Source organism: Hemitrygon akajei, chromosome 20, assembly GCF_048418815.1.
Source record: "Hemitrygon akajei chromosome 20, sHemAka1.3, whole genome shotgun sequence".
In the NCBI taxonomy this organism is placed as follows: Eukaryota; Metazoa; Chordata; class Chondrichthyes; order Myliobatiformes; family Dasyatidae; genus Hemitrygon; species Hemitrygon akajei.
In genome coordinates, this window is record NC_133143.1 from 31,060,067 (window position 1) to 31,132,155 (window position 72,089).

A 72,089-nucleotide genomic window follows, 5' to 3' on the forward strand; every position below is an offset into this window, starting at 1 on the left:
ACCGGGTATTGATAGTAGTTGATCAGCCATGATTTCAAAATGGCGGTGCAGGCTGGAAGGGCCGAATGGTCTACTTCTGCACTTATTGTCTATTGTCTATATGCCTTCTATCGTCTTATCCACCTCTGTCAAGTTACCTCATCCTCCAGTTATTGAAGGAAAATCTGTTCCCTCATAGGAGGCTAGTGCAGAGATCTCAGAATGGGAGAGGGATCATATCTCTGAAGGTGAGAACTGGACTCCATTAGCTGTTGCTGCTTGAGTAACATAGTAGAATCCGAGTGAAAAGAAATGAAATGAAAATGCTCTTTATATAACCATTTCAACTGCATAAGTTCCCACAAGGGCCAATGAAGGGATGTTAAACAGCTGTGTTTATTTACTAATTTGCAGCTTACATTTTCTAAACATTGTATGTTCTCTCTTCATTTAGCTAGTTCTAACTTTCAATGATGGGCAAGCTTCCAAGTATAAAATATTTTTCCATCTGTATTCTCAACCACGTGAGGGCATGGAGCAGCTGATGACTTCTTCTGAAACAGAAAAAGGAAGGTAGCCATTATAACTCACTCTAATAAATGGTTATGAAGCAGACCAAAGGGTTTGTAACTAATTTAACCTAAATTAATAACACCAAGGGCAGTCCAGCAAACTAGCTTACTACTGTACCTTCTTAACAACGTGGGCTTCAATGATCTATTCCTTATTACAAATACCTTGTCACTCAAATTATCAGCATGTGTGAGGAGGATAGCCACTTGCTTACAGCCATCTCAGTTTTCTCTAAAACTACATTAAATGGGCATTACTTTTTTGTCAAGTTATTGTGCAGAACAAGAAATTAAGAGTTTGGGGTCACACTGTAATATTAATTGCCTTTTCCATAGCTTTAGGAGTGTCAGAGAGTCATAGAAAGCTCCACCACAGAAACAAGCCCTTCTGATGATCTAGTACATGCCAATCCATTTAATCTGCCTAGTGCCATCAATCTGCACCTGGACCAGAACCCTTCTCAACCCCTCCCATCCATGTACCTATCCAAACCCCATCTAAATGTTGAAATCAAAATCACACACCACTTGCTCTGACGGTTCATTCCGCACTGTCACCACCCTCTGAGTGATGGTTTCCCTCATGTTCCCCTTAAACCCTTCACTACCTCCGCATCCAAAACATGATTCTCCGTAACTGCTGCCATCTTCAACGGGATCCCACCACGAAGCATCACCTATCACCCCATTACTTTCGCATCTAGCACATAATTCTCCATCACCACCAAGCATCACAAAGGATCAGCCATGATTGAATGGCAGAGCAGACTCGATGGGCCAAATGGCCAAATTCTACTCTTATGCCTCTGGCCTTATGATCACATAAAACCCACTAGCCTGCACGTACAGCACATAATTCTTCGTAACTTTTGCCACCGCCAATGGGATCCCAGCACCGAGCACATCATCTCTCCCCTCCCCCGCCACACTTTCTGCAGAGATCATTTCCAGCTTGACTCCCTTGTCCCTTCCCACTGATCTCTGCGACACTCCAGTCACAGGCCTCCAGTCAGAGAGAGGCAACCATCACTCTCTGGCTTCTGCAAAGCCAGTGTGTAATCAAATTTAATGCTTCATTTTGAATGCCAAGCTACTGCACATTTTTGACCAACCCTCCATATGGGACCTTGTCAAATGTCCGTTAGACAACATCCACTACCTTGTCTTCATCAACTTTCCTGGCTACTTCCTCTAAAAACACTAAGATCAGTTAGGCATGACCAACCACACACAAAACCATGCTGACTATCCCTAATTGGTCTTTGTCTCTCCAAATACTCCCATATCCAGTCCCTTAGAGTACTTTCTTATTACTTTCTCACTACTGATGTCAGACTCACTGGCCTATAATTTCCTGGTTTATTCTTAGAGCTTTTTTTAAAGAGTGGAACAACATTAGCTATGGTTCAATCCTCTGGTATCTCACCTGTCACTAAGGATGATTTAAATATCTCTGCTAGGACCCCTGCAATTTGTGCACTCGCCTCCCACAGGGTCCGAGGGAACACTGCGTAAGGCACTGGAAATTTGTCCACGCTGATTTGCCTCGACAGTAAACACCTCCAATGTAATCTGGATAGGCTCCACTTCTATCATCTCTGTGTCCATGTCCCGAGTAAATACAGATGCAAAAAATCCATTTAAGATCTTCCCCATCTCGTTAGGCTCCATGCATAGTTTACTGTTCTGATCTGTCAGAGGGCCTATTTTGTCCCTTGCAATTTGCTTTTAATATATTTGTAAAAGCACTTAGGATCTTCCTTCACCATGTCTGCTCGAGCAACCTCATGTTTTCTCTTAACCCTCGATTCCATTGTGTTCTCTTGCATTACTTGTACTCAAGTACCTCACTTGTTCCTATCCTGCTAAGCACCTTTTTTTCTTAACCATGGCCAAAATATCCCCCGAAAACCAAGGTTCCCTAAGCCTGTTATTCTGACATCCACATACAAGGTTTGTACTTTCAGAATTTCACTTTTAAATGCCTTCCACTTACCAAGTATACCTTTGCCAGAAAATAGAAATAAATGTTGGTATTAACTATCTAGATGATATTGAATATGCAAAGAATAATTATGAAGAGCTGAGGAACTAGTACTGAAAAGCTGGTTGTTGTATGATTGTTTTGCCACCTCAGATTTCAAGAGCCAGCTGAAAATTCAAGATGGAATATGTCATTGATCTGAAGCTCTCTGCTCCCGATTTATTATTACACTTAATGCCCTGCCTCTTCCACATTTTCATTCCCCAGTAGGCAGGGCTGCAAAATTGACCACTTCTTCCTTGGTGAGCTGTCTAGGCCCACATCTAATACCCTTGTTTGCACAACTCAACACATTTTTGCATTGAACAATTTCTCTTGTAACTTCAGTCACTTCACCAAATTTTTTCTTGCTGTGCCTGGTTTTACATGAAACACTTCTTGTTCTAGCCACACACAACCCTTTTATACCTTCCTTCAAGATAGATTGCTACTTCATGAAGTGCGGGTGTCGTTGGAAAGGCACTTATTGCTCATTCATTTTTGGCAACGAGGTCATAGTGACGTACCCACTGTCAGCTGTTGTGAGGAACATACTCCACAGTCCTTTTTGTAGCAAGTGCTAGCATTTGATCCAATCAAAATGAAATGGTAATAGATTTAAATATTAGGATGGCATGACAATTTTTTATGGGAATTTAGTGATGATGGTGACCATTGTAGAGGTCCTGGGTTTGGTAGGTGCAATCAACATAGCTTGTACGTTGCATTCACCTTGGTGCAGAGGGGATGTCTGTTGATCGCAACTCCTCAAAGCAATGAGGATGTCCTCACAACCATTTCGGTAAATAAGACCATATTCTGTAAACAAGGCTTGATTACATTTCGTCTGTCCATTCACATTTCTTCCCACCACACATCTGGAACTTTGAGCTTGTTCCACTTCTGTACCTACAGAAAAAGGCTTCTGTCAGTTTGGTGGATGACCTCACTGACCAGCAATGTTTCTGCTTCTGCAGGTGATCCCATCTAGTATTTTAAGTGCTTGCTTTATCCTGTTGGCTTCTATGAAGGTGGGAATATAAGGGAGCCAAAATGGATCATCCATCCACTTTCAAATAAGAAAATAACACATATTAACAATTATAGGTGCTATTGATCACATCATTCTACATAATTTTGCCTTTTCCTAACAAATTAAAAGTGGGTACAGAGTTGAGACAATGTGGCTGTAGGGTAAGACTGCAAATTAAATATAAACACGAGAGTCTGCACATGCTGGAAATCCAGAGCAACACACACTAAATGATAAGGAACTCAGCAGGTCAGGCAGCATCTATAGAAAAGAATAAACAATTGAGATTTCAGCCAAGATCCTTCATCATAGCATGCATTCTCGAAGTTTTAAACCTACTGCTGATCCCTGATGCAGATGGCAGAGTTTGTCATTGAAAAGTCGGTTAAAATCAATACCTGCACCTGGCTGGAAGTCGGAAGAGTTTATTCATCTGATGTATATCGCAAGATGTTACATGCCATTGTAAAGAAAATCCACTGCGACCCAGAAAGTGAGGCAATGAAAAAAGATGACAGAGAAAGTAGCATTTTCATCTAGTATTTTTAATAAAAACAATGTTTTAAGAATCTTTATAGTGTCGTTTTAAACTTTTATTTGACATTCAATATTTGATGCACTTCCAAAAGTACCGATAATGATGCTTAGTATTTTTGTTCACAAGGATCATCCTCAATAACAATCAAACTGACAGTTTCCATATCAATTCAGTATCCTTAAAATTATTTTAAAACAATTTAAATATGATGTAGTTGTTTTGTAAAAATAGCTTGGTATTCCAGTTAATAAAAATTGCATATAAACATCTTGTTCTGACACAGTGTAGGACCTTTACTGTTTAAATAATGATGACATCTTAACTCATTTCCTCTAGAATATCACAATAAAATTACAAATACGGAAAGGTTCTACAATTTAAAGTTATTGCTAGGTGTTGAACTCAGAAAGCATTCTGATGTTTTTGTGTGCCAGAGTTGCTGTGGATTGCCTGATCCCTGAGTGACCTGCCTTATTTTGTAAAATGTATTCCAACCCAGGGCTGGAATACATACGCTACATCACCCACTGAAAGCAATAAAGAGAACGTGCTAAGGATTTTCTTGCATAATTCAAATGTCTATCCAAAGCAAATGATTTGCAAGTACCAAAATTCATTTTTGTGTTGCATGTTACCGGTGTCATCCCAGTACGTTTAATTTTTGGTTAGTGGCCATTTCCTGAGCGGAATAGAGATCACAAGATTAGATTTTCAAATGGAAATGACCTGGGTTACAGATCATAAATACATCAAGTTCTATCTGAGCAATACGTAGTAGGACAGTGGTTAAGTTGCACAAGTAGCAGCTAGAATTCTGGATTATTTTTCCAGAGACATGAGTTCAAGTCCCACAGGGACTATTTGTGGAATTTAAATTCAAGTAATTAAATATCTGTAATTAAAGATAAATCTAGCTTTGTTACAGGTAATACAATAGTGTAAGATTTTCAATTAGAAACAATTGATGAACTAGGAAATCTGTCATCCTTTAACCCTCTAATTCCAAGTCTCCTCAGTTTCGGGGCAATTTAGGGATGAAATTTAATGGCATTGCCAGTGATTCCCACATTTTGCAATCAAATGAATAGGGCTAAATGCCCTCTTCAGTTTTATTGATTTTAGCTCAAGGATGTAAGAGAAAACAATTACAGCTATAAGCTTTTAAGCACTTGATTGTGGGTTTTTTGACCGTCTCTTTTCAAACCTTATAAGCAATAGTTTACCTTTATGCAAGTGTCACAGTTTTAATGGGGAGCCAGCTCCTCATTTCTGATCTGTACGTTTTGACTTCAGGTTGGTAGATAGTAACATTGTGAAGTGGTCATATTTAAACATCATGTCACACAATTAGGTTATTGACAAAATTCTTTTTAAGTCTCAACAGAATGCTTTTGCTAATGCACTTATCTAAATCAACTGGAAGCACAGTTGGAGCACCAAGTGATTACATCCCTGAAACATAGGTAAATGTAATCCCACTGATAATGCTTGTTAATGAACAATGCTTCTCATACAAGGTAACTGCAGCTGCTGGGATTTTTCAATTAAAAAAACAGAAGATTCTGGTGATGCTCAGCAAGTCAGGAACCATCTATTAAGAGAGTAACTAGAGTTAATGTGTCTGGTCACTAACCGTTGGAACTGGAAAAGAATGAGGACCCAAAACATTAATTTTGTTTCTCTCTTTATTGATGTAATCTGACTTGCTGAGTGGCTCTGGCATTTTCTGTTTTTATTCTTGTATAATAACATTGCATAATACTTGCTGTCTGAAAATGACCCTGATCTGTGGGTTAAAATCTGCACCTTCCAGAAACAAAGTCCTAAACTGATTATCTGTTTGCTGGTATTGTGCAATCTTTGTTATTCCTATAAGTGAATCCAGATTCGGGTTTAATGCCATATGTAGGTGGTGTAACAATGCAAATTATGTTTGATTGAACTGATGGCATAGACACAAAAACATGACACACAGCGGTGCAAGTCTTCGCCACCTAATTTACCTTCAGCTCTGATGGAGAACTTTTCATTCTCCATTCTAGTTAAGAAATCTATTAAACAGAACCTTGTGCAGAAGAATTAGTTTTCTTAAATTTAACAATTTTATAAAGTATCCCCCCAACTACCTGACAGAGACCACTGAATCTGTAGGATGCTACTGTATAGGGTCAGATAGCTTACCAAAAACTGCAACCTTTGTTTAAAATTGACCAAACTGCATCAAATATGATACAAAGATAGATGGAGGGGCGGGTAGGTTTGAAGAAACAGGGAGTCTAAAGGTGGACTTATACATGGGCAAAGAAGTGGCAGAAAGAATACAGTGTTGGGAAGTGTATGGTTTTACACTTTGGGAGAAGAAATGAAAGGGTCAACAATTTTCTAAATGGAGAGAAAATACAAAAATCCGAGGTGCAAAGGGATTTGGGAGTTCTTATGCCGGATTCCCGAAAGATCAATTTGCAGGTTGAGTTCTGTAGTGAGGCAAATGCAACGTTAGCATTCATTTCAAGAGGACTGGAATATAAAAGCAAGGATATAATGTTGAGACTTTTTAAAGTACTGGCGTGACCTCACTTAGAATATTGTGAGCGGTTTTGGGCCCCTCATCTTAGAAAGGATGAGCTAAAACTGGAGAGGGCTCAAAGGAGCTTCAGGATTAAATGACTTGTCATATGAAGAGCATCTGATGGCTCTGGGCCTGTATTCACTGGATTTCAGAAGAATGAGGGGTGACCCAATTAAAACCTATTGAACGGTGAAAGGCCTTGATAGATTGGATGTGGAGAGATCTTTCCTATGGTGAGAGTGTCCAAGACCAGAGGACACAGCCTCAAAATACAGGGGCGTCCTTTTAGAACAAAGAGCAGGAGTTTCTTTAGGCAGAGAGTGGTGAATCTGTGGAATTCTTTGCCACAGGCGGCTTGGAGGCCAAGTCTTTCTGTATATTTAAGGCAGAGGTTGGTCAGGGCATGAAGGGATGTTGGGGGGGGAGGTAGTAGGAAATTGGGGTGGAGAGGAAAAATGGATGAGCCATGACGAAATGGCAGAGCAGACTCAATGGGCTAAATGGCCTAATTCTGACTCTATATCTTATGGTCTTATGATCCAAATCAGCAAATAATGGGTTCCAACAACAAAAAGAATACACACTTGCCAAATGTTGTGAATGAATTCATACTCTCTGTATTTAAAGTTACTTAAGCATGTCAGACTTTGAAAAGTGAAAAACTGCTGACCACAGCTAGCCCCGACAATATACAAAATCTTGACTGACTGGCACCTTGGGCAATTACAGAGCTGAGTCTGAGAAGAAAGAATTTCAAATATGGCTTAGTACATGTGGGTTGGTATTCTTTAAACTGATATTTTCCCCTTTTACATAAAATCTTAGTTCATCCATAATCTCAGCGCCTTGTATCTTATTCACCTCTGCATTGAAAAGGGAATAAGCAACATCTTGCATATCCAGTAGCACAGTGACCCAGTATTTGAATGAAAAGTTGGAAGAATAACTTGCAGCTGAACTCCTGCTTCTCAGCACAAGGCTACAATATTACTGTTCTCTCTCACACAAATACACATCTTGAAAATTAAAACAGCACATTGCGCTGTCCAAAAGGCTTGAGGGTGCCAACTACGATGCTCATGATATCCCTTCTCCACAGTGGGGCCATTTCTTTGTTGTAGGCCTAACCTTTGCCCTAGGAACAAATGTCAAGCAACTGGCTACTTGTTCTCCTAAACTGCTTTTTTTGTTTTGTAAACCAAGTTCAGGGACTGAAGTAAGGATTAGTAAATGAATTGAGCTTCAACAGCAGCTCACAATGGGACAGGTGATTCAATCAGAGGTAGATTTCTCTATATTGAAGTGTTTTTTTTAAAACAAAGAAAAATTGTTGGGTCCTGCTACAGGAGGCTGTTTCTTTTTACCGCTACCCAATCACTATCTTGCAAGCCTCAAAACAAACAAGTTCTTGGAGCTGTCCACTAGTTTGCTAACTCAACATTTCCTTAAAACATGTGAGCATGGTTCTTCTATGCAGTAGCATCATCGCCATCAAAATAAATCCACTGTTTTTAAAAACAATCACAGGTAAATTATACCAGATGCCAATAATTTTAGCATTAATTGATCATATTAGGAGCAGTTCTTCCATTGTGGTAAGCTCAATTGACATGCTAACCTTCTGTTCTATTAAAGCCATATGTTTTGTGTTTGAGGTAAATGTGGCCCTCTACTCAATCTATACAGAAAAACCTATAAAACAATTGCCTGATGTTTTGACACCTGGCTTATTAAGCAAAGAATCACAGTGTCCAAATGATCTATAACAAAAACATCGAATACTTTTTGACAATTTGCAGACTTGGAGGCTAAATTAAATTTCAAAGCTATTTTTAGAACAAAGGTGCAACTTATTTTGCCTCTGGACACTCAACAAGGGTGGACTGTATTAACTGAAGATTTCAGACACAATTAGCTACATCCTGTATAACGTACTAAAGTCAGTCTTTGCACCATACCTTGAACTACCCAATACCTTCACCTTATGCTGATAATGTGGAAGTATTAGTTGTAGACCTGGGCCTTACAAAACTTGCAGGGCCAGGTCTTAATAAATTTTCCTGTTTAGCAGAGGAATTGTTCAGTTTTTTTTCTGGTTATGATTTGCCTTTTGACATTTTTTGTTTATCCCTACGACTTCCTTTTTAGTGCAATCTTGTGTTTTCTCTCTTTCTCTTCTTCTTCAGCTTTCCTTTTTTCTTCTTCTTCAGCTTTCTTTCTCTCTTCTTTCAGTTCCTTATACCTCCATATGGGTAGTTCCAGGAAATTGCTGCTCTTGACAGTGCTCTTCCTGCGCACTTTATCAGGATTGTAAGTAGGAGTGGGAGCTTTGACCACACGCACCTTCGGTACTACAATGCCTGGCTGAACACTACTCCATTTAAGCATGTTCAAGGGCATTAAACTACCCCTTCTGGAAGAAGCAGCTGATACATGTGAAGGGGAAGACTTCAATGTCTGTAGGCTGGCTCTCCTTTCCTTCTTTTTTGAGACCAGCACTAGTTGAGAGTTCTGAAATAGTTTTTGGTATTTAACATAATCCTTGTTTGGAGCCTTTGTTTTACAAGACTCCTGCTGCCTCAGAATCTCCTGAACTGTGTATCTTTTCTTTCCCACGCAAGGGGGGCTACTTGGGCAGACTGTCCTGCAACCAGTCGCAACAAAAGGGCTGGTGATGGCCGTGGTCATTCTAACCATGTGGTCCAGAGGCCCATCTTCTTCTGGATCATGTGGGAAGTTGATAGAAAATGCTGACCTAAGAGTTTCACATATTTTTTCCAAACAGTTCTTGGGCTCATTGGCTTTGGCTACAAGTTCTTTCAGTTTTGGCCACTCGGGCTTATAGTTATCACTGAATTGGACGGGGCAGGGCTTGGCCAGGAGTTTTTGCATGAGGAAGATTGTTTCATACCGCCCTGTAAACTGTGCCCATTGCTGTGGAGTGAATCCCTTCCCTGGATCTGTTGCGTTGATATCGGCACCTGGAGAGAAAGCATGATTAGATTATTATCTGAAATAGAATTTGTCCAGTGAATCCTGATGAAAAATATCTACAGTTGGGCCCAATTAGTAACAATACTCTTGCCTCTGAATCAGAAAGTTTTAACTTGAAATTTGGCTGACATTCGCCCACAAGACCTATAGGAGAGTTACGGTATTGGGATGGTGTCTTTTGGACCTCCCCACCTCCACCCCCACCCCATCGGCCATCTTAAAAGAGTGCTCTGGATCTATTTCAAAGATCAAGGGAATTCATTTGTATCCAGGCTTATATCCCACAAACACATGCAGAATATGTAATCAGCTTCCTACATTACAGTATGCGCAAAAGAAAAAATCATTGGCCTGAAAATAATTCAGAAAAACAGAGGTTGTGTGCAAGGTTTTATGAAAATGCTGTTAGTTTCCCTATAGATCGTGATCAGAATAGGTATGTTGTAATGATACAGTGTTTATAGGTGTAGGAATTTCTTCACTACCCCAATCTCAGGAGTACAAATCCGAATTAATGACAACCTACATTAATATTAGCACCTTCAGTATAATAAATTTTCCCAATTTGTTTCACTGAACTGTGATCACACACAAAAGAGGTGGGGGTGGGATTTAAAAATACATCACACCTGACTGCCCTCATTCCAGAGAAGGAAGACAGATATAGAGATATAGTGAAATTCTAGATGTTCACTAAATCACATTTGCTTGATATAGGGAAACTTAAAGCTGCTGAACAAGATCAGTATAAATAACAAATTCTCATGCGCATCAAAATAGATAGTGAAATGCATCCTTTGCACCAGTGACCAACACACTCAGGGTGTGCTGGGTCCAGCCTGCAGGTATTGCCACGTTTCTGACACTAAACCCATATGTCACAGAGAGAATGTACAACTTCTTACAGACAGTGGCGGGAATTCAACCCTGATCTTACCGCTGGGACTGTAAAGCATTACAACGACAGCTATGCTACCCTGCGTGCTTGTTCAACTGAAGTTAATAGCATAAATTCCTGATCAGTAACTCGGGCATTAAGAAATGCAACATGCTTGGAATACCCTGGAGTACCACTTCCATCCAGCGCTTAAGTGCATTGTGTGAAAGGAGTTGTGCCGTTTTTCTGGTTAATGGATTTAGCTGCATGCAACCTTGCTTTCCTATCATTCTCTACAGCAAAATATCAGTGCAAACTGAAAACAAACAACAATTCACGTCAGTGCATGACCAGCATAGCTCAAATTACCATTCCTTCCACTGAACTGTGTAACCTCACTACATGTTGACAAGCTTTGCTGTTAGATTAGATGATACCACTACTGTTGTGTATGTGGCCTATATTATTAATAATAACAATGCTGGAGACGGGAACTAAGTTTCATGGTTCTTTACTGGTAGAGTCTGAACTTTAACACACATATATACAGATCCATATGCACCTAGTAGCGCAAGCAACAACGTGTTACAACAACATAAAGTAGTCCCTTATTATAATGTAGGCTAGGCAGTACAACTACCCTCTTTGACAGCCAGGAAATCAAGATAACCCAATCTGGGTTGGAAACTAAGGTTGCCTGAAGTGACACAGTGAATTACCAGTCTTCAGACTGACAATTGCTGACTAACTGACATTGGGAAAAGATATGATGGAATACTAGAGTAATGTGTGAAAAGGTCATGGTCTGCAATTAGATCTCTTGTCACAATCCTAGAATACCTTACTCTACAGTCAATTTCATTGGTTTTTGAAGACAGATCAACTGGGACTGGATAATAAATGTTGGCCTTGTTGGACATGTCCTTTTGCCAGAATATATACACTCAGTGGCCACTTTATTAGGTACACCTGCTCCTTAATGCATACATTCAACCTGTGGTAGCACCTCAATTTATAAGAGCATGCAAACACGGTCAAGTGTTTCAGTTGTAATTCAGAACAAACATCAGAATGGTGAAGAAGTGCAACCTAAGTGACGACGACTGTGGAACAATTGTTGGTGCCAGATAGGGTGGTTTGAGTATCTCAGAAACTGCCATTCTCCTGGGATCTTCATGCACAACAGTATCTAGAGTTAAAGAGAATGGTGTGAAAATGCCTTGATAATGAGTGAGGTCAAATGAGAATGGCCAGACTAGTTCACGCTGATTCAGGGAGACAGGAACTCAAGTAACCAAGCATTACAACAGTAGTGTGCAGAAGATCATCTCTGAGTTCACAATACGTCCAGCCTTGAAGTGGATCGGCTACAGCAGCAGAAGACCACACAGGGTTCCAATTGCACAAGGTGGTATTGAAACCAAGGTCTTGAAGCCTTTTGTTTAGTTTTGAAGGGATGATGGTATTGAATGCCAAGCTGTAGTCAATAACGAGCACCCTAATGTATGCATCTTTGCTGTCCAGATGTTCCAGAGGTGAGTGAAGAGCCAACAAGGTGGCATCTGTCGTGGACCTGTAGACAAGGGTGGAGTGGCTCCAAGTCACTTCTCAGGCAGGAGTTGATATACTTCATCACCAACCTCTCAAAACACTTCATCATTGTGGATGTAAGTGCTACTGGATAATAGTCACTGAGGCAGATTACCATGTTCTTCTTAGGCACTGGTATAAGTGAAGTCTGCTTGAAACAGGTGAGATCTCAGACTACCAACGTGAGAAGTTAAAGATCTCAGTGAACACTCCAGCCAGTTGATCAGCACAGGTGTTTAGTCAGGACTGAATACTTTTAATGAGTTCACCCTCCTGAAGGCAGCTCACATGTCAATCTCAGAGACTGAAATCACAAGATCATTAGAGGCTGCAGGAGCTTGTTATGGTTCCTCCCTGTTTTGAAGGTCAAAATGAGCACTGAAGGCATTGAGCTAATCTGGAAGCAAAATCCTGTTGTTACCTACTGTATGTCATCCGATTTTACTTTATAGGAGGTGATAGCATTCAAGCCCTGCCACACTGTCGAGCATCCTTCATTGATTCCAGTTTAGTCTGAATTGCCACTTGACAGGCCTGTATACAACTCTCATCAGGGTCTTTTTACCCTCTGCAATTTCTTAACTCTACCCACTAGGATTCTGCATCTTCTGATCCTATGTCACCTCTTTCCAAGGATTTAATTTCATTTTTTTACCAACAGAGCCACCCCAAACCCTCTGCCTATTGTCTGTCCTTTCGATAAAGGTGTATCTTTGAATGTTAAGCTCCCAACTATGATCAACTTTCAGCCATGTCTTAGTGATTCCCACATCGTCAATCTTGCCAACCTGCCAATCTTTAACTGAGCTACATGATCATCTGCCTTATTCCGTATACTGCATGCATTCAAAGTATAACATGTTCAGTCCTGTATTCACCAGCCTTTTCGAGTTTGCCCCATCGCCTGCCAGTCCGTCCTTGGCCCTAATCACTCCAGTCCCCATCCCATGCCAACTTAGTTTAAACCTTCCCCAACATCTCTAGCAAACCTGCCTGCAAGGATATTGGTCCCCCTCAGGTTGTGTAACCCATCCTTTTTGTACAGGTCATACCTTCCCCGCGTGGCCTAGTGGGCAAGGCATCAGACTAGTAACCTCAAGAAGAGATCCCAATGATCTGAAACCCAGCCCCCTGTACCACTTCCTCAGTCACTCATTCATCTATACCATCATCATACTCCTGCCCTGGCATTGGAAGTAATCCAGAGATTACTAACTCGTAAATACCATTCTTCAGCCTTTCTGATAACTCTCTATACTCACTACGGATGACCTCTTCCCTCCTTTCACTCAAGTCACTGGTGCTAATGTGCACACCCTTCTGCTTGAGAACCTTCTGCAGCCACTATGAGACGTCCTGGACCCTGGAACCTGGGAGGCAGCACACTATCCAGGCTGCTCTGTCAGTGCCACAGAATCTCCTGTTCATTCCTCTAACTATCAAGTTTCCTATCACTACCGCTCTGCCTGACTTTATCCTTCCTTGCTGAGCCTCAGAATGGGCCATAGTCCCACTGGTCTGGCTGCTGCCGTTGTGCCCGAATAGGTCATTCCCCCCCCCCCCCCCAGCAATATCGAAAGGGTATGCTTGTTGCTGAGGAGAATGGCCACAGGGGAACTCTGTACTGACAGCTTACTCTCCTTACTTCTGATGGTCACCCATCTACTAGCTGAAGCCCGCACTCCAGGTGTGATCACCTAAGTAAGACACTCATCTATCAAATTTTCATCCTCCCGGTTGATCCTGACTGCATCCAGCTCCAGCTTCAGTTCCCTGACCTTGTCAGTCAGGTGTACTTACTGCAGATGGAGTCATCAGGGAGACCGTTAGGTACTCTGAAATCCCACATCTCACGGGAGGAGCGTTCCACTGCCTGAACTACCATCCTGCCTACAGTTGTTACGTCTCTAACTTCTCAAACTCAAGTTTTAGCTTGTGTCTGTTCCTGCCTAAGCCTGTAGCCAAAGCCTGACCACTCCCACAACGGCTGCACTGCTCGAACCCGCTTCTTTTTATTGGCCCTTGCTATTAAACCATGAAATCTCTGCAGACAAGTCCCAACCGCCCCCACTTGCTTTTTAAAACTGGCACATGATGTCCACAAAGAACTGTCTCCAATACACTCCATGATCTCCCACTCCACAGACCTCAAAAGAGTAATCAAGTCCTCAAAAATTTATCAAAATAAGTGCCAGTTTTAAGAGGGACTGCCATGGATTGAACATCTGGATCAAGCTCACATACTGGGTACCAGCACCTCCCTCTACAATGGGAAAAGCCCAGACAGGAGGTTGGGAAGTATCTACAAGTAAAATCAATACATATTGCCATGCACCAGATTTTTAGTTGCTAGTTAAAACAGCAAGCTGATTCTATTGTCCACTCACAATTGAATTAATGTATCTCCTCCTACCACCTTTCAGGCCAGATTTTCCTCACCACAAATTATTGCACTAATCACTTCTCTGTACATTATCACTGACATTTTTCATCTTCAGTTACACCAGATCTGTGTGCTCTGGTTACAAACCCTCTAGTAGAAGCATCTAACTCCTATGCACTGGTACAAAATATATTAAAATTTTGAGCCATTAAATCTCTGATCTCCTTTGCTGTAAGGAAAGATTCTTGTATCTTTCAACATCGCCAATGCATCCCATCCTTAAAATGTCCATTGCACCCTCTGCAGGATCTTGTTGCCCATTTTAAAGTTTCTTGCCTAGAATATACTAGCCGTGTAAAAAGGCTTAACTTCCTTGCTTTTGGTCTGTATTGCTCAATTTAAGAGGCTTGGGATCTTGTACACCTCGAGAAAACAGATGAGCTATCGCAAATGATACTAGTTGAAATCAGTGGCACTTACCTGCCAGCATCAGGGCTCTGACACAATCTGTTCTTCCTTGCATTCCTGCTTTCATTAGTGCAGTGAACCCATGAACATTCCTCTTCTCAATGTCAATCCCAGGATAATAGTTCAGCAAGTAATTAGTGATGGTAATGTGCCCTGCAAAAGATACAGTGCTTAGAGATTGCAAATCCACAGAATCAGAGCAGCCGTGCACGGACTATGTTCTACCAGTCTGCACAGATAATTGCAACAAAAATGATATCTTGAAAGATACAAAAATTATTTTCCCTCTAGAATCCATCCAAATGGATGGAAATACCTTCCCAAAAATTTTTCAGACAGCTGTATTTATATACTGAATTTCAAACTACATGATCTTAAGCATTTCACCCATTTAAGCTTAATTTTACACGATTTCCACACCAGATTCACTTAATATTGTGTAATATACTTTCACCCTTATTTTGTTGGTTGAGTGGTCAGGGATCCAAAGGAAATGCTCCTTCTCTTCATAATTGTGCTGCGGGATCTTTTCCATCCACCAGAGATGGATGGTTTCAGTTCAAGGATGTTACTTTCTTCCAATTGCATTATAGTATCAAAGTATTATTAATGATAACCGAAGGAGAAAAGAAAACTCCTTTCCATTCCAAACAGGTGAAGGTCAGAATATAGTCACATTAAACCACTGGTCTCAATTCGAGAAACCACAGCATCAGTAGGTGTGGTGAGTGAAAGAAATATGTGGTCAAGGATTATGGTTGACACTTTTACTCTCGTTGGCAAACCTCCACAACGTATATTACTTACATTTTTTTTGCAGTCATTTCACAAACTTACGGTCAGCAGATAGGAGATAAAACAAACATAAGAACATCAAAATACAGGAGCAAGAGTAGGCTATTCATCTCGTCTACCTCACCATTCAATATTGTCAAGAGTTGTTCTGCTCTAGGCCTCATTTTCCTCATGTGCTAGTTCTCCATAGCCCCACAATTCCTCCATTTTTCAAAAATATTATCATCTTTTTCTATAATTACCTTCCAATGAATCAGACTCCACATTTTCTAGAGAATTTAAATTTTTCCATACTCTACAGGTACATAATATGCATAATCTATTATTATCTGATTTCTACTTTACCCCCCAGCACATTGATGAAGAGAAACCAGTTCTCATCACTTCCAGTAAAATTACTCAGACAAAAGATGCTTATGAGAGTGTTCTGTTGACAGTAGGCTGAGTGAACAAAGCAAGGGCCACTCTAATGTTCTGTTAAGGTGCTTCATAAAGTACTAATGAAGGCCACACCTCAGAAAAACAGTACTGCCATGGGTGATAGAGTTGAGTTTCAAATTAGAATGCAGAACAACACATTACAGGAAAGCCCTTCAACGCATGCTGTCTACACCCACCACAATAGCAACCAATCCCATTTTCCTTAAAATTCCTCTATTCCCTGTCTGTGATTCTTAAATGCTGTTATGATATCTGCTCTCAAATAGCCCCTGTCAGTACTCCAGGCAACAGGCACTGTTTTTAAAAAACTAGCCTCATAAATCCCCCCTTAACCTATGTCTATAATACAATGGATTCAGGTTAATTGGCTCATCGGTTAGTCATTATTTTGGACAATTAAAGAAAAACAACTAAATTGAGAAAATAGCCGGGATTCCCTTCGTTTACTTGGGACACTATGCCTCTTAATTGGGGCAGGAGACGGTTGCTGAACAGTACCTAACCAGCGGCAGATGGTGCACTTGAATTTTTGTTAGACATTACACTGTGCTTAGAGTGGTCAGCTTTTAAACACTGTCACATGCATGTATTTCTCGTCAAAAATCAGTGGGGGGTTTTTACGCTGGTCATTGACAAGAAATAAGCGGTCAGACAATTCAGAGCTGTTTTGTTTCCGTGATTTCAACCAATGAGGCCTGCATATGCCAGAAACGGCCAAGAGTGAAAATGAAATGATTACACTTCAAGTTAGGAATTAAGAAGTGTTACGCCCGTGCCCCAACTCTGAGGGGCCGAAGGGTACAACGTAGCCCCCTCCTTTTTGAGAATCACAAGATCGCTATTAATTCGGGTCTGGGACCCAGGAGATGAGAGAGAGACATGCAGATTCCTCAAGGTTTGGAATGTGTCCTGGGCCTCCGAGAGGCAAAGCCACGGAAAAGGCCATTGTCTCTTGGAGACGGAGTTGTGTATTGAGTGCTGTACTATTCATCGAAGCCCGCAGGCAATGAACAGAGGGGGTTGGTGGAGGGATTGCATCATCCCAACCTGATTGACATCTGAGACCCTGTGAGTGGGGATAAAAGAGGGTCTGGGGAACAGCCCCTTTAGACGCACCAGGAGAAACGCTGGAAATCCCGTGACAGCGTTTAATAGCGACAGCCGGTGGAAGGTCCACGTGTGTCCTTTCCCGTTGCCCGGGATTGAGGCCTTACCACGGAAGACGGCTTAGCTAAAGAAGAGATAACCACCGACGACATTTCGAAGGATCGACATCATAAAAAGGAAAACGGGCAAGTTCTAAAAACATCATCTCTCTCTCCAACCAAAGGCTGCAGCCTGAATGAACTAAAGTGACTTTTATACTTCCATCGGACACTACGTTATCCCCTAGACAACGATAGAGCTATTTCTTATTGATGAAAATTACCCACACTTTTAGATTTAGTATTGACGACGTATATTATCTGTATGTTTGCATTGATATTATTTTTGTGCATTTTTAATCAATAAATACTGTTAAAAATAGTACCATCAGACTTCAACGGACCTCTCTATCTTTGCTGGTAAGTGACCCAGTTACGGGGTACGTAACAGAAGGTATTGACCATCTATTTGAATGTAACAAAGTAAATGATGGAGGACACAATCATCTAAAGCATTGTATGAAAGTAGTCCATTATATGCACAGATTTTGTTCACTTACAGTCAATCAAAAGAAAGCAAAATGAATTCCTCCATCGATAACTATCAGGAACTAATGCACAGTGTTATTATACTATAGAGGCATTGGTAGTGTCCTCGTTTGTTCCATATTTCATTTAAATATGTAACTTGTTACTCAGTTAAATGGTAATTTGTCTTTTTTGCATCTTCACTATTTACATGAAACTTTGGCTAATGGGGCACCTGCTTAATGGAGCCAAAATGTACTGGTCCTGATGTTGTCTCAATTAACCAGAATCCACTGTATTTGACATTACTGAACTGATTCCACACAAACTGACCCAAAAATCACTGATTTTCTGCCCATTCAGAGAACGGTCTCAGTTCCTTGGTGAGATTATCCAACCTTCATCGAAGGACACCTTTTCAGACTTGGAACAAAGGATTTGGAACTAATTATTTTCAAGGCCACCTAATGACATTAATGGAATGTAAAGACATCTAGGGCTGTAGAGGGAATATTGAGTAATCCTCTATCTTTCTAAAATAACTGCCGAGAGGTGGGGTGCGATCCCGAGCATCGGGGAAGCAAATGCGAGGCTTGAAATTGATACAGAAGTCAGTGACATCAAACTGGATAACAAGACTGGAGAATCACCAGGAGAAGGAAATGCTATGAGATTAAACTGGAGTTATTTCAATGCAGGAATTCCGTCAGATAAGGCAGATGAATTCAAGACTTGGATAGCTATGTGGGACTGGGATATTATAGCCATTATGGAAACATGGCTAAGGGAAGGACAGGATAGACAACTTAATGTTCCGGGGTACAGGTGCTTTAGTCAGGAAAGAGGAGGGGAAGTTGCCTCTTCGATTAAAAGGAATGTTACTGCAGTAGTCAGAGATTAAATTACTGGAGGATCATCTACTGTGGATTTATGGGTGAAGCTGAGAAATAAGAAAGAATGATAACATCCTTGGGATCATTCTATAGTCAACAGGAGTCAGAAGAATAAATAAGCAGGGAGGTTGTACAGGGTCGTAAGAATATTAGGGTTATCACAATAAGGGATTTTAACTTCCCTAACATACACTGGGACTGGCATACTGTTAAGTTCTTAGATGGGGTGGAATTTGTTAAATGCATTCAGGAATATTTCCTAGGGCCCTGCTAGGCAGAGGGCCAAGGTCAACCTACACTTGGGCAACAGGATGGGGAAAGTGACTGAGGTGACAATTGGAGGGCACTTTGAGACCACTGTCCACGGTTCCAGTTTTTGGAATAGTTTTGGAAAGGCTCAGGATTGTCCACAGGCTCAAATTCTAAATTGGGGAAAAGGCAAATGTTGGCAGTAGGAGGCCGGAGCTTACTAAAAGTCCATGACTCATGGGTTTCTTCCAGGTGCTCCAGTTTCCAGTTAGGTTACTTGATCACCTGGGTGCAATTAGGCAACATGTGCTTGTGGGGCAAAAGGGCCCGTTACCACGGTGTATTGAAGTAGGTTGCTTGTGGCCAATGGGACCACAGGCAAGTGGTTTAAAGATAAGGCAGTGAGAGCTCAAGGTCAGCATGTTGTTGTTAGATTGAAGGTCTAGGCTGGTTGGAGCAGGGAGCCCTGTATAATGAGGGATTTTGAGACTGGCCAGGGGGAAAAAAGGTGGTGGCATAGATCAGCTGCAGTCAGCTAGGATCTAGTGAATTCCTGCAGAAGTAATACACATAAAATGCTGGACCAGCAGGTCAGGCAGCATCCATGGAAAGAAACAAGCAATCAACATGGTGTTTTGGACTGAGAACCTGCATCAGGAGGAGCATGAGGTATGTAAAATGTAGTCTCAAGAAAATCAGGAAGCCAAAAAGATAACTTTGGCAGTGATTTTATGGGAACGATGTAACTAGGGAGGCTTCAAAGAGCAAAGGGGACACCTTTGTGTGGAGCTGCAGATGGGCAAGGTCCATAATGAACATTTCCCTTGTTTATTTTTTACTGTGGAAAAGTAACTGGGGAGGTTTTGGTAATAGTCCACATTGCAGTAGAAGCACTGGGTTGTGAACATCAATAAATCTTCGAGGCTTAAGCAGATTTATCCAAGAACTCAGTGAGAGTCAAGAGAACAAATTGTAGGAGCCCTGGCTAACATGTTTGCATCTTTGTTAGCCACACATGAGGTGCTGGTAGATTGGAGGAGAGCAAATATTATACATTTATATAATAAAGGGAAACCTGAGTATTTTAATACCAATTAATCTTCTTTTAAAAATCTAACCAAGACCGATTATGGTCAGGTGACATGAACAGTGGAAATGACTGGACATGGTTATGATAGCACAGATTTATTATCACTGTCCTATAATGACATGAAATTTGTTTTGCTGCAGCAGTACAAAGACATTAAAATTACAATAAATTACAAAATAAATACAGTAAATAGTGCATGAAAAAAAAGGAATAATGAGGTAATGTCAGGGACTGTTCATAAATCTGATGGCAGAGGGGAAGAAGCTTTTTCTGAATCATCAGTTGTGTACAGTCAGACTGCTATACCTCCTTCCCAGTGGTAATTACAAGAGGACGTATTCCAGATGGTGAGAACCTTCAGTAATGGATGCCGCCTTCATACAGTCTTATTTTTATATTTCAAAGAAAATGCTTGGGTAAACATTTAGGAAAAAAAGCTACCTATGTAAACTCTGCTGCCAGTACTGCCAAACTCCAGATTTAGTTCAGGTCTTCTATGGCAATATTAATTCTGCAGTTAATGCTGCAGCTTTGAAATATTTATGTAGAACATTACAGTAAGTTTAAACTTAATTATTTCAGAAGAATTTAATTTGCAATCTGGACCTCAATAGTGCATTTAATCAACTAATGGTACAAAGGGCAAAGCATTATGATGAACTTTATGTGCAGGAATCTTCCCTTGGCAACTACAGTATGTAAGGAAACCTTTCATGTGACAAAACTACACCGACTGCTACAATCCATCATATAGTTCCTGTTTTTGTTTCATTTACTATCAGTACTTCAAAAATCAAAGCAGGATTCCAACTTTTCATTGAACCTAAAGAACTACAGTTAGTGACGCAAAGCACAGCCCAGCACAGAGATTCTTGCCAATTTTTACTGAATCTTAAAACCAGGCCTATAGTGCCTCCGACTGATAGTCTAACCCACTGTTTGATCTTTCCAATGAGTTCAACACATTATCAGGATTCACACTGCAGTCAGTATCAAGTTATTCAGCATGATGCAAAACTCATTTGTCCTTTTAAGGAAAACATAATAGCATGACACTACAATATACCAAAAAAAACAGGGATTGAACATTGAAAACTAAACTTGACAGGTATTTCCAGCCAAGAGTGATACGGGATATGGAATGAAAGGAGATAAATGCTGATATAGATCAGCCACAGTGGAGCTGAAGGACAGGCTGGCTGAATGGTCTAATCCCATTCCTTTGTTCCACCTCAAAGTAAAATCAGAATGTTACAATCTGACATTTTTCAGGCAATCCTAGTGTGCAATTCTGAAATACTGACAGACACCCACCAGTGAGATTGAGAGTAGAAATCACTATTTAGGTTCTGCTGATGAATGTAAACCTTGAGTTTTGCATCAGCAGTTTTCAATCTCAGCAAAGCTGCCAGATTGAATTACTGTTTTGAAGTGTGTTGCCAGGTGCCCATTAATTGATATTTATGTTTTACAATGTCACAGTAACATTTCCTCAATATGCCCTGCCCATCTTTAAGTATTTCCTATGCAGCGCAACACATAGACATTCAAGTTATGGAAATAAAACAGTCACATAATTGCCATTCATCTATCCAATTATTAGAACTGCCAGTGATATTCCAAATAGCTAAATGATTATTAGTCAACTGACTAAGGTATAAGCACCTGGAACTGGGGAATGGTTCTTCATACTGAAAAAGTAGATTCAATATTGAAAAGGGCACATCACATAAAAAGAGCATAAAGTAGGAAGAGACAGCCAGTTTGAGGAAGAATGTTCTACACTGAAATAGACAATTTGCATCAAGTTATGGTATCCAGCATCCAGGATGCAATCTCTGCAAGAACAAAGGGTACTCAGCATAGGATGCCATCCCACACTGCGTTCATGATTTTGAAAGCGGACGCACTGCATGGGGAAAGAATACCAAGGTGAGAAAAGCAATCCTGTATTTTAGGAAGGAAACTTTGCTTTGAGAAAAAGCGCCATGCTTTGAGGGAAGGCAACCAGTCCAAAGGAGGATGTCTTACAAGCAGAAACCTCATTGGGTGAGGTTGCCAAATCTTAACAGTGTACAAGAGACCGTCTCTTTCATCCTATTAATCCTGACAGCATGTCTTGAATCCTCGGAAAAAAAAGGTAATTTTAACACTAATGTGCACTTGAAGCAATGTAGGGCTGCAAATATAGACTTACCCAGGTAAAGTAAGAAATACCATCCTCAGACGTCAGAGATTAAATCACAAACCAAATGACCTGTGGTACATGACAGTGCTAATAGGCGATTTCAGTATTTGAGTACTGACTTGAAGGATGAGTTCTCCAATATTCAGCATGAAAAACCAGGTCATGCTCAATGGACCAACATAATCCACGTTTTCTAACACCGGTAACATTTCTAGACTGGTTTATTATTGCCACCTGTATAGAGATACAGGGGGAAAATTTTCTGTCTGTTAGGGATTAATCATCTACCTGAACACCTAAGTTAAGGCATCTCTGAAAGTGAAGTAATTCTACCATTGCAATGCTGCAGGACACAGAACACTCCAGTGCCGCTGTAACCCAAAGCTCGTAACTAAAAATGCGTGATTCCTTCCTGATTGCTTCAGGCATTTCTGTGCCATAGTGAAACAGCCAACACTCCAGAATAATTACTTTTAAAGGTTCTTCAAGAGGTTATGTTTGTTATTCCCTGGTACGGGCTGAAACCCGAGTTATTTACAATTGCATTCAGCATGCTTTAGGACTGGTGAACCCAAGCATTGGCAGCCTTGAGTTCTCGATGTCCCACGTTATTGCTGTATGTGACTTCCTCCAAAAGTAAAATGCTTTTCAATTTTCATCTATTCTACTTGTCAACATCTAATGGAAAATTCCTAGTTTGGCTGGTGTCCCCATCCAACTGCAATTGACCAGCAGATCATTTAAATAAAAGACCAGGTACCAGCCATCATTATGGGAAGGGAAGCAATTATTTTAACAATGTGCAAACGAACTACCGTAGATTCCGGATTTTAAGCCGCTACTTTTTTCCCACATTTTGAACAGCTTTGAACTTTGCGGCCTATAATCCGAAGCGGCTAATGCATGATTTTTTTTCATGCCGCCTCGTAAACATTTTGCCTCATAACAGTAGACCAATAAAATTGATGAGTAGTTCACAGAGGTCCAATGAAATTGTACGATAAATCAAGCGCACTTTCACAATTAAATTATTGTAAATCAGTCATTTGTACTCACCCTCATCAACATGGAAAACACTCGAAGCATTGTGCTGCCTACTTAGTTTAAACTATATTTGTTTTCTGTACTACATCGCGGGATGCTATGACGTCACACCCGGTTTCGCGGTGTCTTGTGGGAAAATGCCGGTTTGCGATAAACGGAAAGGAGGGGGGGAGCGCATTACGCGAGCGGCTTTGGATCTGAGCGAAAACGCTGCTTTTAAATGCTGTTTGCGATAAACGGAAAGGAGGGGGGGAGCGCATTACGCGAGCGGCTTTGGATCTGAGCGAAAACGCTGCTTTTAAATGCTGTTTGCGATAAACGGAAAGGGGGGGGAGCGCATTACGTGAGCGGCTTTGGATCTGAGCGAAAACGCTGCTTTTAAGTTAAAGGTGATCAATAACTTTTCCTGGTAGGCTGCAATATATATATTTTTTTACCAGTCGTTAGGAGATATTGGAATGTTGTTCAGTAAAGAAGTATACGCAACGTATATTTAAAAGTAGCCGCGTACGGGCACGGTTCGGAAAAAAAGCATTTGCAATATGTATTTGTTTTTGTTACCATATGGATTTAATTAAAAGTTAAAAAAATCCTCACGTGTAATATCTTTCTGTGTAAATATCTCATATTACAACGTGGGACACCTGCGGCCGAAAATCCGGTGCGGCCTAAAATCCGATGCGGCCTTTACAATTAAAAAATTGATTTTATTTCTAAAATTAGAGCCAGCGGTTTTTAATCAGGTGCGCTCTGTAGTCCGGAATCTACGGTAAGTCACCAAGTGCAAGCTGTAATGGGGGGGGGGATTGGTGTGAAAATCTCCCCTCACTTTCCTGAAGCAGCAAACTGAAATTTGGCCCTGCACGGGAAGAATCTGGCAAGTCAGTTTTGTGATTGGTTCCATCCTCAAATGAATTTCAAGATGAGATATAATTTAAAATGGAGCGGCGGGCAGAGGCACACGTAATAGAATATACTGCAGCTAACAAGCTTAGTGATCATTTTGTTTCTTACCTGCTTGTGCTGCAATAATCAGAGCTGTGTTTCCCTCCTTGTCTTGCCAGTTGACATCAAGGTGAGGGCATTGAGCCAAGATGAAAACAATGTCCATGAACCCCTGATAACAAGCCACCATCAGTCCAGTCTGGAAGCAGAAAACACCCACCTATGTTAGATGTTAATGTTTTGTTTCTTCAAAACATTAAAGCAATTCAAAGGAAGACACAGGAGTCCAAAATATGAGTCTAACTTTGTGTTTTAAGTGAGGCATGCACGTATTTCACATGGTAGCATGATGACGTTGAAATATTAAATAAACATCACTTCTCCCTGCTTAGCTATAAGCTCTAACTCTATAATATAGAGTGCATCTCAACCATATACGCAGTATATTATATTATACAATTCCAATATAGAGACATCCACAACATAGTAAATCTTAACTTGTCCCCCCTCAGGCTTAAAGATTCAATCGCTGTGGAGGATTTCTTACTCTTATGGGATAACGTCATTCCTGACAAGAGAGGTCACTCTGCTTGGCAGGTGAGACTTGTAGCTGTGGAAACAATCTCATGCTCTGGGGCCTCTTCCACAGTGATTGTAGGAACTGAGTGCAGGAAGTGAGTCTGACAGCTCTAGATACCTGTCTTCTCCTTCCTTTTTCTTCTGCTGGTTTGTGCATCTTGGCTTTGGGAAGGTCCATTTCATTCACTGGAGTATTCTCTTAATAATCCTTCTATTGATCTATCTATGAACTGACCTCTCCTCTTGGTTTCCTCAATCACAACATCATCTGATGAATCTTTCGTATCTCCATTGACTCCCTTCTTATTGACCTTCCATTCATCCAGCTGGACTCTGGTCTTGGCAATTACTTTTACAAGCAGATTTCTGTTTCCCACTTGAAGTTCATGCAATAACCTTAATGCACGCAGAGTATATTCTGGTTCTTTATTGTCACAAATGCCGAATGCTTGCAACATTTCTGAAATTTCTTAAACCCTTTTCCAGCTTAAAACCAAGCCACATTTTACACATAACTACCTGATTAACATGTCAGAAGCTTTCTCAGATATGTTGCCTACAAAAACTGTTGTATTCAGACCACTGTTTTTGTCAGTTTCACACTCCTTCTGAGCAGCATGGTCCTTCCTTGGTCCAATATACTTTCCAACCAGAGGCGCCAACACCTGTTTGCCCTCTGTTGGGCAATGGTTCATGGCGTACAACATGGAGACAGTTGTAGCATCATCCAGTGCCTTTCCTAATATATTTTCAGTTGACTCTGTTGCAGGAGATAAGACCATGAGACATAGGAGCAGCATTAGGCCATTCAGCCCATCAAGTCTGCTCCGCAATTCCATCATGGCAGATTCCAGATCCCGGCCTTCCCGCTATATACTTTTATGCCTTGACTGATTAGGAAAGGATCAACTTCCGCTTTAAATATTCCCACAGACTTGGCCTCCACTGCAGTCTGTGACAGAGTTTTCCACAGATTCACTGCTAAAAATTCCTGCTTACCTCTGTTCTAAAAGGTCACCCCTCAATTGTGAGGCTGTGCCATCTAGTTTGGGATATGCCCACCATAGGAAACATTCTCTCCACATCCACCTATCTAGGGATGTGGTATGCAAATATTGGATGGATTTCCAATCAAGTTGTAATTGTCTCAGCCACTCACCCCCACAATGCTGGTCCTCCTGTTTTTACCACACAAGCCCAATGTGCCTTGTTGGCTGTATTTCACTGTTATGAATGTCATTCCCACGGGATTTATCTTTTCTCCAGTACAAGTTCTTAGTTGAATATCCGCAGGCTTCAGTTCTGTATTTTTGAAATGCCATTCAAACTCACTTTGAGGAATGACTGATGCAGCTGAGCCAGTGTCCAATTCCATTTTAATTAATTTGCCATTCATGTCTGGTGCAAGCCATATTACTTGTCTATTGTTAATTTTCACATTTGCCATTCAAATCTCAAGGCAACAGTCCTGTGTCACTCTCATCATTATCAGATTATTTCATCAACAGCATGCAGATTAATGCTCTTTTTGAAACTACAACTTTGCCTTTTGTCTTTCTCTCTTCTCCGTGCAGTCCATTTATTTTGTCTGCCCTACAAGCTCTTTTGTTTTTCCTTTAAACCTGCATTGGTCTGGTGGGTGTGAGCCGCTGCAATGGTAACGATAATACAGTTTGTTTGGCTAGGCCGGTTACTGTTTCAACTTTGCTATTTTGTTCATGCTCACTTTTATACTGGTCTGCAACTCAATTGAGTCTGCCTGCTGTTTCCATTGACACAGTTCTTTCAACTGCTCTTCTCAATGCAAGTTGTGCTTCAGTTACAAGCCACTTTGACTACTTTCTTGTAACATTCTACAAACAAAACGATCTCTCAGTGCATGCATCATTAAGCCCATTACTGAACTGACAATGCTTAGAATTCAATTCAGCCACATACACCCAAATGGACCCCTCTTCGTTCTGAGTCTGCTTATGAAATCCAGGGAGTTCTGCAATCAACAATGTGGCTTTGCTTCTAAATGTTCCTGCATTACTTTCGTAGTATCAGCAAAGCTCATTCCTGCTGATTTGGTTGGAGCAGTCAAACTTTGAAGTAAACTATATGTACATCAGAGTAAATTGCAAAAAAAAAAATACTAACATGCAAAAACTGATGTAATTAAGCAGATAAAAAAAGGGAATGAAGAAGATTAAAGAACTGGCAACTGCTAAAAGCTGCAGGAGGAAATGAAGCATTTATAAGCAATGTAGAAGCCTTTTTTCAATATTAAAGAGTTATTTTTTCTCACAAAAGTGTGGAGCCACTAAAATTTAAGGGGTCCAACAAAGTAAATTAGATTGGAAAGGCCACCGATATCCTCAAGCAAGGTCATATCCAGCAAGGAAAAAAAATGAACAAAATAAAGAATCCAACTCACGGTCAAGTTTTCAGTGTCCAGTTTCATCATTCTATCTTCTTAATCATGTATTACGTTCACTTTCATCAGTTCTGGCATCCCTCCATGTCACTCTAGTATTTAAATCTATTATACTGGCTCAGATAACTTCAGAGATAAAAAAAACTAAAAAATGGAAATGATAGCTAAATTGAAATGCTGGAATTTTTCAGCTGTCCACATCAGTGTAGAAAAAGAAAATTTAAAGGGGCTAATAAAGTAAAACTGGGGTACAAGAGGTAGAACAAAGGGGGGGAATAGTGGGAAAATGGTAATAAAATAACAGAAGAGATGACAGTGAAGACAAAGTTGGCAACAACGAGAGAAATTACACACAAAAATACCTTGAATTAAGATCCTTGTTTTCTGTAAGGTGCACTGCGATTCAAAACATCTTTTCAGCAAGGAGTCATTGGTGAAGGCTAAGATGATTGCCTTATCTTTCAAGCCCAAATATGGGCTTTTCTCACTGGTCATTATTTAAACATTTGTGGAGACCAGCGGGATGGATTTTGCTGGCTGTTGTGAGACTGTAAGCATTTCCTGCTGGGTGGGATCGTAGCAATTGTGCACATCTTTTCTCACCTCCCCCACCCAGATTCATCATAATGGGGGGGGGGGGGGGGGGAGTCTGTGTCCAGCAGGGCTGGAAGCACAGAGCACTCTCTCACACTCACCAAGTCAATAAGGCCATGTTTAATTTCAGCAAATGACTCGAGTTGGTAAATTGTTTGCAGCTGGAATTTTCCTTGGAAACGTTTCAAGTTATTTTTGAAAACTTCACTTGTTTTCCCACTGCTGCACAGTCATTTATAAACAATAGGATTTTTTTGATGTGAAACTTGAGAAAGCTACATCAGCAAAAACCTTAAATGTCCAGTGAGTCTGATAAAATAACAAGTTACAGATCTCTGCCACAGGGAAAGGATCACAAGTACATCCAACTCAACCTTAGATTAATAAGGCAGACATAAATCAGAAGGTAAATCACATGCTGTAGATGAAAGTGAAAGTGCAATATTTGAGTTGACACCTAACCATTTAACCAGTAGTGTGCTGCGCTGCTGGAATACAATCTATTGAATAAGATGTTGAACTAATGCACCACATGCCCCTATAAAAAGATGCAAAAGTTCTCATGGCACCACAACAGACAACAGAACTGTGGAGGTTCCTGTATGATACCAGAAATGGGCAGAATATGGACACAAATGTAGATAGCCAGCAACTTTTCCCCAGAGTGGAAAGGGATAATAATTTCAAGGTGATTGGAGGAAAGCATAGGGGAGGTGTCAGAAGCAGGGTTTTTTTAAAGCACGGAGAGTGGTGGGTGCATGGAATGCCCTGTCAAGTGTGGTTGTAAAGGCAGATACATTAGCCGTATTTAAGAAATTCGTCAATGGGCACATGGAGGATAGAAAAATGAAACATTACGTAGGAGGGAAGTATTAGATTGATCTTAAAGCAGGTTAAAAGATTGGCGCAACATCATGAGCTGAAAGGCTGGTACTGTGCAGTAATGTTTTACATTCTATAAATCAAATGCTGGCTGTTTATGGAATTACTCAAGTAAATATAAAATAGCTGGGTCCCTGGGATTTTTTGTTTACAGTCTCCTGCTAATCTCTCTGCCTGAATTCATCTCCGACCATAACCCCTGCTATGCACTCAAATTGCAGAGCCTGATTTTCAAGTTTTCTGCAATAGTACTCACTCAAAGGATCTCTTCAAATTTCAGTTTGATTTCCTGACACCACAGGACACAGAATTGTCTTCCTGCTGTTTAATTTAAATTTATTCAGTACGCTTAAGAATCTGCAAGTGAGGAGCTATTTCAATTATTATACCACTGCTGGTTGAATAGTTTCAAAGCAACAGAATATGTAGAAGGCGCACAGTGACAAAAAAAATTAAGGGGAAAATTAGATTTATCTTCATTTGAGTACTCTATTATTAGTAAAAATTATAGCAAAATCAAGGAAGTATGTAAATATTATATCTGATACAGATGGTTGCATTTCAATTTGAATTTTCATACTTGAAAAGCAACTCATGGGGGGTTTGGCATATTTGCCATACCCCAACTGTTGATATTTGTTTAGAAAATTTAACTTGGAAATTCAACTGTAACTTACCAGCAGCAAAATAAATACAGCCATGGGCACATCCTTAGATAAACTTACTTACCATGGCATAGCATAAAGTGCCTGGTTTTAATAAAGCATCATTTTACCATGATGAAACAGACAACCTTTTCATACCAATATATGGAACAGGCTATTTTTGTTTTAATATTGTACCTGAATTATACATTGAACAAATGTATTCTTTATCATAAATTTTGTTGTAAAAAAACAAAATTGACCATGAAGATTACATTGTAGAACATAATGCAGATTAGCCGTCTTGCATCATTCACCACTGATTAAGCTAAAAGTAGACCCTATTAGAGGGACACTGAGGGTAGAATCTAAAATAAGAATTTAGCTAATGGTTATAATCTTTCAGTTAATTGCTATTAGAGCTTTAAGAAAGGTGGTAAGAGATATTTGCTTTCCACACATTATTGCCTGCCCACAGTATTGCATATTCATTAGAGGACACACGATTCATTGCTAAAACTTAGAGATAACTTATTCCAATTCCATCCAAACTGTTAGTGAATTTTGTAAGTTATGTTTCACGGGGCACTGTAAACAAATGTGTTCAGAATGCATCCCTGCTTTTCCATATCCACAAAAGACATCTTCCTTCAAAATATCAATCACAAAATACCAAGAATAGCTTTAAAATTCCAAGGATCATGGAATGTACCATCAGAGTTAAGAGGAGAGAACAGAAAAATGATGATTGTTCCCCTTAGAGGGGATTAAATGGTTTCACAGAGGGATTCAAACTACAAAGGCTTTAGGCAAAATAAATCAGCAGAAACAGTTTCTAATGCCATTGTATTTTTAAAAAACACCAAGAACCTGACAGGAAATGATTCAATCTGAAGACTCGTTCTGTCACCTCTGCTCTAGGTCATGGTATAATACATGCTAACAAAGCAATTGCAGTGTTTGAGAGCAAGTTGGAAGGAACTTTTAGGATATTGTTGCAATTTTAGAGTCTCAGGCCTTTACTTATTATCAAACGGGAAAAGGACTCACAACAATAGGACACGGATTTAAGCTAAATGACCAAAGGCTGATCCCTTTGCAAAGCATGGAATTATGTTTTGGAGTACTCTGGTCAAAAAAGGAGTGCAATTGCATAAATAATTCAAGGAGAAGATTGCAAACCAAGGGGGGCACATCCTGGTAAATGTGATGAACAGGGTAGTTCTTGTGCTTTTTTATCTTCTGATTCATGTCTTTTTTATGATGCTACAAAAGGCACTGCATGTGATATTCACACATTCCATTGCTGTACTGTACTCAAGCTGGAGTAAAAATGTTTCTCTCACGGTATTATGGACAAGCTAATTACACCTACAGGAACCACCAGAAACAGCAAGAAATGTCTTCAATAACGTTAAACCCAGACTGTTGGCTGCTGTCCACCACTCCTCCAGGCCCCATTACGAGCATGATATATGTTAATACATGGGATTTTTTTCCACAACAGACCTTGTTGACGGCAGGCTGGAGTTATCTACCAAAGGGGCTTTCAGCTTTCACAGTTATTTCAGAATTTGGCACATTTGCTTTGTTGTGCAACTTTCTCATGTGCTTTTAATAATAGAATACAATTCAAAATCTGCTGATTATGACGAGCAAACCGCAAGAGAAAAATAAAACATTTTGTTGTACTTATAACAAAGCAGTAGACCCTTGAGAGGTGAAATATCTGAAGGTCATCAAGCCAGAGGTGATTGCAGGCTTTTCCTTCACTGTTTTGTGTAATTTATGTGTAACTTGCGCTCTGTGTGTTGTCTGAATCAATGTATCTGCACCGTTGTGACAAGCAAGTTTTTCATTGTACCTGTACTTCACTGTTCTTGCACGAATGACAATAAACTTGACTTGGTATAAAAACATGAATAGAACATTTAGCTCAACAAGCTAAATAAAACAATGGCTGTTCTCTGGCCTTACTACACTTTTGTCCTATATCCGTCAATATCAACATTTAATTATTGACCTGGCTTCAATGACTTTGCACGGAAAGTTCCAAGCTTTTATGGCACCTAGAAATTTCTTTTCACAGATTTCTTCAAAGAAAAACAGGCCTTTCCAAGCCAGTAGACATGGAGTGTCATAATGCTCAATTCTTGGCCCTTAATTGTTTAAAAATTACATTAATGATCTGGGGGAGAAGCCAGAGGGTAAGGGATTCAAAGATTCCAGTGATATGAAAATAGGTGGGAAGGCATGTTGCAAAAAGGATATATTGATTGAGTGGTTGGATGAAAACTGGGAAATGGAAATTAATTTGGGGAAGTTGTGGTCATACACTTTGGTAAGAGAAATCTAAAAAAAAATAACTGAGCAATAGAAAAATTAATTGAGTGAAGGACAGAGGATCTCGTGCCTAGTTTGCAAAAGATAGTGGGCAAGTGCAGCAAGTGGTTAGAAAGGCAAATAGTATACTGGTATTTAGCACAAGAGGACTGGAGTTTAGAGAGCGGAAATATTCTTATGCAATACTGCTGCAATTACACAGGGTACTGGTGAGGCCTCACCCAGTTCCCTTTTTTGAGAGAGATAAACTGATGCGGTAGCTAGTTCAAAAGAGATTAAATGGATTAATTACTGGGATGAAAGGGTGACTAAAATAATTAGATCTATATTTTTGGAGTTTAGAAAAATGAGAGGTGATTTAATTAAAACACACAAGACTCTTGATTGCATATTAGTCAGGATGTCAGAATAATATTGCAGGCTAAATATCAAGATGTTTTCGTTTGTTGGAGAATGTTGAACAAGAGGGCATAGTTACAAGATTAAGGATGTTCATTTGAGCTGAAGTGCCTAGGAGCTTGTCACAGATGATGAATTTCTAGAATTCTCTATTTCGAGAGGTTGTGGAGCCTAGATCACTGGGGGTATTTAAAGATGCAGATAAATTCTGAAATATCAGGGAATTAAGAGCTATGGGAAACTGACAGAGAAACAGAGCGTGAGGCATGCTTGAAGAGTCAAGTGACCTACCCTGCAAATATTTAATGTTCTTTACAGTAGATTCTACTGCATATTCAAACAGACCAGGAAGCAGCAAGTGCAGCAATAGGCTATTTGGCTTGTCAAACCTCTTCCACTATTCATTACAATCATCATTGGTCATTCCAGTTCAACACTTGGTTTCCGCATTCTCCCCACATCTCTTCACATTTTTAACCACTTGTGTTACAAATAAATTACTTCTAGAATATATCAGATGATTTGGCCTTGACTGCTATTTGTGCTAGAGAATTCCACAGTTTCACCACTCTTTGGGTAAATACTCATCTCAGTATTCAATGGCTTACAATATCCAGAGGCTGTGGCTCCCTAATCTGGACTTACCGACCATCTTTCCTCTACCTACTCTGTCCAGTCCTGTCAATCGTCTTCCCTTTTCCATCCACTTGAAACCATAATTTGTGTAACCTCATTACTGCATACATGGTGCAGAAATCTACACTATCCCTCCTAAGACCTGGTACCAAACCAACTCACAGCTCTCCAGACGTGCTCCAACCAGTGTTTTGTATAGCACAGTTTTGGAGCACAACTTCAACACCATCCCTGCTTCAGCTCTTATATTCTAGTCCTCTAATAAGAAAAATCAGCATTCCAGGTTTCCTTGATTATTTTCCACGGTAATTTTGATATCTGCCATATGGCCTTGGCAATCAGAATGCTCGCTTTCTGTTGGTCATGAACTAAATTTAGAAATGTTGGTTTTTGTAATAGTCTCTTTGACATAAATCGACTTGTTCTGATATTACAGTATAAACGATATTCTGACGAGCAGCATAGGCTACCTAAAGACAAGATAAAAGCAGCAATGTGAAATGGCTTCTTCCCTCCCAAATTACGACAAAAAATATAGCAGACATTCCTTTCATTAACTACCGGTAAATAAATTACATTACATTGTTGATTCTGTCAGAATGGGTTACCCTTGTGTTGGACCAACAATCCTTCCTTCTCCAACGAAGACAAAAGAAAAGGTATCTGAAGAATTAATCATTTACTCAGGTGATTTGTTTTATATTTTTACCATGCTTTGACTGCACCACAATCCAATGCACCTCCATGTAATTTATTGCAGGGAACAAGGCCCTTTGGTTGTTTCTAACATCATAACTTGAAATTCAATGCTCCAGGTTCTCTGGTCAGAAGCAAGGCTTCTGAAGAAAGTATCCCCCAGAGATCCAGTAATCTCTGTGTCACCGATTTCCCCTTCTCTAATACCACCTGTACAATCCCTAATCATACAACTGCTATGTCATCAAGCTGGCTGAGCACTCAGCCATATCAAGAAATTTCACACAGGCAGTAAAGCAGGAAGGAAAGAAGCTCCAACTAACTTAGTTAAATATATTTTGCAGAACTCTATATTACGATTGGAAAGTGCACAATGATTACAGTAGGAAGGTGAAATATAAGTTACTTAAAATCAATTTTATTTAATCAGTCAAATCATTATTTTTTAATGCCAGTATTAATGGCTTGGTATGTAACAAAGAAAGAAATTAATGGTGTTTGAGAAATCGTGATATTTTTGTAATTTTAACTTTACACAAATTCAATCAATTCCACCATAAAAGAGTGCAAACAGCACACCTACTAGAGGAAGGCTAAATCATTGACAGCAACTTAAATATTTTGTATGCTAACCTACATGTGCACGAATATCCCAAAGGTATCATCCACTTTTGGTCTATTGACATTGGGAAATCAGAAGGCCGACTGGATTAGTTATGCATTGCTTTTCGCCTATTAAGCAAAGACATGAGGAGAACAGTAAACATAGCAGCAATAAATGAGTCTCACCACTCGTTTCTGTGCAATCATTCCAAAGATATGCTGAAGGGAAACAACTTACACAAGCATTGAAATAGACCATTCCCATACCTCAAGGTGTAGGAACTCGGATGTTTTTCACTTTTACTGTAACACTCAAGGGGATCCATTTTCCTCAGAATGGCCTATAACACCGATCATTGCTGGGTAGAATCATCACTTGGCAGCCGCTCAAACTGGCTGTAAATTATACCTGCATGAATGGCAGGGTTTCCATGCCAGATATGTGCTGAATTATGGGCTTTATGGTGCAATGCTCTTTTAGAATACAGCACAAAGAAATTAGCCTCAGCCTAAAATACTACTGTTTATCTGGGCATTTTCAGAACAACTTTTTGACATTCCTTGCTGTATATACAACAATGGAGCTTCCCCAGGCAGACTCCATTCTGAAAATGGATTCCCTTATTTCCTCGCCTACACTTCTTAAGCATGCTTCCTCCTCACAATACTGATTACCTTGCATACACCCTCTAAGTAACCCAAATGTCCCCAGCCCATGTGCTTAACCTTAACATATCCTGGTTAGATCTTAATTTGACTTTCCAACCTGAACCTATTTCACAATCAATAGCCTCATCAAGGATATAGCAAAGCTGCTGGTGGACAGGAACCTATAGCTACATTCACTCAGCTACTTCCTGAGATGAGAGGGTTGGTGTATTACAAGTAGCCAAATATATTAGATCCTTAGAGTTTAATAGGGGCACTTCTTACAAATATGCAGACTGCTGGTGAGGAAACCTCACATACTGTGAAAAGTTTTGGCCCACTCAACCAAAAAGGGTCATAGAAACATCTGAGTCATTCCAAAGCAGATTCACCAGGATAATTTGAGGTGAGAAGAATGTCATATCAAGAAAAGGTAGATGGTGTGAGTTTGTGGTCTTTGGGATTTAGCAAAATGAGAGGTGAACTAACAAATAACACATAAAATCCTTAAAAGACTTGACAGAGCAGATGTTGAAGTGTCTTAACTAACGGAAGAACTACAAATAATGGCACATAGTTATAAAATAATGACATGAAATGTGTAGAAATTTTGCAATTCTCTTTCCTTGAGGGAGGTGGAAGCCAGATCATTAGATTGGGTCAGCATAGATAAAAACTTGAAATAACAAGCAGTTAACAATTACAGGGAATTACACAAAAAAGGTGTTGAGGCTAGCGTTGATTCACCATGTGAGTTAGGCTTGAGGAGCACAGTGGCCTACTCCCAACCCTATTTTCTGTATGCTCTGTTCACTTCCTAACCCATGCCCCTGGCCAAGATCCTGGACTGAGGTCAATCCGCAGTTCATCTTCTCTGGAAGGAATGTGGACCAGTGCATTTAACTGGACTGGGTTGAGTCTGAATTTTAAATGGCAACTGTATATCCAAAATTGTTATTTGCTATGCTGTTTAACAATGAACAACATAGCACAATGGGTGCTCAAGATTTCTAGGAATGATTGAGGAAATATCAATTGTAAGCAGTAGCTGTCTAGTGTCTAGTGGTGTTTGGGCTTCAAAGTACTTAGAACAATCATGTTTTATGCTCCAGTAAAAGATTATGTCCAAGAATGTTTTTGGACCTAATAGGAGACTACCCATTGACACAAAACAACGAATCTTAAATCAAAATCAAGAACGTTAACATAAGAAATAGGAGCAGGAGTAGACCATCTGGCCCGTCGAAGAGACCAGAACTGTAGAGTTAATTTGTGTGGATTTGATGGTGGAGCTACTAGTTCAATCTGAGCCTATCTGAGGGAGAACAAACTTATTCTAGGATCATGAGTAACGAACGCCTTTTAAAGCATTACTACCATAGACCAGTATCCTACAAGGTAAAACAAACAGCATTTTCTGCAAAACAGACCCAACCAGTTCCCCTCCACCAACCACCCTCCTTCATCTAGCAGAACTGGTTGGTCCTCACCCTCAACAATTTCTTTACTTTCCCCAACTTTCTTCAAACCCAAGGGGTAGCCTTTTTGTAGGCTATGTGGAGCTATCCATCTTCCAAGCCTTCCCTTGTAATGCTTCCCAACTCTTTCTGCGCTACAATGACATCTGCATTTTAGTGCAGTTTCATGCACCCATGACTTTGCCTCCAACTTCCACCTTGTCCTTCTTTTTAGTCTGACACCTTCTCCCTTCCATTCTAGTCCTGATAAAGGGTCTTGGCCCAAAAATGTTGACTACTTATTCAGTTTCATAAATGCTGCCTGACCCACTGAGTTCTTCCAACATTTTGTCTGTGTTGCTCTGAATTTCCAGCATCTGCAGAATATCTTGTGTTTATAGTTTGCAAATCTGTTTTGTTTTGCCATTTTGGTGGAAATACAAATGATTGTCAAGAAGTGATCAGAGATAGCAAGTGCAATAGTATATTTAGAAATAACCTGCTAATATAAAGTGAAAAGTTAAAATCCCAAATAATGTTTATCTCTGAAAATCATACGCTTATGTTATTTTATCGTACAAAGAAACTTTTTTTTAAATAAACAGGCCAAACTGTTTAAAGAGAACCTATGTATATATATTCTCATTTCCATACCTTCATCATCAAGTCTTCTCTTTCCTTCCCAGTCTTTTCCATCTCCATCTTTGGAGACAATCAAGCAACAGATATCCACAATATGCCTATGGCTACCTTCACTATATCTTTTCACCTTTTTCTTTTCCAAATAACGACTCAAATCAATTGTTAATTTTTTCCCCATTACATCTGTTCTACACCAATGCTTCAGATTTATCATTTGTTTTTCTCTACCAAGAATTTCTCTCCATCTTTGTTGACTAACCCTCAACTCTGCCAAAGCAGGGAGGTCAAACGTATATTACATGGAGAACACATCCATTCAGTTAGCAAGCATGACCCTGGACCTCCAACTACCCATTTCCAATTCTCCATTTTACAGCCACAGCTGAACCTTCAGTCTCTTACAACGTTTCACTGAAGCTCAGCATCAGCTTGATGAAATTTATCTTGATAAGAAACCTTTCAAATTTCTTCACCTTACATTTGAGTTTAATATTTATGCCTCTCAATTAATAGTGCTAAAGGACCACTGGGCCAAAATATAACCCTGTCTCTCTCAGAGAAGAGTACAGCCCAACTTGAATACCTACATTATTATCTTTTTTTTATTATTTATGCAGTACTTTGCCTGTGGAGGTGGTTAAATGCATTCCTGGATATTTTGTTGTCTGGATGAAGCAAAAGGAGACCAATCTAATATTTCACATTTTCATTACAAGCAATAAATCATAATGTTCACGAAACAGAACAATGCAAGTTCTTTTTTGAAACAAGAATTTTTTCTCTTGCATTGCTCGGTGAATTGCCCAGGAGATTAGTTAGTTAGTTCCCAGGAAACAAAAGATGATTTTAAGGGGTTGGTAATCCAAGAGACAAATCAAATGTCTGCATCATTATGATCACTGATAAACAGTGAAAGCTGTAGAAATTTTGTTGCTTCGTAATTGTTGCTACGTTACTAAACTCAGCTCTACATGATAATAATTGCTTTGCTAACTCTATCTGCCCTTTATCACGAAAGGGTCTCAAGTTCTCAGGAGAAACAATAGACTACAGATGCTAGAAGCTGAAGCAAAAATATAAACTGCTGGATGAATTTGGTGGTTCGAACAACATCAGTGGAGGTAAAGGGATGACTGACATTTCAGATTTAGACCTTGCAACAACAATTTTAGCAGAGAAAGAGTTGTGTAGGGGTTTCAGTGTAGGTTTGCAACAAGGCCTGTTCTACATAGCAAACAAAAAGACAAGTTTAACTGAAGCCCATGACTACACCTTTCGTTTGTGGTTTGTGAGCCAAATTGAAAGAGGTTGGTGAAAGTAAAAAACAAGCTCTGCTAGGCAGATGAGTGTTAAAGGGCAAAAGGTTGTGCCTTTGTTCCAGAAAAAATCTTACCCTAACATCTTCTTATTGGGAGAGTTGTCAAAATGGTGGAGGGTGTGAAAGAAGTCCCTGATGTACTTGGGGAAGCACAAAAAGAGGGGGCAGAACAGGATGGAGTTAAGGTAATGGACAGATAGGTTGGGTGCGGCAAGAGCAGGCAGAAATAACAGGTCTACCAGGGCAGTCCTGATCATGGATCTTAGGCAAGATTTCGAAATGGACAGTGCAGGGTTGAGGTACTATCAAATTGGAGGCTGTAGAGGGGAGATCTCCTAATGTGATGAGATCTGTAGCAGTCTAGAGTCAGAGGCTTGGTGTAGGTTCATGGGTTTTTGTCTGGGGAAATTATGAAGAGTTGTCCAAGAGCTGCTTCATCAGATCTCAAGAGAATTGATGAAGTGAATGAAATCTTCCCACTGAATGGCATAAACTCAGAAAGCTCACTGCCAAGAGTAAGGGCACAAAAAAAAAGTTTTCATGTCCTTGGTGCTTCAGAGCACTTCAAACTCCATTAGTTACAACCCTTACCTCCAAGCAACAATCCAAGAAATAACTAGAAAACATAACTGCAAACTATTCTCCTCCTCAGGCCTGCTATCCCACAGTAACAAACTCAGGAGTAATTACTGCTGTGTGAAATTAAGCTATATACATCAATGGCTGGGATCTTGCCCATCAATTCTCCATTGTTGACAACTGCATTCTAAATCTGATGGATCTTCAGGCCTTGGATCATCAAATCAATACTAGCTTTTAACTTGTTCAGTGCTGTTCTACTTTGCCTCAAATGATACTCAGAATCAGATTCATGTTTAACATTGCCGGCATAAGTCATGAAATTTGTTGCCTTTGTGGCAGCAGTTAAATGCAATACATATTAATAGAAAAAAAATGTGAGTTATAGTAAATATATGTATGTACATTATATAAATTACATAGTGTAAAAATTTTTAAAGCGAGTGAGGTAGTGTTCATGGGTTTAATGCCCATTCAGAAATCAGATGGCAGAGGAGGAAAAGCTGTTCCTGACTCATTGAGTGTGTGTTTTCAGCTCCTGCACCTCCTTCCTGATGGTAGCAATGAGGAGAACAGGGCATGTCCTGGGTAACGGGGATCCTTACTGATGGATGCCGCCATTTTGAGGTATTGCTCCTTGAACATGTCCTGGATACTACAGAGGCTAGTGCCCACGATGGAGCTAAGTTTACAACTCTCTACAGCTTATTACGATCCCTCCCCCCCACCCATACCACACAGTGATGGTAGAATGCTCTCCATGGTCATCTGTAGAAATTTGCTGTAGCATAAGTTAGTCTTCTCTACCATAGAAATTCCAGGCAGCTGTCCAAATGAATGGCTTGTATAACAAATGAGAAAGAATAAAAGGAGACAGCCAGCACACTAAGAAGTTTATTTTATTTCATGAGAATTGTGTAGAAAATAACATGCACTGTTACGAATGGCAGTGCTGTAAATGACAAACAGCCACACATCTACAGTCATTTGCAGAGGTGTCAATGATTACCAACGATTTTAAAACTTAGGAACTTCGGTTCTCCAAATAGACCAGCTACTAGTTGTGGTTGCAGAAGCACAGGACTGAACCAAGCTATCAGGTAGCTGATGCACAGCTGTGCAGGGTGAGTGGAATTGCTTGGCTTTAATGGCCAGCTGCTGATGAATGGGAGGGTTGTGTCCCTCAGCAGTTTAGATGCTAATCAGTCAGCGAGTGAGATCTGCAGCAGAAACCCACAGATATACATTTCCAGCAGGCACTAGTCTAACTGTTCATTAATTCTTGCCTGATCACACTGCTCTGTCAGCTCCTGCACAAACCTAAAGCTGAACTGCTCTTTAGGAATGGTTAATTTACGTAAACAAAAAAAAAATGGGGACAATCATTTCAGCTGTTACTCAAAAGAAATCTATACAGGTTGTAAATCTTGCCATTGAGAAACTTGGATTTTCCTTTCAACTTCTCACAAACATGTTTCCTTCCATCCAAATGATATTATGACCAGATGGCAAAGTAATTCAGTTATAATGTAATATCACAAATTAAGTCAACACTTTATTATATCAGCCTCAGGAAGCTACAACCAGATTAGCTATTTCTTTTTTCTCTCCATTCCTGCCAAAGGGGCTTGGCCCGAAACATCGTCTGTACTTTCTTTGCATAGATGTTGCCTGGATTTCCAGCAACTGCAGATTTCCTCTTGTTAGCCATTTCCTTGTTGTCTCCTTATTTTTGATATATTTTAATTTCAATATATGTGATTCCCTCATCCGCTTACACCACACCACCCACCCTTCTCTAATTCTTGGCACTTACCCTAGTAACAAGAAGAATAGCCTCTAACTCGGCAATGGAGTTATCGGGACACCATCTTTTGACTATTCTTGTTTTTACGAGGCCGAGTTGCTAGCTCGACGCTCAACCCGACTTGGATTCAAACTTGGGAACCTTCGCTCCAGAGTCCGGCACTGATATTACTGTGCCACCAAGCAGGACATCCTAGTAACAAAAGAAGTTTAACGCCTGTACCTTCACCACTATTCAAGGCCCTAAGCAGCCCTTCCAGCTGAGACAAAAGCTCATCTGCACTTCTTCCAACCTGGCCTACTGCACTTACTGGTCATGAAGTGGCCTCTTTCACATCAATGAAAAGAAGTGTAGAGGAGGCCACTTTTTGCTGAGCACCTGCGCTCTGTTCACAATAGGCATCACTAACTTCAGGCTGCATGTCATTTTAACTCTCCTTCCCACTCCTACATCAACCTGCCTACCCTGTCTTCTCTATTGCTATGGAGAGGCAAACTCAAGTCGTAAAGACAACTTCTGAGGTTCTAGTTGTAAACAAAGCAATGCTATGGATTTACCTATTCCAATTTCATGTAACCCACACATATGATATTCTCTCCTCACAAATACACTCTTAGTGTTCTCCCTTTATTAACCTTTCCCATTCCTTTCCTTGGTTTCATTTTCCCATCAACTCCTCCCCATCTGCTTCTACCTATCACTACAAGCCTCTATCACAATGCCCACGCATACTGTTATATAGTGGCTATCTTTCTTCTTCTTTACAGTCCTAACACAAGATTAAGATTCATAATGTTGGCTTACACCTTTAGCTTTCACGGGTGCTGCTTAATCCTCTGAGTACTTCCAGAATTCTGTTTTTCATTTAATTTCAATTATTGACTGTTGCTCAAACTTCAGGTCAAGCAAGAAATTCTCACCCTTCTTATATTTCACATTATCTCAGATATTAAACGTGTTAAGTCAGGTTACAGCAACGGGATTCTTTGGAGATCAGTTTGATTTTCCAAGGACAATGTTAAGTCATTGGTAAGGATTTCTAATCTTCAAATTTCAAAGTAGATTTTATTATCAAAGTACATATACATCGCAAAACACAACCCTGAGACTCATGTTCCTGTGGGCATACTCAGCAAATCTATATAGTAACTATGAGGATCAATGAAAGATCAACAAGAGTGCAGAAGACAACAAACTGTGCAAATGCAAATGTAAATAAATAATGAGAACATGAAATAACAACATAAGGAGTCCTTAAAGTGAGATCATTGGTTGTGGGAACATCTCAACGGATGGGCAAGTGAGTGTAGTTATCCCCTTCTGTTCAGGAGCCTGATGGTTGTGGGGTAGTAACTGTCCTTGAACTTGGTGGTGTGAGTCCTAAGACTCTTGTACCTTCTACCTGATGGCTGGGAAAAGAGTATGGGCTGGGTGATGGATGCTGCTTTCCTACGACAGTATTTAATGTAGATGTGCTCAGTGGTTGGGAGGGCTTTACCTGTGATGTACTGGGCCAAATCCACTACGTTTTGTAGGATTTTCTGATCAAAGGTATTGGTATTTCCACACCAGGCTGTGATGCAGCCAGTCAATACACACTCCACTACACATCTACAGAAGTTTGTCAAAGTTTTAGAAGTCATGCCGAATCTCCGCAGACTTCTAAGGAAGTAGAGGTGCTGCAGTGCTTTCTTCGTAACTGCACTTACGTGCTGGGTCCATGAGAGATCTTCTGAAACAGTAACACCCATGAATTTAAAGTTGCTAACCCTCTCCACCTCTGAGGCTCCAATGAGGACTGGCTCATGGGCCTCTGGTTTCCCTCTCCTGAAGTCTACAATCAGTTACTTGGTCTTGCTGACATTGAGTTATTGTTATGAGGTTGTTACGAGGACGTTATTGTTATGAGACCACTCAGCCAAATTTTCAATCTCCCTCCTGTACAGGGATTCATTACCACCTTTGATTCAGCCCACAACAGTGGTGTCATTAGCAAACTTGTATATAGTATTGGATTTGTGCTTAGCCACACAGTCATAGGTGTAAAGCAGGGGGTTAAGCACACACCTGTGCTGGTGGAGATCTTTAGCAGTTTTAGATGGTTTTGGCCTTTTGTGTTACAAGAACAATGAAGTATAGATTACATTAAAGCTGTTTTTCAAAATACAGAGTTTCAAAGTCCATTAGTTAATGAAAATTGATGAAGTGTTATCTATAGAAGAGCTTCCTGATGGAACCCCTAGAAGAGATAGGTGAACCTTCTATGTTAATGATTAAAGCAGCCAGCACCAATCAAATTAACAATGAGGATATCAGGATAACTTTAAGCAGGAAACAAAGGAAATTTACATAGATGGGTTGAATGTTTACTAAACTAATGTTTACTATGTGGGTTCCTGCAAGAAAATATCTCTGTCAGCTTTATAACTCAATGATCCCAAGTATAATACTGATTCACGTAAAAGCAGATTCTGACAGAGCAACTGGACAAAATCTGACATTCCACAAGAAAACAAAGCAAACCAGCATCCAACAAAGCTATGTCTTTGTTTGCATGGAAGTGGGGTCCTTCAGCTGGCTTCGGCAATAAAAGTGATCATACACATGGTGTGATGTCATCTACTGATGTAGATTATAGAGTAATTTTATGAATTTCTCTTAATATTGTTACACTCCATCACGGACACCTATCTATCTACCCTGCACCTATATTTAGATAAATCAAACCATAGGCTATGCTCCTTCTCACTGTGTACAAACAGAAACATGAAATCCAGTACAGAAATTCATATAGTCCAAGGTTGTGGATGAGCTTCTACTCAACTGCTTTGAGTCTGTAGGCTGATCCACATTCAAAGACCCAGCAGCTAACCTGGATGAGTATGTCACCACCATCATGGACGAAACCAAACAGTGATAGAGGATTTTGTACTAAAGATGTCAATCCAGACATTCCCTACTGAAGTCCAAGTCTGCAACATTCAAACCTTGTTATCCTGCCCTACACAAGAAATCAAGACACGACCTCTGTAAAGCTATCAGGGCTGCTAAAAGATAATATGAGTCTAAAATTGAGATCTAGAGAAGCCATCAGTTGTGGCAGGACTACAAAACAAAGCCAGGCAGCATTGTCAATAACAGTGTATCCCTTCTCAATGAGCTTAATGCATTTTATGGACGTTTTGAAAGGAAAGGGAATGGAATGTCATCACCCATCCTGAAAGTGTTCAATGTATGTGTATCCACAGTCACCACTGCAGACATTAGATCAGCCTTCAATACTACAGTTCCAAGCAATGCATCTCTACTGTCCCAGACCTAGGACTTCCTCCCAGAGCATAGAAAGGGGATGAAGAGCCTATTGATTCCCAGAGGCGAGCATCACCAATAGCCTGTCCTGGACCAATCATGTAAAAGCCAATGGCCAGGGAACTATACAAACACCTTTTACTTCCTCAGGAAGCTAAAGGAATCTGACTTATCCTTATTGATGCACCATAGAAAGCATCCTGTCTGAGTGCATCATGACTTGGTATAGCAACTGCACTGCCCAAGGCTACAAGAAGCGACTGAATTATCTCCACGTCTCACTGCCTGAGTAACACAGCCAACAATCAAACACCCCACTCACCCCATTCTCCCGCACCCCCTCCACATATGGTAGAAGATTTTTAAAAAGCCTGTAAATATACCACCAAGCTCAAGGACAGCTTCTCTTCTACACTTATAAGACTATTAAAGCATCCCCTAGTACAATAAGATGGATTCTTGACTCAGTCTACCTTGTTAGAGCCTTGCACATTATGGTCTCCCTGCACTGCACCTTCTCTATAACAGTAACACTTTACTCTTCACTGTTATTGTACAAATTCAATGCAGTCATGCGATTAAATGATTTGTATGAATGGCTTGCATAGCCAAGTTTTTTTTACTGTACCTCAGTACATGTAGTAATAAACCAATTTATCAATGTATTTATCAATTTAACAAGAACCTTCAGATGCCAGGAGTGTAAACCGGGGACGGGATGATCTCATCCTATGATTTTCTCATCCCTAAAAATTAGCAGAGGAGAAGTCAATAGCTATATAACATCTAAATTTCCAGTATCTGCTCCAAATATGTCATTTGACATTAAGTACAAATTCGTAAATGTATTTCTATGAACCTGCGCTAACCAGTGGAGTTAAAATTATTATTTAGGGTTTAAGTGAAAGGAGGTGAAATATTATTTGCAGTATACTTTTATTCAGCAAGTGGAATCAAGTTATATATAAATACTGACAAAATTATATGCAATATCTTCTTTCCCCTTTTGTTGGAACTCAGGTTCAAGCCACACTTTAGAAAACTCAGCAGCTAACCCAGGCTAATATTCTAGTGCAGCAGTGTTCTGCATTGTTGGTGAAATATGCCAAAGAGAAAATCAGTAGCTATACGACCCATAACTCAATCCTATCTAGGACTAGATTTATTTTCTCTCTCCCTCTCAACTGGCATAATGAAATCATTTATTTTCTTGTGCATGTATATGTAACATACTGCTAATGTTGTAGGGCATTTAATTTTATGGCTTTCGATAGAAGCAGTGTGTTCTGCTGGTAGTGTTTGGATTACTGTTAAAGATGAGGGCTTGTGATGTTCATGCTTAGGAATGTTGTGGATAGCGGAATTGGGAATAGATTCTAAAGAATGCTGGGAGGTTTTTCTGACAGATACTGGTGTAGGTCAAAGTCTTTTTTGGCAAGAGCTGGGAGAAGATTGGAGGGAAGATGGCGGAGGATGTCATCCCTGTTGCACAAGATGCTTTGTGCAGATGAATGGCTTCAAGGGAGAAGGACCAATACTCCCGTGGGGGAGCCTATTTGTTTAAGGAGGATTTTGAGATGATGGTGTTTACTTTCATGCAGATTGTGGGTCCAGCACACGAGTTAAAAACAACTTCAAGATAAGCTCCAACTTATGTGCACATTTGGACTGGGTTAACTGTAATGGGCTCTTTTTATTTTTTCCTTTTGTTTTCCTACTAACTGTTCAATAAAGCTGACATTTGTAAATATACTCTAATTGAAAGCAGTGCACAATCTGCTATTTCTTGCCGACGGCTAATTGCATGGCGTCAGTATTTACACAGCATTCACACACATATGGGACATCCTAACCTCCCGGGTTTGGTGGGACCCAAGTCATATCGACCCTAGACACACAGAGTCTGTGAAAGGTGGCTGTTAGTGAGAGGCTAACAAGCTGCATCTCTAGAGATGCCCAGTTAAAAGGGCTTTCATATGATTTACATTCATTTGTGTTTGTCATGTTTACAGTGTACTGTGCTGCTGCAGAAGGGTAATTTTCATGGTGTTTATTGGCTGGGTATGTACAGCTATGAGAATAAGCTTAAATTGAAGTTGAAAATTTGTAAGAGCATTCCTACGAACCTGCTCTTTCCAGCATATAACAATCTCAAACCAAGGCCTCAAGGATCCATACTAGAAATGGAAAAGAATCCCAACAATCCATGTGAAAAACCAGGGGGTCACTTTGAAAATTTCATTTATTGTTGCCTCACCCAATCAATTGCTTTCCCCTGCCCCAACGACAGTCCATTCCAGATTTTCTCCTTCTCCTAATGCAAGTAAGTACAAAAACAGGATCGCAGTACAGCAGTAGCACAAAGACGAGCCTCCTGATAAGGATCTCAGTCCGAAATGTCAACTGTTTACTCTTTTCCATAGATGCTGCCTGGCCTGCCAAGTTCCTCCACGATGCTGTGTGTGTTGCACAAGTAAGTACATCCTGCCAACTCTTTGGAATAATTTTACCCTGGAGGTTATTCTTACTTTCCTTCAAAGGTTTCTTTCCATCTGTGCTATCACTGCAGACACAATCTCAGTGCAGAGTGCCACAGGCAACGTCATCTCCCCGATGATTTTATTAAACTTCCACACCACAATGCTACATCTCTTAAGCTTTCCACTGGAATTAAGCTTGTCTACACGATAATCCATGTCATCTTCACTTCAACTCCCAAACTGAGGTTACCCCAAATTCAGTCTTCAAGCCGAAATATCCATGTCATTGTTGCATTGAAGCAAACAAGTAAATGGGCCTTAAACCTATCATTGCAAAAATATCTTCTACCAACCCGCCCTGCTGTACAATGCCAATTCTGCGAAAGCCCTCCCACCCTCCAACTATAAAGAAATGCAACAGTAACTTTTTCCTCCCTCTCACACAAGCCACTGTAGCGCCCTATTACTGCTCAGGGCGTTCCGGAGTTCAGAGTTCAGCGCTGGTGCTCTTCTATAAGGGGGCTCTGTACACACCCCCCCCCCCATGGAATGTGTGGGTTTTATTTGGGTCCTTCGATTTCCTCTCACAGTCCAAAGACGAGGTTTAATTGATCATCGTATAACGTCCTGTGATTAGGTTAGGGTTAATCGGGTTTGTTGGGGGTTGCTGACGTACCGTGACTCGAAGGGCCGGAATAGCCTACTCCATGCTCTATCGCTAAATAAATAAATAGATAGGTAACTAAGTAAGCCAGCCAGCCTTTGGCCTTGAACACTTGCCAGCATATATATCAACTTAACCAAATTAAGAAGTTAGATACAATGACGATTAAGTCTAGTTTGGAAAAATATAGTAGATAATTCAGGACAGTAAAAGATAATTGAAACATTCAAGGACAATAGCTCTTTGAAAGTCATGCTAAATTAGCGCTTGCCGTTTCCCCTCCAGCTGCCTGACACTTCCAGACCAGCCCAGTTTGGACACACCCCGTCGGGAGCAAGGATATCTGCCTCAAAATCCTAATTGCAGGCTGCAAGCCAGAGAAGGGGTATTTGAGGAGCATCGATTACAAGAAAATTACCTTGCAGATACCCAGAAGTTTATTCTTTACAACCTCCAAAATAAAACAGCAAGATCCACAGATCTCAACTAAGTGTATACTGGGCTGGTGGATTAATATTCCTCTGCAATGACCTTAAGTTCGCTCTGAAGTCCCCAGAGCACAGAAACTTTCATGAGTAACCAGAGATTCTAAAGAAACCACTAATAGTTTCCAGACACAGTCGTGACTACATGTATAAACAGTTTCCTTGTCTACTTTTATTATCATCTTGGAGTACAATATATCACTATCCTGGAGATTTATCCATCTTTAGTCCAATTGATTCCCTCTGTCACAATTTTAAAAGAAAATTAGCTCGTATAGAAAAAAAATACTCTGAAAGTAAAATAGACATACAGTGGTATGCAAAAGTTTGGGTACCCCTGGTCAAAATTTCTGTTACCATGAATAGCTAAGTGAGTAAATGATTACCTGATTTCCAAAAGGCATAACGTTAAAGATGACATATTTCTTCAATATTTTAAGCAAGATTACCTTTTTTATTTCCATCTTTTACAGTTTGAAAATAGCAAAAAAGGAAAAGGACCCGAAGCAAAAGTTTGGGCACCCTGCATGGTCAGTACTTAGTAATACCTACTTTGGCAAGTATCACAGCTTGTAAATGCTTTCTGTAGCCAGCTGAGAGTCTTTCAATTCTTGTTTCGGGGATTTTCGCCCATTCTTCCGTGCAAAAGGCTTCTAGTTCTGTGAGGTTCTTGGGCTGTCTTTCATGCACTGCTATTTTGAGGTCTATCCACAGATTTTAGATTATGTTTATGTCAGGGGACTGTGAGGGCCATGGCAAAATCTTCAGTTTGTGCCTCTTGAGGTATTCCATTGAGGATTTTGAGGTGTGTTTAGGATCATTATCCTGTTGTAGAAGCCATCCTCTTTTCATCTTCAGCTTGTTTTTTTTTTACAGACGGTGTGACATTTGCTTCCAGAATTTGCTGGTATTTAATTCAATTCATTCTTCCCTCTACCAGTGAAATGTTTCCTGTGTCACTGACTGCAACACAAACTCAAAGCATGATCAATCCACTCCCATGCTTAACAAGATGGAGAGATGATCTTTTCATGAAATTCTGCACCCTTTTTTCTCCAAACATACAGTACCTTTGCTCATTGCAGCCAAAAAGTTCTATTTTAACTTCATCAATCCACAGGAGTTGCTTCCAAAATGCATCAGGCTTGTTTAGATGTTCCTTTGCAAACTCCTGACGCTGAATTTTGTGGTGAGGATGCAGGAAAAGTTTTCTTCTGATGACTCATCCATGAAGGTCATATTTTGCAGGTGTAGCTACACAGTAGAACAGTGCATCACCACTCCAGAGTCTGCTAAATCTTCCTGAATGTCTCTTGCAGTCAAACGTGGGTTTTGATTTGCCTTTCTAGCAATTCTACGAGCAGTTCTCTCAGAAAGTTTTCTTGGTCTTCCAGACCTCAACTGACCTCCACTGTTCCTGTTAACTGGCGTTTCTTAATTACATTACGAACTGAGGAAACGGCTACCTGAAAACGCTTTGCTATCTTCTTATAGCCTTCTCCTGCTTTGTGGGCATCATTTATTTTAATTTTCAGAGTGCTAGGCAGCTGCTCAGAGGAGCCCATGGCTGCTGATTGTTGGGACAAGGTTTGAGGAGTCAGGGTATTTATAAAGCTTTGAAATCTGCATCACCTGGCCTTTCCTAACAATGACAGTGAACAAGCCATAGCCCTAACAAGCTAATTAAGGTCTGAGACCTTGGTAAAAGTTATCCAAGAGCTCAAATCTCTTGGGGTGCCCAAACTTTTGCATGGTGCTCCTTCCCTTTTTTTCCCACTCTAAAATTGTACAAAACAAAAATAATACACTAATCTTGCTTAAAATGTTGAAAAGAATGTTTCATCTTTAATTTATGACTTTTAGGGATCAGTTCATCTTCTACTCTTAACTATTCACAGTAACAGAAATTTTGACCAGGGGTGCCCAAACTTTTGCATGTCATTGTATGTATCATATTTTATATTGTTAAAGGAGAATACTGATTTTTTTTTTACAAAGTATAGTCAACGAAGGGCAGAACAGGCTAAATTTCTAAATTAACAAATCATTAGCACAAATTCATATAGCAATGGATATAAAACACAGGACTCAAAAAGCAACATCAACCTTAAGATCAAGATCAAGATCAGGTTAAAGCTGAGCATAACTTTGAGCCAACAGGAGGGGCTGAAAATTAACACCAAAGGGCCTCTGAAGAAAAATTCACCATTACTCCAACATGAGAAGCTATTTCTGCCACTGCTCAGAGATAAACATCCCAGTTTAAAAGGCATGGATCCTGGAAGAAAGTAGCAGCGGAATACAAGGAACCACACTGTTAAGAGCAATGGAAAAGAAAAATATCAGTAAGTGTGAGCACGTAGTAGAAACTGTGTGGACAGAACTGAACAAAGCAGGGCTCAGGGATGCCCAAAGCAGTATACATAAATGCGGACATCAGAGCATCTTGTCATAAAAAGTGGAGCAAATCCACAGAGGAAACTTAATTTTTTTTTAAACTTAATCCACAGGACATCCCTAGTATGAAAGCTATCCAATGCCTTGAGTATATTTGGGGGCACTTCTGAAATAAAATGTTACTGAACCAACAATTGAATTGGCCAGCTCAGATTTAATCACAAGCAACATGCCCAAATTAATCAATATGGGAATATCTTGCCAACAGTGACCAAAATTCATGAATTTTCAAAAACAGTTTGCTAGGAAGAGGAGTGAGTCATGCACCAGACCTTAAAGTCTGGTTTTGTACAACTGACTGGAATGATGATGAAATCTGAGCAGAATAGAATGGGCAGAACTTTTGACAGAAAATACAGATAAATACAGGAAATATACACAAAATGCTGGAGGAACTCAGCAGGCCAGGCAGAATCTATGGAAAAAAGAACAAATGATGTTTCAGTCAAAGACCCTTCTGCAAGACTGGGCAAAAAAAGCTCAGTAGATTTAAAGGGGGGGGGGGGAGGGAAAATCACAAGGTGATAGGTGAAACCTGTAGGGCAAGGGATGAAGTAAAGAGCTGGGGATTTGACTGGTGAAAGAGATACAGGGCTGAAGATAGAGGAACAATGACAGTTGACAATGACAATGACAGAGGAACAAAGAGGTCTGATAGAGGAGGGTAGAAGACCATGGAAAAGAGAGCGGGAGGAGCACCAGAGGGAGACGATGGGTGGGCAAGGAGATAAGGTGAGCAAGGGGAAGGGGGTGGGGAAAGGTGAAGAGGGGCATTACTGGAAGTGTGAGAAATCGATGTACATGCCATCAGGTTAGAGGCCACCCAGATGGAATATAAGATGTTGTTCCTCCAACCTAAGTGTGGCCTCATCATGACAGGCCATGGATAGACATATTCGAATGGGAATGGGAAGTGGAATTAAAGCGGGTAGCCACTGGGAGACACCACTTTTTCTGGCAGATGGAGCATAGGTGCTTTGGTGAAGCAGTCTCCCAATATAAATCGGGTCTCACTGACATACAGGAGGCCACACCAGGAGCACCGGATACAGTAGATGACCCCAACAGATTCAAAGGTGAAGTGTCACCTCACCTGGAAAGACTGTTTGGGGCCCTAAATGGTAGTGAGGAAGGAGGCGTATGGGCAGCTGTAGCACTTGTTCCACTTGTAAGGAAAAGTGCCAGGAGGAAGATCAGTGGGGAGGGACAAATGGACAAGGAAGTTGCATAGGGAACGATCCCTGCGCAAAGCAGAAAGTGGGGTGGGAAGAGAATGATGTGCTTGGTGGTGGGATCCCGTTGGAGATGCCAGTAGTTTCGGAGAATTATGTGCTGGACGCGAAGGCTGGTAGGGTGGTAGGTGAGGACAAGAGGAACCCTATCCCTGGTAGGATGGAGTGAGAGCAGATGTGCATGAAATGGAAGAGATGTGGTTGAGGGAGCATTGATGGTGGAGAAAGGGAAGCCCCTTTCTTTGAAGGAGGACCTCTCCATCATTCTGGAATGAAAAACCTCATCCTGAAAGCAAATGCAGTGGAGGCAAAGGAATTGAGAGAAGGGGAAGGTGTTTTTACAAGTAACAGGGTAGGCCGAGGTATAGTCTGGGTAGCTGTGAGAGTCAGTGGATAAAGCAGCCCTGGTCTACATGACTCAACTCATGTTACCCTATAATCTTGCCACCATCTACAAATCACAGTTCAGAATCATGGTGGAGAAGTCTCTGCTTGCCTGGATTGGTGGAGTGCCAACTCCCCTCAAGAAGCACAACAGCTTCCAGGGCAACGCCAACAAAATGCAGGCGGGACTCAGCAGGTTCGACAGCACACTTGACTGGTACCCTTTCACCCCCTCTGAAAATCCATTCCCTCCACCACTAGCACACAGGTAATGCAACGTACACACATAGGAACTTTAGTTCTGAATGTTATTTGCTTACTTTTTATTGTTTACACAATTTGTTCTTCATTTTGCTTATTGGGTGCTTTGTCATTTTTTTCAAAGGGGTTCCATTTGGTTTGTTTTGTGGCTGCCTGTAAGGAGTCAAATCTCAAATCTACAGGGTTTATACTTTGAACTTTGATATTCAAAATGCCCTGCAGCAGCAAAGACTAGCAAATATCTGCAGATGTACGGCATACAGCACTCCATCTGGTTACATCACTATTTCTGTTTTTCAATTTTTTTTTTTAAACTTAATTTTTGGCTAGCACTTTACACTGCCGCAAAACACACTTCACAAAATATGTCAGTGATACTAAACCCGATTCTCTAGCTAATCACCTAGGTTGCACATACAGCACCTCCCCAAACCTCAATCTTTACCAGCAAGAATGACAATCACAGCAGATGCACCTATACACATTTCTCTCCAATTTGTGTACCATCCTGATCCTTCGCTAGACCTCCCTTCCCAATACTGCTGTGGGATTCGTCAAAGGGAATGCTGCAATTGTAAATGGCCACTTCTCAAGGTACCTAGAGATGAGAAATGAATGCTAATGGTCTCCAACCTCCCAAAATGAATAAAAATAATAAGACAAGTGGATATTAACATCACAAATATGTCTACAAATGTTTTAAGAGAACCACAGACTCACTTAACACATTCAAATTGTAGTTGGAAATTGAGAAGCAAGAGATTTGCTAACAATGCAAAACAATACAGAGGACTGGAAAGTAAGGGGGCGGACGCCAGAATTAGGGGGCAAAGGTGAGGGGTAAGGTGGATGGGTCCCTCAGTTGTTCTCACCTATCTCCTGCCAAGTTTTACTCCTTCCCCTCACCCAACATTCTTATTCTGGCTTCTGCTCCTCCTCTTTCTAGTCCCGACGGAGGGTCTCGGCCCAAAGCGCCGACTCTTTATTCTCGACAAGTACTGCCACTGCCGCAGGAGCCCGGCAGCATGTACACGGGTTTGGGCGGCGTGCGCATGTGTACAGCGCCAGAGAGTAAACATGTGCAAGTCAATGAGTGTGTGCATGTGTCCGAACACGCCGGGCACAACACAAGTACTCCAAAGCTGGGCGTGCGAGAATGCGGCTGTGTGTGTTGAAGCATTGAGTCCGGTACAGCCTAGTGCCCCTCACTTACCCTACCATTCCTGTCCACCTCCATCACCTCCGGCTCGCTCAGGTCCCCGCACATCAGTTCTTTCAGCCCTACGGCGTTGCTGGTGGCGCAGGCTCGGTAGAAGGTGAGCGGGCCCTCGGTCGCATTTGACATCTCGCTGCTGAGGGAGCGCAGTTCCGGGGGGTAGAAAGAATCATCCGACAGGACGCTGCAGGTGTCTGACTCCGACTGCTCGTCGTCATCCTCCTGGATCTCGGTGCCCGCATCCTCCCACTCGTCCTCGGGCAGGTGCTGAGGGCATCCGACGGCGGCAGGGGACCCGCTCCCCCCGGCCGGCCGGCCGCCGACCACCTCCCTCGTTAGCAACATGCGGGCCGGCCGCTCGCCCGCCGTGAGCACGGCAACAGTACGAGCGCCCCGGGAGCCGGCCTCATGGGCGGGGCGGGGCGCGGGCTAGACTGAGCACGACCGTGTAACGGCGGCAGATCACGGGAAAGGGTCGGCGGCTGCTGGGCTGTGGTGGCAGCCCCGGGCCAGGGGCAGATCTTGGGTCGGAGTGCAAGCTCTGCGATATAGTGAGGCGCCAAACCGGGCGGAGTCCCGCGTCCCGAGGCAGGGGGGTGGGATCTTGCCCGTATCCAACGGGGAGAGGGAGGTCGCGGCTTGAGCCGGAGGCTATTTCCTTCGCTCAGCCCCGTCGCGTCGCCTATGCTTCATCATTGTCGTCGCCCGTGGTTGGCTCTTCTTCCCGGAGCACTGCTGTCCCGATGTCGGTCGCCAGTCGCGATCCGCTACAACTATTGCCTAAGCACGTGGACGTAGAACTAACAAGCCGGTCGGAACAGACTCCACTTAATCCGATCAGAGGAGATTGCAGCACAGGTTTAAAGTCCAGCGGAGATTTGGGACCAAGCGGAGAATTTACGGTACATGGGACTGGTCCCGAGGCGGTGTGGCAGGTCCCGGCTCTCTCAACCGACAGAGCAACTGGAACGCCTCTGGGAAATCCCGACCCGAAGCTCCAACCCTTCCTAACCGCAGGCTTTCCGCTGCACTTTTAGCGATAACCCCGCCTTCTCGACATTAATCTCACTGTCTGTCAGTATCACTCGCTTCCAGCCCTGGCATTAACTTCTTTAAATAGCGTTACCCCTTGTTCAGCAATGTTAGTACTCTGTTCACAGCCATTACCAAATGTCTCTTCGTTACCTCTGACATCCTACAATTCCTCGCTCCTCCCACCCCTTTTCTTTTATCCTCGTGTCCCATCGCTTCCTATAAACCCATTACACCATCCTTCTGTCACATCCCTTGTGTTCCTCCGTGGTCTTTTTTCCTCCCCTGCTGAAACTCTTCCCTGTTAACTATTTCCCTGCGGTAGGCGGCCACCCAGTACCCAGACTGCAGTACCTCTGTATTCTGATCGCTATCATTCCGTTTTCTCTTCCACCGTACTATTTAATTACCAATCCCTTCTAGTTATTCTGCGTCCAATTATTGTCTTCGGCTCCTTTACCATTCCCGTCCTCCTTGATTTCCATACCCCCTCTCCTCCCTGCGTTCTTCCTCGCCTAAACTGCCTGTCACGCCTCTATTTCGCAGCTCATTACCCCACTTACTCCTTCCCCTTCCCCGTTTCCTTCTTAGAGACGGGGGCATTTGTTCTTCCATCCGCCAGTACCCGTCATCAAAATCCCCTGCCCATCACCGTGTTCAACAGTTGGTTTCCAGTGCTACTCGGAAGCCGGGATGGACTGCTTGGTGCTTTTTTGGGGAGGTGGAGGGCGGAAAATTCAAGTGTTTTTTTTTAAACCTATATTCTACCCACGCAGTGTTGTGTATTCGATTCTTTCGTCCTTTCCGCGTGATTAGTTTTTGTTTGAATATTATGGATGAAGGAATGGTGCTTTTTGAAGAGCAGTTGCGGATAATTTTTGCATTAAAAACGCCTCCGCCGGTGGTGAAGTGAGTGCCCTCGACCTCAATCTGCCATTGACATGCTTCCCGGAAGATGCACTCAACGGACGACTAACAGAATGCTGTGAACTTGTCGAATTTTACCGTTTGTCTGGGGACCTTGAAATAAATAGTTTTACTTTCGTGTTTGCAGAGGTGCTTCCGTTTACATCATGAGCCTGTAATTTTAAAAAAAATAAAATTACAGTTGTGGGTAACAACTTCTAACAGATTCTGAATTGAAGATAAACTATTGTTTATAGTTTAAGACCGTGTAATTGTTTATTCCTTCAGATAATGTGAGTGTGAGTCAGAGCCTCCACAATGACGGACATAAAAACTACGTGATTACATCCTCTTCTGAAAGCAATTATCCAGTTTAGACTTAACAGGTTAATCAGCAACACAAGAGATTCTGCAGATGTTGGAAATCCAGATCAACAGACGCAAGATGCTGGAGGAGCTCAGTGGGTCATGGAAATGAAGGAAGGATCTCAGCTGTTTATTTCTCGTTATAGATGCTGCCAAACTTGCTGAGTTTCTCCAGCATTTCGTGTGTGTGGCATGAGGAATCCTGTATCCTTTATTATGAATGGCTCTGCCTTACATGGATAGATACTTTCATTACAAGTGCACAGATATACAAACTTTAGAAGAGAGTAAGAACAAATAAAAGGTTACCTCAAACAGGAGGAGGTAATCATTTTCCTGGCTATAGGTTGACTCATTCTAGAGCCTAATGGCCGAGGGTAAGAATGACCTCATACAGCATTGCCCTTGTCTTAGTCTATTACTAAAGGTGCTCCTCTGTTCTGCCAAGATGGCGTGAAAAAGGTGAGAAACATTGTCCAGAGTTGCCAGGATTTTCTGTAGGGTCAATAGACAATAGGTGCAGGAGTAGGCCATTCGGCCCCTCGAGCCAGCACTGCCATTCAATGTGACCATGGCTGATCACCCACAATCAGTAACCCGCTCCTGCCTTCTCCCCATATCCCTTGACTCCTCTATCTTTAAGAGATAGATCTTTAAGTCCTTGGTTCTACCACAGCCTTCAGTGTGTCCAGTTTGACTTCTGTAACAGAGCCAACCTTTCTAATCAGTTTATTGAGCTTGTTGGAATCACCCGTGTTGATACCATTGCCCCAGCACACCACCACATAGAAGATTGTACTGGTGACAACAGACTGGTAGAACGTGTGAAGGAGAGGCCTGCATACTCTAAAGGACCTCAGTCTCCTCAAGAAGTGGAGGTGACTCTGGCCCTTCTTGTACATACATAGCCTTTGTGTTGGTGCTCCACTCAAGTCTGTCATTCAGGTTCACCCCCAGGTGCTTGTAGGTCCTCACCACATCCATGTCCTCACCATCAATAATAACAGGAACAGTACAGGCTTAGTCTTCCTAAAGTCCTTCACCATCTCCTTTGTCTTATTCCCGCCATCATGGACATTTACACTACATGCTGCATCCACAAAGGAAACAGCACTATGGAGGACCCCATGCACCCCTCATACAAACTCTTCTCCCTCCTGCCATCTGCGAAAAGGCTCCGAAGCATTCGGGCTCTCATGACCAGACTATGTAACAGTTTCTTTCCCCAAGCTATCAGACTCCTCAATCCCCAAAGCCTGGACTGACACCTTGCCCTACTGTCCTGTTTATTATTTACTGTAATGCCTGCACTGTTTTTGTGCACTTTATGCAGTCCTGTGTAGGTTTGTAGTCTAGTGTAGCTTTCTGTGTGTTGTTTTTTACGTAGTTCAGTCTAGTTTTTGTACTGTGTCATATAACACCATGGTCCTGAAAAACACTGTCTCATTTTTACTATGCACTGTACCAGCTGTTATGGTTGAAATGACAATAAAAGTTACTTGACTTTGATGTTGAGCTGCAGATGATTCAGCTTGCGACATTTGACAAAGTCCTCCACCAGAGCCCTGTTTTCATCCTCCTGTCCTCCCCACTATTGCTGAGTTAGCAGAGAATTTCTGCAGATGACATGATTCAGTGTTGTATCTAAGGTCTGAGGTATACAGGGTAAACAGGAAGGGAGCCAATACAATCCCCTTTTGGGGCCCCAGTGCTGCTTACAGCTGCACAAACTGTGGTCTGCCAGTCAGGTAGTCCATTATCCAGGACCATGGAAGGGGCAACCTGCATTGAATGGAGCTTCTCCTCCAGTAATGAGGGCTGTATGGTATTGAAGGCACTTGAGAAATCAAAAACATGATCCTGACAGTGCTGCCCAGCTTATCCAAATGGGAGTAGGCTCTGTTCAGCAGATAGATGACAGCATCGTCAACTCCAATGTTCTCCTGGGAAGAAACTTGCAGGGGGTCGAGGGCTGATCTGACCAGGGGTCGGAGGTGAGCTAGGACCAGCCTCTTTAGGGTCTTCATGATGTGTGAGGTCAGGGCCATTGGACGGTAGTCATTCAAGACTTTTGGTTGGGCCTTCTTGGGTACTGGGACCACTCATGATGTTTTCCACACAGTCGGGACCATTTCCAGGCTGAGACTCAGATAATCTTCTCAATTATCATTGCAATAGTAAACTTCACTCAGAAAGGGAACTAGTTATAATGATGTAGCTTTTCATTTATACTAACAAGTTTTCAATTGAGTGACAAAGATCATTGATGACTGCTGTATTTTTGCTTACATGGATTTTAGTGAATGATTTGACAAGGTTATATCATTGTATCTAGTGCCCTTTCTGGTTAAAGTTTGCAATTGCTATGATAATTGAGAAGACTAGTGAATTCAGAACACATTAAAAATGGCAACTACTTGAAAGTAATGGCACTATAGCTTCAAACTTGTCCTTGTATATAATGCAGGTCCATAATTAATAAAAGATACAGGATTCCTCATGGTATGCTGGTCAAGAAGATAAGTTGTATGATATCAAATAGTTGGTAAATTGGGTAGAATTTGCTTGATCAGAGAAGAGAAGAAACCAGTTGTATTGTGCAAGGATCTATGGAAACCTCTGTCGATATTAGTACGTTTTGCAGGCAACACAATGAATGAAACTGGTGAGAAAATGTAGCAAAAGTGAGGAAGGAAGTCAAATGATTCAACAGGATATAGATCAATAGACAGTAGGTGCAGGAGTAGGCCATTCAGCCCTTCTAGCCAGCACCACCATTCAATGTGATCATGGCTGATCATACACAATCAGTACCCTGTTCCTGCCCTCTCCCCATACCCCTTGACCCCACTATCTATAAGAGCTCTATCTAACTCTCTCTTGAATGCATCCAGAGACTTGGCCTCCACTGCCTTCTGGGGCAGAGCATTCCACATATCCACCACTCTCTGGGTGAAAAAGTTTTACCGCATCTCTGTTCTAAATGGCCTACCCCTTATTCTTAAACTGTGGCCTCTAGTTCTGGACTCACCCATCAGCGGGAACACACTTCCTGCCTCCAGCGTGTCCAATCCCTTAATAATCTTATATGTTTCAATCAGATCCCCTCTCATCCTTATAAATTCCAGTGTATACAAGCCCAGTCGCTCCAATTTTTCAACATATGACAGTCCCGCCATTCCGGGAATTAACCTTGTGAACCTATGCTGCACTCCCTCAATAGCAAGAATGTCCTTCCTCAAATTTGGAGACCAAAACTGCACACAATACTCCAGGTGGGGTCTCACCAGGGCCCTGTACAGCTGCAGAAGGACCTCTTTACTCCTATACTCAATTCCTCTTGTTAGAAAAGCCAGCATGCCATTAGCTTTCTTCACTGTCTGCTGTACCTGCATGCTTGCTTTCATTGACTGATGTACAAGAACACCTAGATCTCGTTGTACTTCCCCTTTTCCTAACTTGACTCCGTTTAGATAGTAATCTGCCTTCCTGTTCTTGCCACCAAAGTGGATAACCTCACATTTATCCACATTAAACTGCATCTGCCATACATTTGCCCACTCACCCAACCTGTCCAAGTCACTCTGCATTCTCATAACATCCTCCTGACATTTCACACTGCCACCCAGCTTTGTGTCATCAGCAAATTTGCTAATGTAACTTTTAATCCCTTCATCTAAATCATTAATGTATATTGTAAACAGCTGTGGTCCCAGCACCGAACCTTGAGGTACCCCACTGGTCACAGCCTGCCATTCCGAAAGGGACCCGTTCATCACTACTCTTTGTTTCCTTTCAGCCAGCCAATTCTCAATCCATGTCAGTACTCTGCCCCCAATACCATGTGCTCTAATTTTGCCCACTAATCTCCTATGTAGGACTTTATCAAAAGCTTTCTGGAAGTCCAGGTACACTACATCCACTGGCTCTCCCTTGTCCATTTTCGTAGTTACATCCTCAAAAAACTCCAGAAGATTAGTCAAGCATGATTTTCCCTTCATAAATCCATGCTGACTCGGACTGATCCTTCTACTGCTATCCAAATGTGTCATAATTTCCTCTTTTATAATTGACTCCAGCATCTTTCCCACCACTGACGTCAGGCTAACCGGTCTATAATTCCCTGTTTTCTCTCTCCCTCCTTTCTTGAAAAGTGGGACAACATTAGCCACCCTCCAATCAGCAGGAACTGTTCCTGAATCTATAGAACATTGGAAAATGATTACCAATGCGTCCACGATTTCTAGAGCCACCTCGTTAAGTACCCTGGGATGCAGACCATCAGGTCCCAGGGACTTATCAGCCTTCAGACTCAACAGTCTATCCAACACCATTTCTTGCCTAATATAAATTTCCTTCAGTTCATCCTTTACCCTAGTTCCTTTGGCCACTATTATATCTGGGAGATTGTTTGTGTCTTCCCCAGTGAAGACAGATCCACAGTACCTGTTCAATTCATCTGCCATTTCCTTGTTCCCCATAATAAATTCACCTGTTGGGAAATCAGGCAAAAATTAGCAGCTAGAGCTCAATTTGGACAAGTGTCGGGTGATGAATTTTGAGAGGTCAAATGCAATAAATGACAGCACCCTGGGAGCATTGGAAGTATGGAGAGATTTGGGATGCAAGTCTTTGAAATGGCAACATAAATGGTAAGTTCAAGGTTTATTTATCGTCATTCAAAAATACACATGTATACCACCAAATGAAGCAATGTTCCTCTAGACCAAGATGTACATATAACTGACACAAATAACACAAAGTAGTATTACCACAAATAAATTAACAAATACTAAGGTGCATTTACAATGCTAGTTAAAAAGTAAACAGTACAACACCACTGGTGTTTCGTGCATGCTGAGACCTCAGTGGTGACAGACAGTTCAGTGGTCCTACAGCCTGGGGAAAGAAGCTGTTTCCCATGTTAACAGTTCTTGTCCTAATGTTACATTACTTCCTGCCTGATGGTAGGGGTTTCAAAGAGATTGTTGGATGGAAGGGAGGGATAATTGACAAAGCTAAGGGCTTGCGTATGCGGCGCTCCTGATTAAATATCGCAAATGGGTGGAAGAGAGACCCCGACGATCCTCTCAGCAGTCCTCACTGCTTTGTAGGCATTTGCAGTCAGACGCCTCGCAAATCTCATATCAGACAGTTATGCAGTTGGTCTCAATGGTGCTCCGGTAAAAATTGGTTAGAATGGAGGTGGGGGGGGGGGGGGGGAAGAGCCTCACCTCAATCTCCTAAGGAAGTGGAGATGCTGCTGTGATTTCTTGACCAAGGGGGTGGTGTAAAGGAACCAAGTGAGATCATCCATTAATTGCACTTCCAGAAACTTGGATGCTCCTAACTCTTTCCACAGAGGAGCTATTTTTGGATAGCGAGGAGTGGTCATCTTGCACCTTCCTAACATCCATAGTCATCTCTTTGGTCTTGTCCACATTGAGAATCAAGTTGTGCTCACACCATTTTATCAGTTGCTCTACCTCCTTTCTTCTTTGTTGATGAGGACAACCACTGTCGTGTCAAAGCTCAAAGTAAATTTTATTATTGAAGTCGCTATATAAAATCCTGAGATTCATTTTCTTGTGGCCATATTCAATAAATCTATGGAATAATAACCATAACAGAATCAATGACAGACTGTCCAACTAGTGCAAAAAGAAGAAATAACAATAATAAATAAATATTGAGAAAATGAGTTGAAGAGTCACTGAAAGCTAGTCCATTGGTTGTGAGAACATTTCAATGATGAGGCATATGAAGTTGTCTCCTTTGATTCAAGAGACTGATGTTTGGGGGTAGTAACTTGTCTTGAACCTGGTGTGAGTCCTGTGGCTCCTGTACCTTCATCCTGATGACAACAGCGAGAAGAGAGCATGTCCTGGGTGGTGGGGGGGAGGGGTGTCCCTAATGATAGATGCTGCTTTCCTGCAACAGTGTTTCATATAGATGTACAGGATGGTTGGGAGCGCTTTGCCTGTGATGGACTGGGCCGTATCCACTACTTTCTGTTAGATTTTCCATTCAAGGACATTGGTGTTTCCATGCCAAGCTGTGATGCGGCCAGCCAATATACTCTCCACTACATGTCTATACAAGGTTATCAATGTTTTAGATGTCATTCTGAATCTCTGCAAACTCCTAAGGAAGTAGAGGCACTGAATGCTTTCTTCATAATTGCACTTATGTGCTGGGCCCATGAAATAATAACATCTAAAAATTTAAAGCTGCCAGTCCTCGCCACCTCTTGATCTTCTGATGAGGACTGGCTCATGGACCATTGGTTCCACTGGTCTGTAATGAGCTCCTTGATGTTGCTGTCATTCAGTAAGAGGTTATTGTTATGACACCACAGCCAGAATTTCCATCTCCCTCCTTTATCACCACTTTTGATTTGGCCTACAACAGTGGTATCATCAGTTCCACTGTTGTATGACATTGGAGATGTGCTGAGCCACACAGTCATAAATAAAGTGAGTAGAGCAGACCTGTGGTGATGGAGGAGATGTTGTTGGCAATCCGAGGTGACTGGGGTCTGCGAGTAAGGAAATCCAGGATCCAATTGCACAAGGAGGTATGGAGGCCAAGGTCTTGAAGCTTATTGATTAGTTTTCAGGGGATGATGGCTTTGAATGCTGAACTGTAGTCAATGAAGAGCATCCTGATGTTCCAGGGTTGAGTGAAGAACCAAAGAGATGGCATCTACTGCGGATCTTTTGCTCCGGTAGGCAAATTGGAATGAATCTAAGTTGCTTCTCAGGCAGGAGTTGATAGGCTTCATCACTAACTTCTCAAAACACTTAATCACTGTGGATGTTAGTACTAATGGGCAATAGTCATTGAGGCACGTCACCATGCCCTTCTTGGGCACCAGTACAAATGAAGCCTGATTGAAGCAAGTGGGTACCAAACACTGCCGAAACAAGAGGTTAAAGATCTCAGTGAACGCAGCAGCCTGTTGATCTGCACAGGTCTTTAGTACTTGGCCAGGTACTTCACTTAGGCTGGATGCTTTCTGTGGGTTCACCCTCCTGAAGGCTAGTTGCACGTCAGATCCAGAGGCTGAAATCATAGGATCATCGGTGGATGTGGGAGTTTGTGATGGTTTCTCCATGTTTTGATGGTCAAAGGCATTGAGCTCATCTGGAAATGAAGCTCTACTGTCTCCTATGTTCCTTGATTTAATTTGATTTGTCAAGCCCTGCCACAACAGTCAAGCACACTTTGTTGATTCAGATTTAGTCTGGAATTGCCGCTTTGCTCATGGGATGGCTTTCTGGAGATTGTACCTGAACCTCTTGCAACTTTCTTGGTCACCAAACTTGAATACCTCTGATCTGGCTCTCAGCAGATTTTGGATCTCATGGTTCATCCAGTTCTTGTGATTGAGGAAGACTCTGAATTATTTTGTGGAGACTCACTCAACTTCAGCTGTTTTAATAAAGTCTGTTACAACCATGATGTATTCTTTCAGATCTCCAGATGAGTCCTTGAATGTGGCTCAAAGCAATCCCATAGCTTCTCCTCTGCCTCCTAAAACCACCTCTTTGCTGTCCTAATCCCTGGAGCTTTGCTATTTAACCTCTGCCCATATGCAGGTAGGTTTAATCAGCAAGCTTGCAGTGCAACAAGAGGCATACAATATGCTTGACAAATAAACTGTTCTTGGGCTTCCAGCTTGACTTCATCAGTTCAGACATTGAACATAGAAGTGGGGAAGTTTCGTTGCAGCTGTATAAAATTTTATTTAGGCCATATTTAGAGTAATATGTGCAGTTCTAGTCACCACACTAATGGAAGGATGTGGTGGCCTTGGAAAGGGTGCAGAAGATAATCACAAGATGTTGCATAGATTGGAATGTAATAGCTATCAGGAGAAATTGGGAAAAAAAACGAATTGTTTTCTGTGTATGGTTAGAGCTGGAGAGGGAGAAGGTTGGCATGGGGAAGACACAATAGAGCTATATACAATTATGAGAAGCATAGATTGGGAAGATAGAGTCTTTCTAGAGGTAGATACTTCAAATAAAAGAGGGCATATTTTAAGGTGATAGAGGGGAAGTTTAAAGGAGATAAAAATGGGAAGTGTAAGTGCCTGGAACATGTCAGGAAAGGTGGTGTTAGCAGTTAGAGGAGAAATGTTTCAGAGGCATTTAGACTGTCACAAACAAGAGAGAATAGAGCCAAACTAACCATGTACAGACAGATGGGGTTAGTGGAACGTAACATGATTGGTGCAGAAATGCTAGGCCAAAAGGCCTATTTCTGTTCTACAGAAATGTGCAAAAGTCCTAGGCACCTTAGATTTTTATATAAATTTTGCTTTAAATGTTTACTTTTGACGTTTGCATTACAGTATCAGTAGAAAAGAACAAATTTTAGATTTTAGAGCATTCATCTTCTAAAAGATTTAATGTTTCAGAGAATTTTTTTGTATTTGTTAAATAAAGCAACATATTAAGTAATAGACCACTTTCCAAACAAAAACTTGATTACTTTGTAGGTATATAGCCCGGGCATGATTAAACAAAAACAATGAACAGGAACTAATGATCAATGACATAATGAGTTAAATGAACTAAACTGATGAACTGAAACAGAAATGGGTGCAGAAGGAATCAATCTGGATAAAGGACAACCAAACTATAAGATGAGGGTGTGGCAGATGTGATGATTTAACCTTCAAATCATCAATTCTTACACCATGGCAAGAGTGAACATAGCAATGAAACCAAGGTGAACATCCTGCTTCAGCAAGGTCTCTCCCAAACAGAAATTTCACAGTAGACAGGAGTTTCAGGATGTGCTGTCCAAGCTCTTCTGAAAAAGCACAAAAAAACAGGCTAAGTGGAAGACCAGAAATGCAATAGCCAGCCATGGAAACTGTGTGCAGCAGACAATTAATATATCAAACTGAAGTCCCTTCTAAATCGTAAGAAATCTAGCACTGCTATCAGCTCTGAACTCACAGAAACCACTGGAATCCAAGTACGTCCCTCTACAGTCTGGAGAAGTCTTGTCAGGAGTGGTCCTCATGGAAGAGTGTCTGCCAAAAAGCCATAAAAAGCCATTCCTCTGAAATGGAAACAAAGTCACCTATGCACAAAAACACAAGGACTGGGGTACAGAACAATGGTAGCAAGTGCTCTGGACTGACGAGTCAAAATTTGAAACTTTTGGCTCAGACAGGAGGCAGTTTGTCCGTAGAAGAGCTGAAGAGTGCTACGTATCTACAGCCAATAATGAAGCATGGCGGAGGTTCCTTGCAGTTTTGGGGCACATTTCTGCAAATGGAGTTGGCAATCTGATCAGAACTAATGGAATCCTCAATGCTGAGATGTACAAGCAGATTCTCATCCATCATGCAAATACTATCAGGGAGCCATCTGATTGGTTCCAACTTCATTCTGCAGTAAGACAATGACTTCAAACACATGGTCAAGGTCATAAAGAACTATTGTCTGTGAAAAGAACAAGGAGTTCTTCAACAGATTGTATGGCCTCCTCAGACCCCTAATCTCAACATCATTGAAGCTGCCTGGGATTACCCGGAGAGATGGAAGCAACCAAGACAGCCAAAGTCTGCAGAAGAATTGTGGCAGGTTCTCCAAGATGCTTGGAACAACCTACCATCAGATTTTCTTATAAAACTGCTCAATGGTGTACCTAAGAGAAGTGATCCAGTTTTAAAGGCAAAAGGTGGTCACACAAAATATTGATTTGATTAAATGTTTACTGTTTACTGCTCTTTATAGTAAATATTTTGATATTTAGAAACTTCTCACTATCTTTGAAAGCATCTTTCATTTACAAAAATGTTTTACATATGCTTAGGACTTTTGCACAATATTGTCCACTGTTCAACGTTCTAATCATTTACACAAATTTGCTGCAGATTGGTTGGACTCATTGGAAAGGCTTGACTCAAAATATATTGTATCTGCTCCAAAACTCATGGAATCTACAGGACATAAACATTTTAGGAAATAAATCCCAGCCCCTGAAATTTGCCCAGAAAGGTGTTAAGGCAATGGAATATATGGAATGTTGCAGTGTCAGATGAAAAACTTTGGGTGCAAACTGTTGTATTTGGCAAGAATGTCAGTGGAACAATCTTCAAAATGAGGTCTACTAGCCCCACCTAAGTACCATTCAAAATGCTTTATACATAATACACAAGGTCTTGAACATGTAAAAAACACATTTAATGTTATTTTTCAAAGGTTGTAGTCCTCCTAGAATAGTATAAGATTGAATGTTCATGAGTTCCCGTGACAGAAGAGAGGCAGGGGAAGTTACAGTGAAAAATGAGTTGCATTAGACATTTCTGATAGTTGCCCTTGCAGTGCCCGAGAACAATCCCGTGCTATCGGAGCTTTAATGCCATTTGCTTTAGAAACATGGGAATAATCATCCTCATCTGTTATGTTTTGTGCAATTAGAGTGCAGCAGATGGCACAGTTTGACACTGCAGAGAGGTGAAGACAAGTCCCTTCTGACGTCCTCAGGTAGAACCACCACTGTATACAAATATTGCTTCTTAGGTACTGATGGAAGCAAACACTCTGCAGCTTGTTACAGCAGAAATTTTACGGCATGAAGTTATTTAAAGTTACCAAGGGATGGGATGGAGGAGTTAGGAAAGTGTTTCCAGTGATGGGAGGATGGGTAGGGCTGATGAAGTCTAGAACAATGGGACACATTCAGGATGAAGTACCGGTATGTCAGAAATACACGCTGTTAGCTACCTTCAGTAGAAATACCTCTAGTATTTAATAAAGTGGCCATTGAATGTGTGTTTGTGGTCTTCTGGTGCTGTAGCTCACTGAATTGATATTCAATTGACTTTATTACTTACATCCTTCACATACATGAGGAGTAAGAATCTTTATGTTACAAATCTGTCTAAATGTGCAATGTGCAATTTATAATAAATGGTATGTACACCAGGACACAGTTGATATAACATAGAAGTACAATTGTATCAGCATGAATTAATCAGTCTGATGGCCTGGTGGAAGAAGCTGTCCCGGAGCCTGTTGGTTCTGGCTTTTATGCTGCAGTACTGTTTCCCGGATGGTAGCAGCTAGAACAATATGTGTTTGGGATGACTCGGGTACCCAGTGATCCTTCGGGCTCTTTTTACACACCTGTCTTTGTAAACACCCTGAATAGTGGGAAGTTCACAACTACAGATGTGCTGGTTTGTCCACACCACTCTCTGCAGGGTCCTGTGATTGAGGGAAGTACAGTTCCCATACCAGGCAGTGATGCAGCCAGTCAGGATGCTCTCAATTGTGCCCCTGTAGAAAGTTCTTAGGATTTGGGGGTCCATACCAAACTTCTTCAACCATCTGAGGTGAACAAGGCACTGTTGAGCTTTTCTCACCACGCAGCTGCTATGTACAGACCTTGTGAGATCCTCAGTGATGTGTATGCCAAGGAATTTAAAGTTGTCCACCCTCTCAATCCCAGATCCATTGATGTCAATAGGGATTAACCTGTCTCCATTCCTCCTGTAGCCCACAACCATCTCCTTTGTTTTTACAACATTGAGGGAGAGGTTGTTTTCTTGACATCACTGTGCCAGGGTGATGACGTCTTCTCTGTAGGCTGCCTCATTATTATTTGAGATTAGGCCAATCCATGTAGTATCGTCAGCAAATTTGATTAGCAGATTGGAGCTGTGGGTGGTGACACAGTCATGGGTATACAGAGAGTAAAGGAGGGGTCTTAGGACACAACTCAGAGGGGCACCTGTGTTGAGGGGCAGAGTGAGGGAGCTCACTCTTACCACCTGCTGGGGATCTGACAGGAAGTCCAGGATCCAGCTGCTCAAGGCAGGGTGAAGACCAAGGTCTCTAAGCTTCTCGTCAAGCCTGGAGGGAATTATGGTGTTGAATGCTGAACTGTTGTCCAAGAGCAGCATTCTCACATAAGCATCCTTCTTCTCCAGATGTCCTTACACCTCAAGGTTCGAGGCATTGTGCATTCAGAGATGCTGTTCTGCACAACACTGTTGTAACAAGTGGTTATTTGAGATACTGTCACTTTCCTGTCAGCTTGAACTAGTCTGGCCATTCTCCTCTACTCCCTCGTGTTAATAATGCATTTTCGCCTCTACAACTGCCGCTCACTAAATGCTTTTCCTTTGTTTTTTTGCACCATTCTCTGTAAACTCTAGAGACTGCTGTGCGTGAACATCCCAGGAGATTAGCCCATCCAGCACCAGCTATTATTGCATGGTCAAAGTCACATAGATCACATCTCTTTCCCATTCTGATGTTTGGTCTGAATAGCAACTGAAACTTCTTAACCATGTCTGCATACTTTTATGTATTGAGTTGCTGGCATATGATTGGCTGATTAGATATACGGTATTTGCATTAACTGGCGGGGGATGGTACCAGATAAAGTGGCCACTGAGTGTATTTTTTTTATGTTAGAGACTGATGTCCTATTGGCCTTAATCAAACTCAGTCATGTAGCACAGGCCATGAAGATCATCAAGAACCCATCTGTAGTAAATACTTTTGGCAGCATTTGATCTATATCCTTTTATGCAACAGTAATTCAAGTGCTCATTCAAATGTTGAGGCATTAAAAGTTGGTACCTGCTTCCACTGCTCACTCAGTGTTCCAGATTTACAAATGGAAACTATTTCTCATCAGATTCCCTCTAACTTCTTGCTCCATTGCTGTACAGTTTTTGGCACCTCTGCTCAGGGGAATATTGCCCTAATATCTACCCTATTTATGTCCCTTTATAATTTTGTATACAGTACTTCTCTCAGGCTCCCAGCTCCCCACAACCTTTTCTGCTCCAAGAAAGACAAACCCATTAGTGCAGTCTCTCTTCATGATTGAAGACACCACTTCATGCAACATCTTGGTGAAGGGAGACATAAAAGGCCGCGGATGCTGGAATCCAGAGGAAAAGACAAATTGATCTTCTTTTGTGCTCTCTCAACCCCTTTCCCTTTTGTCTGCCATTTAAAACCTCTTAATCTCCATCATTTCCATCCCTGATGGAAGGTTCTGAATCTGGAAGCATCGGGGCAGATCATTTGTTGCCCCCCTCCCCAGGGAAAAAAGCAATCTAGTTATACTAGCGTGGTCTTGGTATAATCTTCCCTCAGGAGCTCAGCCATCAGCACATCTGAGAGGAACAAATTGCACAGCACCAAGTTTATAGCTATGCCTCCAGGAGATCTGACACTGTAGTGACGGGGATGCAGCAATCCTGAAGGTTTGACCACCACTGGGGTGGAACCAATCATTCAACCCATACTTTGAAACCTTCCTTGTGAGCCAGTCCCACATAATACAAGCCATCTCTTGGAAATGCCATCTGTGCCAACCCTGCAGACTCCATACCTGCCTGTAATTTTGGTGGTTGAGAAGTTGTAGTCTCCCTTTGAATACTGTATACACTGTACAAAGATAAAGCTCCTAAAATGCTGGTTGCATTTTGGCTTAAGTTTTTCATCCAGTGAACTTCTGCATTGGTTTGCTCCTGGCTCTGGAAAGATCATAATATATAGGAGCAGGATTAGACTACTTGGCCATGGAGTCTGCTCTGCCACTTGAACATAGCTGATTTATGTTTCCTCTCAACCCCATTCACCTGCTTTCTTTACATAACTTTTGATGCCCTTACCAATCAAGAGCATATCAACACCGCTTTAAATCTATCCATGTCGAAGGTTTTCAAGTCCAGAGAATAGCCTGCACAGGAAGATCATCCTGATTGCCTACGCCTTTTCAATGTTATGTTTCAGCCTGGCTGTCCCTGGAGAGGGAGCACACAATATCCACTGCTTTACACAAGGCTTTCTACTATCAATGGGCACAGCAGATTCTGGATACAGATGACTTCATTTGATATTTTTTCATTGTTGGTATTTTAATAAATCTATTTGAAAACAAAACAAAAATACAAGCTCAAAATGGGACACAGCCAAAAAAAGGTAGCAGATAGTACTCATGGAACCACTTCGACAGCTGGAGAAGCCCCACTCCCCAAAGTTCATGGGCTCCAAAAACTGTCAGTACAGTCACTCCTTTATGGGGTGTCTTTGATTTCACAATCAGTAAAATTTGAAACACAAAAAAAATTATTTAAAAACATAAATATACTTCAATTTTAAAAATAGTACCTGCATACTAAAGTTCAATTAAAATGATTAAAACTTAGTCACAGGCTCAGTTACATATTCTGCTGCCCTGGGAGTCCACAGGAGCATTTGGGAATACGTATGAGCAGGAAATGCAAACACTAATTTAGACCAATGACTGCACTTGTAAATGGGACTTCCATTGGGACTTATGGATAAGATGCAGCATTATCATTGCATTGTTACGTACCCCGTAACTGGGTCACTGACCAGCAAAGATAGAGAGGTCCGTCGAAGTCTGATGGTACTATTTTTAACAATATTTATTGGTAAAAATACACAAAAATAATATCAATGCAAACATACAGATAATATACGTTGTCAATACTAACTCTAAAAGTGTGGGTATAATAATAACCAATAAGAAATAAGCTCTATCGTTGTCTAGGGGATAATGTATTGTCCGATGGAAATATAAAAGTCATTCAGTTCATACAGGCTTCAGCCTTTTGGTTGGAGTCAAGAGAGATTTTTAGAACTTGCCAGCTTTTCCTTTTTATGATGTCGATCCTTCGAAATTTCGTTGGTGGTGGTCTCTTCTTTAGCTAAGCCGTCTTCCGTGGTAAGGCCCCAATCCCGGCAACGGGAAAGGACACACGTGGACCCTCCACCGGCTGTCGCTATTAAACGCTATCATGGGATTTCTAGCGTTTCTCCTGGTGCGTCTGAAGGGGTTGTTCCCCAGACCCTCTTTTATCCTTACTCACGGGGTCTCAGATGTCAATCAGGTTGGGATGATGCAATCCCTCAACCAGCCCACTCTGGTCATTCCCTGAGGGCTTCAATGAATAGTACAGTACTCAATACACAATTCCGTCTCCAAGAGACAATGGCCGGTATCCGTGGCTTTGTCTCGCTGAGGGCAGGACACACATTCCAAACCCTTGAGGATTCTCTCTCTCATTTCCTGGGTCCCCAGACCTGAATTAATAGCGATCTTGCGATTCTCAAAAAGGAGGGGGCTACTTTGTACCCTTCGGCCCCTCAGAGTTGGGGCACATTCGTAACAGCATCGGGGCAGAATTTTAGTTATGTGAACTCGTTCCTCTTTCCACAGGTGCTGCCTGATCTGCATTTTCTGCTTTCATTTCATACTGCCAGCATCCACAGTATTTCACTTGAGATTTCCTAGATAGGGAAATTCCCAAGTCTGAATCATGGCAAAGGCCAGTTATAAATGACAGCTGAGAGGAAGCTTAAAGAGGATCAAGAGCTTAATCGTAGTCACTGAACAACAAGTGACACACAGAAAATGCAATGTAGTTGGAGGACAGCATTAATTTACTCTGCAGTTCAGTAAATGTTACTCTGAAATTCTTTGGAAGACAATATGACAGAATGCAATTCACTTTCCATTTGAAGTTATACCTTTGAATTGTTCCAGTGAAATGAATTAATTTATAGATATATTTTTGTTTCTATTTGTGGTAACACTATTTGTGGAGACACAGATATTAAGACAGGTACCATACGTATACAGTTAAGATGAACTGCAAACTTAAGTACAACTGCACAGAATTTACAACTTAGAAACAAATCTCACATCTCATTGAACAAAACGTACAAAATGCTGGAGAAACAATTCCAGCAACATCTATGGAGGTGAATAAATGGAGAAGGGCTCAGCCTAAAATGCTGTTTATTTCCCTCCATATTGCTGCCTGACTTGCTGAGTTCCTCCTGAGTTTTGTTGGTTACTCAAGGTTTTCAGCATCTGCAGAATCTCTTGTTTTTCACTTCAGTTGGTCCACAGTGACTGGATGTGGGATGGTAGCTTAGCAGTTGGCGTAGCGCTATTACAGGTCTGCGTCCCGGGTTCAATTCCACCTCTGTCTGTAAGGAGTTTATATCTTTGCCCTGTGACTGTGTGGGCTTCCTTTGAATGCTCTGGTTCCCTGCCACATTCAAACGATGTACTGTACATGTTAGTAGGTTAATTGGCTGGATGGGTGTTATTGGGCAGTGAAGAGCCTGTTATTGTGTTGTATCTCTAAATAAAATAAAATGATGCTTACGCTCAATATGAATCTCCACTCACCTTGTTTCATTCAGCATTTAATTCCTGACTCAGAACTAAGTGACTAAGTTTTAGAGATAGAAAACTCCAGTGGAGAAAAGGAGCGACTGTACGAGCATCAAAAAAGATCAGATTACCAAGTCCCCTGGTAGATCGGAGACAGAAAAAAACATTTAGTAGCTGTTATATGAAACAAAGATTCACCGGACTTGTTCCTAGAGTGGTGGGTTTGCCCAATGAGGAGAAATTGAGTATGTAGGTCTGTACTCTGTAATAATTAGAAGGAGGTGATTTCATTCAAAATTATAAAATTCTTACAGGGTCTAATTGGCTGGATGTAGGGAAGATGTTTCCCCGGGCTGAGGTCTTGCAATCCAGGAATCAGTCTCTCATAATAACATGATGAAAAAATTCTTCACCAAACATGATCAATCTTTGGAATTCTCCAGAGAGAATAGAGCATCAGTTATTGAATTAATTGAAAACAGAGTTTAACAGATATCTGGATAT

General features: G+C 41.3%; 1 protein-coding gene across 1 annotated transcript; it reads right to left on the reverse strand.

Annotated features, from left to right (window-relative positions):
• Window positions 1-3,988: 3,988 nt before the first annotated feature.
• LOC140713688 (ankyrin repeat domain-containing protein 33B-like) lies at window positions 3,989-54,551 on the reverse strand. The gene is made up of 4 exons (XM_073024079.1): window positions 53,076-54,551; window positions 24,414-24,543; window positions 15,039-15,179; window positions 3,989-9,695 (listed from the first exon to the last, which is right to left on the reverse strand). Exons 1-4 carry the CDS (start codon window positions 53,421-53,423, stop codon window positions 8,845-8,847), a joined length of 1,470 nt encoding a protein of 489 aa, XP_072880180.1. The 5' UTR covers window positions 53,424-54,551; the 3' UTR covers window positions 3,989-8,844.
• Window positions 54,552-72,089: the final 17,538 nt, after the last annotated feature.

What these genes read in the sequence shown, in the direction of transcription:
- LOC140713688 (XM_073024079.1), bottom strand. Translation starts at nt 53,423, where the DNA reads ATGTTGCTAACGAGGGAGGTGGTCGGCGGCCGGCCGGCCGGGGGGAGC. An exon ending in GATTATTGCAGCACAAGCAG is followed by an intron (nt 15,180 to 24,413) that starts GTAAGAAACAAA and finishes TATCTTTTGCAG; the next exon opens with GGCACATTACCATCACTAAT. An exon ending in CAGAGCCCTGATGCTGGCAG is followed by an intron (nt 9,696 to 15,038) that starts GTAAGTGCCACT and finishes CTTTCTCTCCAG; the next exon opens with GTGCCGATATCAACGCAACA.